The sequence below is a fragment of the Eretmochelys imbricata genome, chromosome 1, assembly GCF_965152235.1.
Source record: "Eretmochelys imbricata isolate rEreImb1 chromosome 1, rEreImb1.hap1, whole genome shotgun sequence".
Lineage (NCBI taxonomy): Eukaryota > Metazoa > Chordata > Testudines > Cheloniidae > Eretmochelys > Eretmochelys imbricata.
Window position 1 is genome coordinate 104,899,330 of NC_135572.1, and position 72,089 is coordinate 104,971,418.

Consider the following 72,089-nt stretch of genomic DNA (forward strand, 5'->3'; position numbering starts at 1 on the left):
AGGAGACAAGATACTTTCAAAGCTGGGAGGGGGAGAAACAAAGGTTCTCTCTGTCTGTGTGATGCTTTTGCCGGGACCAGAGCAGGAATGCAGGTCAGAACTCCTGTAAAAAGTTAGTAAGCAATCTAGTTAGATATGCGTTAGATTCTGTTTTGTTTAAATGGCTGATAACATAAGTTGTGCTGAATGGAATGTATATTCCTGTTTTTTGTCTTTTTGTAACTTAAGGTTTTACCTAGAGGGATTCTCTATGTTTTGAATCAGATTACCCTGTAAGGTATTTACCATCCTGATTTTACAGAGGTGATTCTTTTACTTTTTCTTCAATTAAAATTGTTCTTTTAAGAACCTGATTGCTTTTTCATTGTTCATAAGATCCAAGGGTTTGGGTCTGTGTTCTGTCATAAATATAAAGGGAAGGGTAAACCCCTTTGAAATCCCTCCTGGCCAGGGGAAAGCTCCTCTCACCTGTAAAGGGTTAAGAAGCTAAAGGTAACCTCGCTGGCACCTGACCAAAATGACCAATGAGGAGACAAGATACTTTCAAAAGCTGGGAGGAGGGAGAGAAACAAAGGGTCTGTGTGTCTGTCTGTATGCTGGTCTTTGCCAGGGATAGACCAGGAATGGAGTCTTAGAACTTTTAGTAAGTAATCTAGCTAGGTATGTGTTAGATTATGATTTCTTTAAATGGCTGAGAAAAGAATTGTGCTGAATAGAATAACTATTTCTGTCTGTGTATCTTTTTTGTAACTTAAGGTTTTGCCTAGAGGGGTTCTCTATGTTTTTGAATCTAATTACCCTGTAAGATATCTACCATCCTGATTTTACAGGGGGGATTTCTTTATTTCTATTTACTTCTAATTTTTTATTAAAAGTCTTCTTGTAAAAAACTGAATGCTTTTTCATTGTTCTCAGATCCAAGGGTTTGGGTCTGTGGTCACCTATGCAAATTGGTGAGGCTTTTTATCCAACATTTCCCAGGAAAGGGGGGGTGCAAGTGTTGGGAGGATTGTTCACTGTTCTTAAGATCCAAGGGTCTGGGTCTGTAGTCACCTAGGCAAATTGGTGAGGCTTTTTACCAAACCTTGTCCAGGAAGTGGGGTGCAGGGTTTTGGGAAGTATTTTGGGGGGAAAGACGCGTCCAAACAGCTCTTCCCCAGTAACCAGTGTTAGTTTGGTGGTGGTAGCGGCCAGTCCAAGGACAACGGGTGTAATACTTTGTACCTTGGGGAAGTTTTGACCTAAGCTGGTAAAGATAAGCTTAGGAGGTTTTTCATGCAGGTCCCCACATCTGTACCCTAGAGTTCAGAGTGGGGGAGGAACCTTGACAGTTCACCTATGCAAATTGGTGAGGATTTTTATCAAGCCTTCCCTAGGAAAAGGAGTGTAGGGTTTGGGAGGATTTTTTGGGGGAAAGACGTTTCCAAGCGGGCTCTTTCCCAGTTATATAATTATTAGATGCTTGGTGGTGGCAGCAATAAAGTCGAAGGGCAAAAGGTAAAATAGTTTGTACCTTGGAAGTTTTAACCTAAGCTGGTAAAAATAAGCTTAGGGGGTTTTCATGCAGGTCCCCACATCTGTACCCTAGAATTCAGAGTGGGGAAGGAACCTTGACAGGGCTGTTTGTTGGAAGCTTCAGAAAAATCTTAACTAGGATTATAGCTGCATGTTGTGTTTCATGCAATAGTGGTGGGAGTAAGGGAGACAGCCTGAATGATGGGTGGGAGGCAAAGGTGCAGAGACTTGTTCAGAGGTTTGAACAGTCACCAAGGTGACCTATAGAAAATTAAACCTCCAGGGCAATACTGTCAGGGATGCCTACTGCTCTTACTTTGAGTCTGAGGCTTGAAAATGTACAGCTGTAGATCTAGTTGTTCCGAGGAGTGCAGGAAAGGGGATGGATTATGAGTACTGCAGGTTCTTTTATGGGTGGTAAAAGTAGCACGTTATGGAACTCCTTATTGTGTCTTGTGTCTGAGCTTTTATAGTTTTGTAAAAATCTGATTCCTGTGAAAGTACAGTTTGTGTGTGCCATGAATTGCAGATTGCAGAAAGAATTTCTATTTTTTATTATTAAACCACAACTTATTATAAAACAAGAAATAAACCTTTGGTTAAAACAACAATGAAACACAGCTTTGAAGTGGAACAGTGCAGTAGAGGTCCGCATACAACAATGGCAGAGGAGGGGGTAATTCACAGGCAAGTATATGCCTTACTTCTGCCTCTGCTTGTTCTTCTGTATCTGCTGCTGAGTGTCTGAGTTCAATGTTATCGGGAGCATTTGGTGGCTGGAAATAGCTGGGTTCCCAGCTGCAACTGTTCTTGTTGCCCTGAGCTGGGGCTGGGAGCACAACTGTAGGGGTACAGCAGGGAAAGTACGCTGGTGTTCCCAGTACTCTGTATTGTCCAGGGGCTGCAGAACATGGCTGGGTCCTGGTTGAAATCACTAGATTGTCTGTGTGCCCATTAGCAGCATGGGCTGCAGCAGTGCATTCTGCTTCTGCGTTGCCTCTGCATGTCCCTATCTTTCTCTATAGTAGATTTGGCCAGGGCAGCTTTGTCTCTGGTCACTTCAGTGCTAACATCCCCTCCCTCTCTGAGCTCAAAAACAACCTCCAGCTCTCTATTGTTTTCCTTTAGGAGGGGGCATGGAGTCTGCAATGAGGTCTGCAAATATCTCATCCCAAATTCCCCCTTGGGTTAGCGAGCCTTTCAGCCATTGATAAAGGTCCTGTCCTTGAGAGTCTGGCCATTGCAGGTCCCCTGGCTAGGGGACTGTGTGCGGGGGTGGGGAGGAAAGGGCAGTTGTTCATGTTCCAGAGAGGCAATGATATTTTTAACATGTATTTCTGATTTTATAGATAGATAGATATGATATCTTGATATCATGATATTTCTGGTCTTTTTCTAGGTAAGCCTGTGAAAAGCCAGTAAGAGCTGTATGGCTATGTTATCCCTAATGTAAACTTCCCTCATGAATCCCTGTTACAAAGCATATATATATCAGAAGGGAGCTGTAGTCTTAATACCTTTATGGGCATGTAATGCTCAGGATTACCTCAGGTAAACTGAGAATACCAACCAAACTTTTTTTCTTGTAATCATTCTCTGTAAACTGAATTTTTCTCGACTGAATGTTTTCATTATTTGAATATACTTCAGGAGAGGACGTACAAGTTGCAGCTTGTGCCATGTTACCAGTTGCCATTATGTGCTGATGAACAGCCTTTGGGAGAAGTGTTCACCAGGCAGGACAGATGCGGGGAGGGAAAAAGAACATCCGTGCCTTCCATGGCATGGATTTGGAAATAGTCTTATAAACAAGGATTTAGCATAAGGCAGAAACCAATTGCCTGGCCGGATCATCCACGATTTTGAAAACATGAATGGGGTGGTGCAAATGAATCAAGAGGGACAGCATGTGCTGAAGGAGGGAAAGAAGTGAGGACTGAAGACTTGGAAAAGCTCCTAGCTCACATCCATCCAAAATGGCTGTCGTCACACAGCAATCAGAACAGAAATTAGCACAGCAGAATAGTATAAATAAATTGTTGAAATATGCCAAGGTACCCTTGATAGGATCTTCCTCCTGAGACCTGAGCTGAGTTTCTCACTGAAAATTCAGCTGGCTTCCTACGTGGCCACCCTCAGGGTCCTGAGTCTCAAAGAAATCCTCGCTTTCTAGGGAGATCACTTCTCTGCCCTTCTCTTGTTCCTCCTCCAATGGTTCTCGCTGTTCATACTCAGAGCAGTATGCAGGGAAAGGCTGCATGGTCCACAACCTCCCTGGGTTCAGTAGTGAAGTAATTGCATAAAATCTCGTCTAGCGCCTCAAAAAATGGACAGGTTGTATTGCCAGAATCAGACTTCTTCCTGGCAGCGCCGGGTTTAATGTAAGTTTTCCTTGAGCTGTTTGCTCTTTATCTTGGTGGCGTGTGGAGAAAGGACGTGGCATGTCCCGCTAGCATGGGTATAAATAGAATCATAGAATATCAGGGTTGGAAGGGACCCCTGAAGGTCATCTAGTCCAACCCCCTGCTTGAAGCAGGACCAATTCCCAGTTAAATCATCCCAGCCAGGGCTTTGTCAAGCCTGACCTTAAAAACTTCCAAGGAAGGAGATTCCACCACCTCCCTAGGCAACGCATTCCAGTGTTTCACCACCCTCTTAGTGAAAAAGTTTTTCCTAATATCCAATCTAAACCTCCCCCACTGCAACTTGAAACCATTACTCCTCGTTCTGTCATCTGCTACCGTTGAGAACAGTCTAGAGCCATCCTCTTTGGAACCCCCTTTCAGGTAGTTGAAAGCAGCTATCAAATCCCCCCTCATTCTTCTCTTCTGCAGGCTAAACAATCCCAGCTCCCTCATCCTCTCCTCATAAGTCATGTGTTCTAGACCCCTAATCATTTTTGTTGCCCTTGGCTGGATTCTCTCCAATTTATCCACATCTTTCTTGTAGTGTGGGGCCCAAAACTGGACACAGTACTCCAGATGAGGCCTCACCAATGTCGAATAGAGGGGAACGATCACGTCCCTCGATCTGCTCGCTATGCCCCTACTTATACATCCCAAAATGCCATTTGCCTTCTTGGCAACAAGGGCACACTGCTGACTCATATCCAGCTTCTCGTCCACTGTCACCCCTAGGTCCTTTTCCGCAGAACTGCTGCCTAGCCATTCGGTCCCTAGTCTGTAGCGGTGCATTGGATTCTTCCATCCTAAGTGCAGGACCCTGCACTTATCCTTATTGAACCTCATCAGATTTCTTTTGGCCCAATCCTCCAATTTGTCTAGGTCCTTCTGTATCCTATCCCTCCCCTCCAGCGTATCTACCACTCCTCCCAGTTTAGTATCATCCGCAAATTTGCTGAGAGTGCAATCCACACCATCCTCCAGATCATTTATGAAGATATTGAACAAAACCGGCCCCAGGACCGACCCTTGGGGCACTCCACTTGATACCGGCTGCCAACTAGACATGGAGCCATTGATCACTACCCGTTGAGCCCGACAATCTAGCCAACTTTCTACCCACCTTATAGTGCATTCATCCAGCCCATACTTCCTTAACTTGCTGACAAGAATACTGTGGGAGACCGTGTCAAAAGCTTTGCTAAAGTCAAGAAACAATACATCCACTGCTTTCCCTTCATCCACAGAACCAGTAATCTCATCATAAAAGGCAATTAGATTAGTCAGGCATGACCTTCCCTTGGTGAATCCATGCTGGCTGTTCCTGATCACTTTCCTCTCATGCAAGTGCTTCAGGATTGATTCTTTGAGGACCTGCTCCATGATTTTTCCAGGGACTGAGGTGAGGCTGACTGGCCTGTAGTTCCCTGGATCCTCCTTCTTCCCTTTTTTTAAAGATTGGCACTACATTAGCCTTTTTCCAGTCATCCGGGACTTCCCCCGTTCGCCACGAGTTTTCAAAGATAATGGCCAATGGCTCTGCAATCACAGCCGCCAATTCCTTCAGCACTCTTGGATGCAACTTGTCCGGCCCCATGGACTTGTGCACGTCCAGCTTTTCTAAATAGTCCCTAACCACCTCTATCTCCACAGAGGGCTGGCCATCTCTTCCCCATTTTGTGATGCCCAGCGCAGCAGTCTGGGAGCTGACCTTGTGAGTGAAAACAAAAAAAGATAACTTCATAGGATTGATATCTACTTCCAGTAAAAGAAATATTTTGTTTTGTTTTTTTGGGGGAGGAAAACAGAAGATAATATCTGTAAAGAGCTATTACAGTGTGAAAATATTCAGTAGGCACTGTTTAAGACCAGTTGCTGCAAAAATGTTCTTTATTCAAAACATTTTTCAATTTTACCTTGGTGTAAGTAATCTTATGTTATCATCAGTTTTTCTTATATTAGTCCTATAACTTTATTTTGTAGTATTTCTTCAGTCTTCTGAGGTAAATACTTGACATTTAATGAAGATATGTTATTCCACCCTGGTAACAGTGAAAGAATTATAGAGAATGTATTTCATTTTGATGTACAGCTCAAAAGCACATCTCTTGCTGACAGGGATAAGGTCGCCTGTCATGAAATTGTATTTTCTGTCCAAAAATTGATACGTAACAGTGAAAATTGTGAAACACTTTAAAACGTAAGAAGTGTGATAGAGCTGTTGACCTTTTCTTCAGCAGAGGTAATACAGATAGCATCACCAATATGTTCTCAATATATATGCAGCATTTTTGCAGAGCAAAGGTAACAACCTTTGGTTAGATGATTATAGATGTATTTGTTTATTTTTGGCTTTTTATTCTTTTTACATTTGGAAAATGTATATCCTGTAATGGAGCTGTGTCATTTATCTCCCAGTGGATTCAACTGGAATGGATAGTACTTAGCTCCTCACAAGAGAGGCTCGGCACCTCAGGCTCAAGCATGATCCTGAAGAGAGATTGAAAAGATCGTGACCGTTTAGTTTAGGGAGAGATGAATAAGAGGAGACCTAGAGGTATACAAAATTATTGAATGAATTGGCTAGAGAAGGTAAATCAGATACTTCTGTTCACCCTTTCTCATTGTACAAAAACAAAGATAAAATTGAAAGGTAGCAAGTTCAAGGCTGATAAGTAGAGATACTTCTCTACTTAATGTCTGATTAATTTGTGGTACTCATTGCCATGAGGTATCACAGAAGCTAAGAGCATAGTGTTATTTTAAAAAATAATTTTCCAATTATATGGATAATGAGACCATCCACAGTTCACATTAGACAAGAAAAAGATAGAATGGATATGAACCTGTAGTCTTCAGGGCCAATGCAACTTTAACTGATATGAACTAGCAAGAAACTTTGCCTCTGGGCTGCATATTCCATTATGCATCCACACTGCTCATTATGGTGGTTCTGTCTTCCTCTGAAGCATGTAGTACTGGACACCATTAGACACAGGAGATCGGAGTATATAGTCCTCAGGTCTGATCCAATATAGTGATGTCTATGTTCCTCTGTTGCACGGATCCATTTCTGTACTATTAAAATCAATAAGCATTTTATCATTGACCTCAGTGGGAGTAGGATAGTGTTTCAAATGAGCAAGAGAAGTGGAAGAGGCAGGTCACTTAGATCATAAGCTTTTGTAGACAGGTACTGTCTTTGTTCTGTGTCTGTACAGTGCCTAGCACAATGGAGCCCTGATGTATAATTGGGGACCATAAGTGCTACCATAATACAAATACATAATAATAAACTGTACAATAAAAATAACACAGTAGCATAAGTCATTTTGAACTAGCTTTGTTCAAGAATGCCACAAACCTAAGCTAATGAAAAACACTTTCAGTTTTTAAAGAAATTGAATGTGGAAATTAAATTTAATATTTGATCTTATATCCTTTCCATGGTTACCCATTTCTTCTGTTTTTTGTTATAGACCTAACCTTTGTGATAACACTGAGGATATTCCTAAAATCTCTTGCTGAATGAGGAAGCCAGCAAATAGCCCCACAGACACAATGCAGCAGCTGATGTCCGAGGAAGTTTGCAGAGCTAGAAAGAGGCAAATTTACGGGCAGAGCGCTGTATTTATAAGGCATGCATTGGTATCATACACATTTTAAAATGCACACATGGGGCACTCAGAATATTAAAGCAACATCCTTTAACCCTGCTGCATGTCTTAGGAAGCGTGCATGTCTCAGGCTGCTCCCCTGTACAACAAATGACTTGTAGTAGCTTGGAAGCATGCAGACATGCACACTTCCTAAGACATGCAACAGGGTTAAAGGATGTTGCTTTAATATTCTGAGTGGCGCTCCTTGGGGTCTGCTGGTTTCCCTCAGCCCAGCTACTTACACTGCCAGGTTGCTGAACAAGAAGGTGAACCCTCAGACCTGCTCAAATTAGTGGCTGGTGTGGAACCCAAATCCCTTCTTTCCCTGATCAGGTCTCAAGTTTGCTTGCCCTCAGGAGCATTCTCCATGCTAGGCCCATATTTATCTTCTGGAAGCTGTCAATGTTGGATACCTCTGCAGCCTTGGCTTTAGAAAAGGTAGGGTGTGTGTTTCTTCTAAGATGGAGAAGGGGCAGTAGCATTGGGTGAGTGGCTCTGGTATCACTTTTTGTGCACCCTGACACTACTGCAATCATCTCCACCGCTACTCCCCCATTCTCTGGCACAAGGTAGGAAAATAAAATAGGGTAAATGTAGGTGGGTTGAACATCATGATTGATAAAATCTGTAATTGGAAACATCTGATCAGCATGAAATAGAAAGTCAGGCAGTCAGTAAAAGAAAACGTCTCAATAAAATGCCAGTGGATCTGTGGGCATTTATAGGTATCTGATATTATTCTGAATAAAGCTGTACAATTGCATTAAACTCCAGCAGTGCGTGAATTTCCAATTATTTTATGTCACAGTAACAGTATTCATCTGAGGACTAATGAAAGTATTCTAAAACAAAATTGAATGGGTGGGCTGAGTGATTTTTGTTTTGTTCATTGGTTGTTTTTGTGTGTAGGTTTTTTCTTTAACATTTTCATTGTCCATGTTATGGTATCCAGTCCATTTGTTTGCAATGAAATGGTGGAAAGTATCAGGATTGGCTACAATTAACAAATGCCTGTATGCGTGCACAGTTTGTGGTGATGAACAATGAGAATTTATTCTCTAATTTTCTTAGTACTGTTTAATTAGTTATGCTGAAGATTATAGCACCATAGGTAAGACGAAGGGTAAAAAGACAGTTTTGACTGGTGGGTCTTTGAAGATATGAATACTTTGAGTTCACTTCATCAATAATGACCAATTTTAAATGAAATGTGAAAGACACCCTGATTCTCACTAAGGAAGATATCACCAAAGCCAGACATCTTTATTTCTCTATGGAGACGGATTCTTTGCTGCCAGATGCCTTCTGCGTAACAGCCAAAATTGTCTTTGACAATGATGGTTTTCACTTCTTCAGTGGCTTACGTTGGGTTCACTAAAATTAGTACAGGATGTAATATGAAACTTTGTTGCATAATCCCATAACGTTTAAACGGGTGGTTTTAGTTAGATACTGACTCAATAAAGCCGCCAAAACTTCAGCTATGACTCTTATTACAATAACTACAAAATTAATGATGTTGGCCTATTACTTGAGCAAACCATGTACTTTGTGCTTTTCTTTTATTAATTCAGGGGCTACCAGAATGTACGTGAACATTACAGATTTTCTGTGTTTAGAGAATAACTTGAAATCTTTATTAAAGCAACTCAGTTATTCATTTAAAAATATCAGGTAAATAGTTTTAAAAGATATCATTGACATGAGCATTCCCAGTGCTTATCCAGGGCCTAATCTAACTTCCATTGAAAATTGTTGACTACAAAGGAAACTGGATCAGGCCCCTAATAACAAAACTTTGTATTTTATGCAGATAGATGGGGAAAAATAATCAAGAACAAAGCTATAATCAAAGGCAAAGGAGTAGAGAGGGTATTACAGATGCTCTTTTTAAAAAAAAAAAAAAAATGTGTGAATCTCAACAGTGTAATTCTTTATCTGGTACACCATCATGTAGTGTCTTTAACCAATAGGGTCCCAATCTTCTTCCTACTAAAGTCAATGTCAAAACACCTGCTGAATTAAATGACATTAGGACTGGGCCTAAGAATTTTATTAAATCATAGAGATGCATGACAGAGTTCATAGATTTACCATAGAAACTGTACACAGATTTCACAGTTTGCCAAAGACTAGTCTAAAAAGATACAGAATCACAAAGTCAATTTTGCTCTTAAAATGATTTTGAAATGTTGACAATTCCTTTTAATGAATACGAATTGTGGCAAATGAATGTTGGTTTACATACTGCATCTGAAATGTTTGTTATAATGAGTAGATTGACATCCAAAAGTGATGTACGCTGCTAACTCTAAGGATTTTTGTGAAAAATGGAATAAACATGGATTGCTTTTGCTGACAAATCTAAAAAAAATATTTTTTGCAGGATCGAGTTTTAAGATGTTTTATGGCTGCTAGTGCTAACCTTGGAGTATACATTATATCACACACACGTAAATCTGTCATGTCCTATTAACTCAGTTTAGCTGGAGTTTGCCAGACTTTCTTCTGACTGCCTAATCACATAGACACTTCTAAGGCTGCATATGAACTGAAAATGACTTTATATAAATGTCTCCAATATGATAGTCTTTAATTATTTTAATTACTGCACACTGTTTTTTTTTTTCAAGGCAGGCTTTTTTTAAAAAAAAAATCTTGTTTCTGCTAGCGGTAGCTATTTTTTGTGCGTATTTCAAAGCATTCCTTACTATATCAATAGAGGAGGATGGATTTCCTGTTAACCAATATAGAAATCCTGAATCTGTTTTAATATTTTCTGAAAGCTCCATATCTTCCCATATGCCATATGTTTTAAACATAAGTAAGTAATTATAGCTAAAGTCTTATGTTAGCACACATCAACAAACACATATTTTGAATTTTTTACTGCGGCTCCTAACATTAGTAGACAGTACAGTATGGCAGGATTTGTGGCCATTTGAAAAATCACACTTCCTATTTCCTATTTAGCACCATGCCTCCCCCCATACTTCAGTAAGGATGAAATTTATCCAATGCAGAGGACTAACAAAAGGCCTACAGCAACACATAAGCCCCACCTAAAATGCACAATAATGTGGAAGGAGAACCTGGCTGACCCATTTCTTCCCCTGCTGACATATTGCTCTTCTACAGGCCAAATATAGATACCTAAATCCACAGAGAACCATGTGAAAGAAGGGGAAAGTAGGAGCTTGATGATACAGGGATAGCTTGCTTTCTTTGTGAATTGAAAGATGGTCCCTTCCAGGTAGGGTTCAGAAGGGTCCAATGTGGCTGTCAAGCCTATGAATATTAAGGCTGGCTGGGTTTTGGACCAAAAAACTATCTGGTTTCCATGGAATATTTAAACTTTTTGTTGAAAATCTGAAGTCCTGCCTTCCCCACACTTTTTGGTTTCCAAGGTTTTTGTTTTCTGATGAAAACGTGGTTTCCCTCCTGTGTTTGTCAAAATGCTTTGCAACAAGGTGGTGGGGGAGATGGATTCCAATCACCTCCAATAATTATACAACTGAAGATAAAACACTAAAACCTCAAACATCTGGGAAATTCACACATAAGCCCTTCATTAAATGGTAGTTAAAGTGGAAAGAATGTTAACACTGTGCTACCCACCAACTATTTTTAACCTGCATATTTTTTTTCTCTCTCTTTCTAAATGTGATTCTAAATGGACATTTGCTGCTGAGGTATCCAATCCGCTATTAACTTTAAAACCTATTATATCCGTTTTACCAACAGCATACATATTTACAACTGTGCATCTAAAACCGTAGATTGATCAATTACCCAAATAAAGGGGTACAATTAACCATGAGTGAGTGGTAGAAACTGGGGTAATAGTGCATGGTCAGTTGTATAATGAGAAATTTACTAAGGATATGTGTCTACATTGCAGTGTAAGCCTAGAGCTTGAGCATATACCTTCATTTGTAACCACCCACTAGGAACTGTTGAACCCTGTGTCCGAATCTGAGAATCCAGTGTCTACACTGTGTTATGAGGGCCTGAATCCAACCAACCATGTCTCAGACTTCCTAGCATCCTCCCAAAATGTGAAAAGAAAAGGAGTATTTGTGGCACCTTAGAGACTAACCAATTTATTTGAGCATGAGCTTGCATGAGCTTTCGTGAGCTACAGCTCACTTCATCGGATGCATACCGTGGAAACTGCAGTAGACATTATATACACACAGAGACCATGAAACAATACCCACTCCCACCCCGCTGTCCTGCTGGTAATAGCTTATCTAAAGTGATCATCAAGTTGGGCCATTTCCAGCACAAATCCAGGTTTTCTCACCCTCCGCCCAGGTGGAGGGTGAGAAAACCTGGATTTGTGCTGGAAAGGCCCAACTTGATGATCACTTTAGATAAGCTATTACCAGCAGGACAGCGGGGTGGGAGTGGGTATTGTTTCATGGTCTCTGTGTGTATATAATGTCTACTGCAGTTTCCACGGTATGCATCCGATGAAGTGAGCTGTAGCTCACGAAAGCTCATGCTCAAATAAATTGGTTAGTCTCTAAGGTGCCACAAATACTCCTTTTCTTTTTGCAAAGACAGACTAACACGGCTGTTACGCTGAAACCTCCCAAAATGTGGCCACTCTAGCCTCTTGTTTGTGGGTGCAGTGTGGGAAAACTTGACTGTCCACCAGAATTGTCTGTCCAGAGAACAAAGAAAGTTGGTCCATGGGACTGTGGGAGAACTTTTGGCAGAGTCCCATTGCACAAGTCCAATGAGGCTCTGTCTACACTGCAAAGCAACAGGGCTTGAACCCTTGGTCTTGGATTGACCAAGCTCAGACCATCCAGCCACATGAGGTCCTGGGACCCTGGGTCGGGTCCTGAGACTTTGAGTCTGAGCCCTGGATTAGAGCTATTTGTGTGCAAACAGAAGGGGGGTTAGGTGTGAGCTTGAGCTCAAACCCTGGTCTTACGCTGGAGGTTAGACATGCCCTAAGATGCCTTCAGAGTTAGGGGATTTTTGTGTATGTGTGACTGGGAGTTTAATAAAAACTATTTTAGTTAGTTAGAAGCCATAGTGCTAGCACTCATTTTACCTTTAATTATCTTTATTAACATTTTTGTTGTTGGGGGGATGGAAATAGATGAGGAAAGACTAGCATTGATCTAATGTATAGCAAATAAAGTTCATTATGAATATTGTCATTATTCTATTGACTAATTATTTCTGAATAATTGTTTTCATTATTTGACCCGCCCAATTCTTGACCTTTATCAAAATGATGCAGATTAAGTGCTGGGGCGGAATTAAGCAGTCCTTTGAAACACTGAGATTTGTACCTCATGTTCTACACATGAGTAGGATATCATCTAGCCACGTACTTTGCCCGATATATTGGATAAATGTGGCAGAACTCCAATTTTTCAGTGACTGTGATTCTTCTTCCTTTCAGTAATTAGGCAATTGTTTTTCTTATTTAAAAAATATACTGTCACTCTTGTACTGATCATTTCATTATCAAAAAACAAAGAAAACAAAAAACTCTAACTTAAAATTAAGATTGCTATAATAATACAGAAAGACCCTCTAAGATATCTATTAATGTATTATCTAAAGGCCAAAACAGCTTCTGCAATATAGTTCAGGATATATACTGTAAAGAAGTAGTAGATCAGTATTTCCATATAATTACGGGTAGCTACAATACTTGGTTGGTTGTCCTATATAATGAATAAAGAGTTCCCAAAGCAAACTGAAACATTCAGCACAGTTATTTGACAGATATAGACTATACAAACAATGTTTTGCTATAATTTCCCAAGCCTTCATTTGCGTTTACTTAAGAGTGGAAATTAGCATGTTAAAAGTTACCTTATTTTTCCATAAACACCGTTTCTCCCCCAGGATTGTTCTGAGATTATTACCTTACAGAAATGCATAAACCAATTAAATGTAGCAATTTAAATACTTCTGCAACTTTTTATGACTTGTCTTGACTTGCTGTTCTCATTGTACATGCTAATGGCTTAGTAGTTTGTAGTATTTAACAGATTGTGAAGTTCTGACGATCCTCCTTCTTACAGTAATATGTGAATGTTTTTCTTTATAAAGAAATAAGTTCTGCTCTAATCCTCAATTTTCCATGTTTCTGATCTCTTTCCTACCACACTTGTGAGACATTTTGCTTCTTTCTGCTCTAACATTTCAAGAAATGAAAATTTAACAAGTTTCTCTTGTTAGTGTTTGTGCTTTGACTCAGCCCAAGGTGTGATCTGGCAAAAGCAATCAAAGGACATGGAGTCTGAGCAAAATTTGCATGAATTTTAAATCTGACCACTTTTTTAAACTCCAGATTTATTTTATTTTATCTTAATTTGACCCCTAATTAATTTAATTTGTTTAAAGTGTGGGTTTTATTTCATATTCTACAGTGAAAATGGGGGGTGAAGAGTTTTCAAACATTCCAAAAAGAGGAAATGTGACACACATATTTATTTTGCTTATTATTTGTATTACAGTTGGATATAGAGTTTCCAACTGAGATGGGGATCCTAATGTGACAGGCATGCCCAGACACATTAAAATACAGAGCCTGAAGGACTACACACAAAGTTGCATCAGTTTAACTAAAGTTATGGTGTTGCAGCAATTTAAATAAGTGTTACAACTTAAAGTGTGGACAATTTTACATGGGTTTTGTTTCCAACTCCCATTAACTTCAAATACAAGCAGTGTAGCTCCACTGTATTCTCCACACAGGTGGCCACCTCTTGACTGCTGCTTATAGAAAGGATCCAAAGCATAGAGGAGCAGCATGGAAATAAGACCGCCTGAGAATAGCTCTGTTGAAATGATAAGGCCCACCGTTCTCCATCCCCATATTCATATCCCTAAATAGAGACTTGGATAATTTATGGGGCAAGTCCTTATGAAATTGCCAAGATCATTACAAGAATTTAAGTGTCAAGATGAAAATTTATACTATATTATTACTCTGAGTCTGTATATGCTGAAGGAGCACAGGACCAGTGGAGGCAAGAACTCAATAAGGGAAATGTTGATTTAGTGATACTTGGTCAAGGGGAGGGGGGAGAAATGGCTAGGTGTGTGATGGATCTGGAACTCCAATAATTTACGAATACTGTATCTTATTCTTGACTGGGTTATGGCGGTCTACTATATGCATATATTGAGTTAATTCAATGGCCTGGTTATCAGGAAATCCACACAGAAAGGATGGAGGTAGATCCAGATTTATATCTCTGAGCAAACACTTAAAGAGTGTAAGAGCCATTCCCTGTGACGCCCCAGTTCATCTTCCTGCTGGGCCTGCCAGACAGGTTTTCCCAGGAAAGACTTGGTTCCTGTGCAATGGGGATGGGAATATATATAATAAATAAGACCCTGAGGAAGGTTTAAAAAGAGACAATGCCATCAAGCAGAATCAGGTTTTTGAGTTAAGGAGACACTAGATCCTGCTGTGTGGATCTAGGGAAAAGCTACAAGGGTCCCACAAGAGGATTGTTAGGCTTTTGGTAAGATAGATATGCATGCAGATGTGTTGTTGTTTTAAAATATTTTCTTTCTCGTACTCTGCTTTGTTCCTGTGGTTAAACAAACAATACCTTTGTTTTAAGAAGGGTTTCGTGTCATTTAAGTTATTGGTCACAAGCTCCCAAAGGAAAGAACTGGAAATTCCTTACCTCAGTTGGACCTGCAACATAAGAACAGTTGGGTACTAAAACCCACACTGAATGGGAGAATCACTGGGTTCCAACCTGAGAGATGTGAAGGTAAGAGACCTGAGGAGAATGCTCTCAGACCAGGAGGGATCAGAGGTTCAGCTAGCCCTGTCACTTTGACAAGGTGCTAGCTAGACTAGATCATCCTGAAATTCGCTCCCTTAGAAAAGAAGTAAAAGTGACTCATCACAGGTTAAAGCTTCATATGCATATTGGAACCAAATTGAATTTCAGAGTGTAATCGTTCTCTCCTCCTTTTATAATGCAAGAAAATTGGCTACGGATAATTAGTGAATGTTTGTACAGCAATCTACTGAGGGGAAGCACAATAACACTTTGTACTTCTCCTGTGTAGCACTTTCTATTTGAGAATCTCACAGCACTTGAATAAGTGTCACACCGTCCCTGTGATTTAGGTTAATATTACCTCCATTTTGCAGATAGGGAATCTGAGACACAAAGGCCCAAATCCACAAAGGTACTTACCTCCCCATTTTTGGCTGCTGTCTAATCCTGTAGGTGCCTAAACTCACCTGATGCTGAAATATTTGCACTACAAGTTCCCTAGGCACCTGATTTTCTGTCTCTGTACATGTGGACTGCTGCCTCACTCTAGTGAGAACAGAGGAACTACAGGCCAGTCAGCCTCACCTCAGTCCCTGGAAAAATCATGGAGCAGGTCCTCAAGGAATCAGTTCTGAAGCACTTAGAGGAGAGGAAAGTGATCAGGAACAGTCAGCATGGATTCACCAAGGCCAAGTCATGCCTGACTAATCTAGTTGCCTTCTATGACGAGATAACTGGCTCTGTGGATGAGGGGAAAGCACTGGACGTGTTGTTCCTTGACTTTAGCAAAGCTTTTGACACGGTCTCCCACAGTATTCTTGCCAGCAAGTTAAAGAAGTATGGGCTGGATGAATGGACTAGAAGGTGGATAGAAAGCTGGCTAGATTGTCGGGCTCAACGGGTAGTGATCAATGGCTCCATGTCTAGTTGGCAGACGGTATCAAGTGGAGCGCCCCAAGGGTTGGTCCTCAGGCCAGTTTTGTTCAATATCTTCATTAATGATCTGGAGGATGGCGTGAATTGCACCCTCAGCAAGTTTGCAGATAACACTAAACTGGGAGGAGAGGTAGATACACTGGAGGGTAGGGATAGGATACAGAGGACCCTAGACAAATTAGAGAATTGGGCCAAAACAAATCTGATGAGGTTCAACAAGGACAAGTGCAGAGTCCTGCACTTAGGACAGAAGAATCCCATGCACAGCTACAGACTAGGGACCGAATGGCTAGGCAGCAGTTCTGCAGAAAAGGACCTAGGGGTTACAGTGGACGAGAAGCTGGATATGAGTCAACAGTGTGCCCTTGTTGCCAAGAAGGCTAACGGCATTTGGGGCTGTATAGGTAGGGGCATTGCCAACAGATTGAGGGACATGATCGCTCCCCTCTATTCGACATTGGTGAGGCCTCATCTGGAGCACTGTGTCCAGTTTTGGGCCCCACACTACAAGAAGAATGTGGAAAAATTGGAAAATGTCCAGCAGAGGGCAAGAAAACTGATTAAGGGACTGGAACACATGACTTATGAGGAGAGGCTGAGGGAACTGGGATTGTTTAGTCTGCGGAAGAGAAGAATGAGGGGGGATTTGATAGCTGCTTTCAACTACCTGAAAGGGGGTTCCAAAGAGGATGGATCTAGACTGTTCTCAGTTGTAGCAGATGACAGAATGAGAAGTAATGGTCTCAAGTTGCAGTGGGGGAGGTTTAGGTTGGATATTAGGGAAAAAAGTTTTCACTAGGAGGGTGGTGAAGCTCTGGAATGCGTTATCTAGGGAGGTGGTGGAATCTCCTTCCTTAGAAGTTTTTAAGGTCAGGCTTGACAAAGCCCTGTCTGGGATAATTTAGTTGGGGATTGGCCCTGCTTTGAGCAGGGGGTTGGACGAGATGACCTCCTGAGGTCCCTTCCAACCCTGATATTCTGTGATTCACCTGAGCCCCTTTCTCCTGCCTAAGCTCCAGAGTGATTCACAAACCAGAGGAAGAAAGCCATTCTTTTTCTTATCTTGCCTCCAGGTCCTGATCCAGTAGACATACTCAGAGGCCACCTAACAGATTGGGTCCCATTTAAAAATCTGACCAGAAGAAGGGGATTGGTACCTGCTACACCTGCTAACCTTTAGCCCAGTGGGTTAGAGCACTCACCTGGGATATGGGAGACCCAGGTTCAATTCCTCTCTGCCAGAAGGGAGGGAGACCCCTGTTCAAATCTTTTTTCTACCACTGTGGAGAAATACTTAGACTCATTGGTCCAGAGAAACAAAGAGTCAAAATGACTCCATAACCTGGTGTTTAAAGCACGCACCTGAAAAGTGGGAGACCCTGCAGGTTCAGTCCCCTTGTTCCAGGGAATCTTTAATTAGTTTCCCACAGGGGAACAGCTGAACAGGGAAAAATTGAGGGCACCCCACATCAGGATATCCTATTGCTCAGTGGTTAGATGACTCTTCTGTGTGCTGTGGGAGAGCCTTCTTTAAATCCTTTCTTCCATTCAGGCGGAGGGGTGAATTGAACTGGTGTCTCCCATACCCCAGATGAGTGCTCTAACCACTGGGCTAAAAGTTGTTATGTGGGCAATGGCTCCTCCTACTTCTCCTCTGGCCATTTTGTGTGGAGTGAGATAGGCGCGTAACTCATGCTCACAAGAAACTTGGACACCTAAGCCACAAGACTCCAGGAGAAGGGTTCCTGGCTGTGGATTACAAGCACAAATAGGTGGTGCCCTGAATCCTGGATTTAGGCACCAATCTCCATGGGAGGGTTTAGAACCCACCTCTGTCATCAGCATCTCCCATGTCTAGTTTAGTTAGCTCCCTGCATAGCGAGGTGGCTTTGTGGACGGCATGCTTAGGCATCTATCTCTCCCCATTCATTGTATAGGGAGTCTAGGTGCCTAACTCAGACTTTATGGATCCCATTCTTGTTCCAGTGGTTTTTCTAGGCACCAGAAAGTTAGGCATTGTGACACTGAGTATTGCAATGCCTAAGTCCCTTTGTGCACATAGGCCAAAGTTATTAAATATCTTCTCCAATGTCATTACACAAGCTTGTGGGGGAGTTGAGAACTCAGATCATTCCCAGTCCTGTGGGACTAACATTAGGATGAAAAATAAATGTTAGTGGTTTTGCCTCACATTCTTGCATTATCAAGAAATTCAAGTTCAGAGAGTAGAACCTTTATAGCTCAGTGGTTTGAGCATTGATCTGCTAAACCCAGGGTTGTGATTTTAATCCCAGGGTTGTGAGGGGGCCATTTAGGGATTTGGGGGAAAAATTGGGGATTGGTCCTGCTTTGAGCAGGGGGTTGGACTAGATGATCTCCTGAGGTCCCTTGCAACCCTGATATTCTATGATAGGCAAAGCTAGCAAGCGTGTGTATACCTAAGCTGGAAATTATGCCACTAGCAGTAGCATCCATGTTGCTTTACAAAATGTTTCAACCATATCAATTGCCCCAGTAAGAAAGTGTCCTAATCGGTGTAACTTTTGTGTCAGTATGGAGACAAAACTTCTGCTGATTTTTGCCTGTATGGGAGTGCAGGATAAAGCACTACACCATGTATAATTATGCATATACTAGAGATCAAAGAAGGTTGTATTAAATACATTTTTAGAAGCCAGTCTTTCAAATAATCTAGGAAATTACTAAGTCATGAGGAAACAGGATAAATCCTTATGAGAAAATAAGATGACGATAGCATACGGGGAAACTGAAACTGACGTCTTTGAATGAGACTTCTGATTTATATTTCACTTCTGTAGCTGCTAAAATTGCAAAACATTTGTACAAAAGATTTTTAGAAAAACTTTGAAGTTACTAACATGATATATCACCTCTCTTAGGATTTTGGAATATTTAAAAGATTAAGTAAAACAAAAGATGCTTGTGCCTTCTGAGATTATAAATACAGCCATTATCTAGATTGGTTTTATATGTGTTTATTTTAATTATGAAGCAAAGCAATTTACTTTGTGCTAATTAAATTATATTTTTATTTAGGTCTCAGTTCATGAAAGAATCCCATTCAGGACAGCATTTAAGCATGTGCTTAATTTTAAACATGCTGAAATCAGTTCTTAAATTCTGTCCTGAAGTGGCATGGACTTAAACCCATGCTTATGTTCTTTCCTCAAGAGGGGACCCATTTGTTTGAAATAAAAAACTGTTCCATTTAGAAAGTACTTAAAATTGGATTTGAGTTTTAAGGTGTGTCCATCAACCCAGTCTGTTTGTTAGAATTCAATTGGTGCCCACAAATAGGCCACATGTGCTTTTATATTGATTTATTTTTCTATGATTCACATGATTTTTTATTAGGATATTATCCGTATTGTATTTTTAATTAAAACTTGGCTTATAGGGACCTATCCACATGAACACATGGGTGAAGTTATAGGGGATTTCTACTATGCTCCTGACTGGCTGGGCCTTCTTCAGTATGACCTGGACGTTCATCTCATCTCATGAGCAGTCATTTCAGTTTCATTATCAAATGTAGAGGACTGTATTTCAGTTGAGCTCACTGATCTAACTGGAAAAATCCAGGGAAATAGAATTTAGTCCATGTATCTGTCTGATTGGCAAACAATGGCTTACTGCATTTTATTACCTTCTTTCCTGGACTCATAGACTTTAAGGTCAGAAGGGACCATCATGATCATCTAGTGGTCTGACCTTGCGCACATTGTAGGCCCCAGAACCTCATCCATGCATTCCTATAATAGTCTCATAACCTCTGGCTGAAGTCCTCAAATCATGATTTAAAGACTTCAAGTTACAGAGAATCCACCATTTACACTAGTTTAAACCTGCAAGTGACCCATGCCCCACGCTGCAGAGGAAGGTGAAAACCCCCCAGGGTCTCAGCCAATGGTGAAATCCTGTCCCTTTTTTGGAATTATTATTATTTATGCAAGATAGTACCACAACATGAATTTAACCATGAATTCCTTTAGTAAATCTAAATACCAAATGGTGTTTATACAATTGCTCTAAACATGACTAGAAAGCCTAAATAATAAGCATAGTACTACATCCAAACAGTAACAAAACATTTATAAGCATTTGGTCAATATACTTACAAGCAGGCTAAACCCAGGGGTGCTCCGACTCATATTCGCCGGCTCCAAAGTGCTCAAGCAGGTATTAGCAATTAACCTTTTAAGAGTTTCCTTTTTTATATTCTTTAACAAACAAGTGATGTCATTGCTAATTACTGACTAGAGCTAAAAACCAGTTTGAGACAGTTTATCCTTATTTCCAGTCTTAGTCCATAGATTCATAGATACTAAGGTGAGAAGGGACCATTATGATCATCTACTCTGACCTCCTGCACAACGCAGGCCACAGAATTTCACCCACCCACTCCTGCGAAAAACCTCTCACCTATGTCTGAGCTATTGAAGTCCTCAAATCTTGGTTTAAAGACTTGAAGGAGCAGAGAATCCTCCAGCAAGTGACCCGTGCCCCATGCTACAGAGGAAGGCGAAAAACCTCCATTTCCTCCAATCTGCCCTGGAGGAAAATTCCTTCCCGACCCCAGATATGGTGATCAGCTAAACCCTGAGCATATGGGCAAGATTCACCAGTCCAGATAAGATATACAACCTCCCTTTTCTCCAAGGCCTTTCCTCCCTATTTCTTCCCCTCCTTCTTGCTGACCAACAATTTTAATTTTTGCACCTGGCTTTATGTAGACCTTAATTTTTGGTATGTGGGGGTAAAAAGGGCCATGTTGGCACGTTTTAAGACAGATTCTCTTTGTTTTATTTAAACCCAACTTCAGTCAGTCAGAGCCTATCGGCCAGAGGTCTTTTTTTTTATTTTTATATATTATTAAGAAACTTCCCCTTATTTCTCAAGGCAAATGCTTGTAGAATCCACCCTGTGACTCAAATCCTAGTTCCTTTCTCTATGTCAACATCCTGATGGATCCAACGTAAGGGCATCCTCAATGGCATGAAGCTAAAATGCTGGTTTTGTGTACTGCACGTGTGAGAGTGGCCATGACGTCTGCATCGGCAGTAGCAGCAGCAGCGTGCTGCACTATTCCAGGTAGGTTTTATAAATGACACAATGTCTGGTTTGATCAACTCCTCAGGATGTTCGTCATAAGTATCAATATGATGTATGCCTTGTATGATTGAGAATGTCACTATGTACACAAAGCTGGCCTTGGCATTTTGTAGTGCAATTTTTTTCTGTCCACTCTATCCCCTAAACTTAACATATTCCTTTCCACTAGGACGACATTATTATGCAGAGGGCCAACCTTCTGATTTTACGATGGGTCAATGAGATGATTGTTTGGGACTGTCAAACTTATCTCACATATCTTATATAAAAATGTGTATCTTCAGAACTCCCTCAGCCTCCTTGGCTGCCTGGGAAATGAAACCTTCTGCTATCTTGGAATCTGGACAAATTTGTCAACATATTATCATGTTGTTATTATTTTGATGCCTACAAAACACTTGTGAATGGCTGGGCAGCTGGTGTGCTGTGACTGGTGCTTTTTACACAAATCATAATCATCTAACTATTAACTTGTGCTCCCCACATCTGTTTCTTGTAGCCACCTGTTGTATCCCATCTTATATTTAGACTGTAAGCTCTTTGAAGCAGAGACTATCTCTTTGTTATATCCAACACAAGGGAGCCCTGATCCTTAGCTGAGGCCTCTGAATATCACAATACAAATAATAATCATAATTAATTAAAAAAAGAAAATAATTCAAGGGACAATTTAAGGAGGGGTGTCTGTTTTCTGGTGAATTCTAGGTTATTTTCTTTGCTATTTGGCCAATTATTTAACTATAGAATAGAAACAAAAATATTAATATTATAAGCATTCAACATAACCATTTCCATTAGTTTTGTCCAGAATGTACAAAGATCTAGGGGCAGGCAAACTACAGCCTGTAGGCCACATCAGGCCCAACAGCTGTTTTAAACCAGCCCTCGAGGTCCCACTGGGGGTCGGGGTCTGGACATGCCCTGCTTCGGTACTCCAGCCAGGGTGCAGGTCCAGGGGCCACTCCACATGTCTCCCAGAAGATGCGGCATAGCCCCTCTCCAGCTCCTACATGCTCCAATGGTCCCGCTCCAATGGCGCCCTCTAGCGCTCCAATAGGAGCTGTAGGGGCGGTGCCTGAGGACGGGGCAGCGTGCAGAGCTCCAAAGTGCTCAAGCAGGTATTAGCAATTAACCTTTTAAGAGTTTCCTTTTTCCTTCCGTGTTGGAGCTGGAGAAGGGACATACTGCAGCTTCGGGGGGCCATTTGAGGTAAGCGCCGCCCCGAGCCTGCACCCCTGAGCCTCTCCCCATGCCCCAATCCCTTGCCCCAGCTCTGATCCCCCTCCTACCCTTCGAACCCCTGCACTTCTTCCCACACCCCAAACCCCTGTCCCAGCCCTGATCCCCCTCCCACCCTCCGAACCTCTCGGTCCCAGTGCAGAGCACCCTCCTATACCCCAAACTCCTCATCCCCAGCCCCACCCCAGAGCCTGCACCCCCCAGCCATAGCCCTCAGCCCCCCTATCCTCCACCCCAGCCCAGAGCCCCCTCCTGCATCCTGCATTCCTAATTTCTGGCCCCACCCCAGAGCAAGCACTCCCAACCAGAGCCTGCACCCCCTCCTGCACCCTAACCCCAATTTTGTGAGCATTCATGGCCCGCCATACAATTTCTAGTCCCAGATGTGGCCCTCAGGCTAAACAATTTGCCCACCAATCATCTAGGATATAAGGAATTACACTAAAATGAGACTGTAAATAAATACAATTAAATACAATAACCAAAGTTATTTTGTCATCTTATTTCTGTATCCCCTTTTTTCTCTATTACTCGCTCACCCTTTCCTTTTTAACAACACTTTCTTTTCTCATTCTGGTGTTCTGTTCTCTTTTCATTCTCACTTTTCTCTGTGTGAACCAGGACATGGTCACTATGTGGAATTCAGTCTGTGCACTCCGGAATGAAAGTCTGAACAGCAGATGGTTTTTCAAAATAGAGGAGAAGGCGGCTGTATGACACACCCCAGCAGAACCTGCTTCAGTAAAGGAAAAAAACATTGACCACATACCCCTAGATGTCACTAATGACCCCACATGGGATATCATCAAACAATTACAACCCATACTTGACAGGGACCACAACCTGAAAGAAAACTTTCCTGAACCCCTTCTTCTGACCTTCATCATTAGAAGCAAGCTCCCCACAGACCAGGACACACCAACTCAAAGCAGCACCAGATCTTGCCATAACAACAGATACATTTGCAGGCTTTGCATCTACACTGCTGCAATGTTCAATATTCCCCATAACACACCTTTAAAGATGGATGGGTCCTAGACATGCCTGTCACAGCATGTGGTGTACCTCATCCAGTGCATCAAATGTTCCAACAACAACAACTGTGGATGAAATGAAACAATCAGTATGCGCCAGATGAACTCACACCGAATAATTATAAAAGATAACTACACCAGATCACCTATAGGCAAACACTACTCACAAAGCCATCACTCTATAACTGACCTCTCGGCTTTGGCCTAACAGGAAACCTGCATAACACCTTTAAAGACGAGCCTGGGAATTTAAATTCATAACTCTGCTGGACACTAAAAATTATGGTCTGGACAAAGACACTGAGTCTCTGTCTCATTACAGCAATTTGTAACCTACTAACATTTTTTTGTCCTATGACTTCAGAGATGTTAATTGCCTAATTTGTTTAAATTGGTTTCTTGCAAAATATGTTAACCCCTTATGCTTAACAATCTGTCCCACCTTGTATTTAGCTTGGATGCTCTGATTACCTTCTCCAGACCTGAGGAAGAGTTCTGTGAAGCTTGGAAACTTGTCTCTCCTTCCCACCAACTGAAGCTAGTCCAATAAAGATATTACCTCACCCGCCTAGCCTCACACAAGATCCAGACAGACTGAGCAGCCTGGGGACAGGCTCAGAGGGACCTATTGAAGAAGGAAACAAAGGGGATATAAAGGGAAGCAGAATTGGTGGACCATGGAACACAACAAAGAGTCATGAGGCTTTCCTATATGGCAAATCCTGACCTTACGTTAACCGGAACATAGTGTGGGATCAGGGACACCTTGCAGACATTCGCAGTGAATGGGAGTCTTTCCATTGATTGCAATGAGATTTGGATAAGGCCCTTAGAGAAAGGTCCTCAGAGCTAGTTTAGCATGTTATGTCAAAGCAGCAAAAAGTGTTGGTCAGGAATACTGGCTACACAAGCTCAGTCCATGCCCTGAGGTAAGCAGCCAATTTTTCTGCTGGAAAAATTGAAAGTTATTTAAGAATAAACAAAAAATCCTCCATGCACACTTAGTGAAGAAAAACACACTAACACTGTGTTAGTGACACCCATACATAGACCTACTAGAAGTAATCAGTGACTAGATGAGAATGGTGCTATTTTGTACAATGTGTATGTCTGTTGTCTACCATGTAGTCTGCTTCTTAGATCTCTATTTAGCTACTTGCTAATGAATTGAACAAAGCCTACCAGAGATCTCAGCTCTGAATCACTGAGGCAATATGACAGATAAGTCTCCAGGATACTTATCAGAAAAATTCAGTTTAAAATCTTAAACCACTCTGATCCTTTATTTATTTTCCTTTATCTGTTTTTCCTTATTTATGTTTAGTTTTAAATTTCTTTCTTCAATATAGCTGAAAATGTATACAGCTGTGGCCATCTGAACAAAACCTACTGCCTTGATGAGGAAATTGTCTCGAATTCCTGTAAACACACCCTCCCACTTGCAATCCATTTATGTTACCGTTTCTATGTCCACTGCAGACATTCTAAATATAATTTTACTGATTGTTTATATTATTTTAATATCCTAAAAAAACAGCATAATTTTTAAAGTAAATAAAAAAACATAATGCAAGTCTAAAGTCATAAAAATAATGCTTGTAAGCAAGAAGTAAATGAGAAAATATAGATTGCGTTATTTATATCATTAGAGCCCTAGTGACCTCAACTGAGAAGAGGGCCCTTCTGTGCTAGGTTCTGTACATATTCGTAGTAGAAGACAGTCTGTGCCCTGAAGAACTGACAGTCTATCAGGGCCTGTGATGTGGGTGGCCTGACCGAAAGATCAGAGCCCAGAGTAATGTTCATGGTCAGGAGTCAAGCCAAGGGTCACAGCTGGGGTTGGCATCAGAAGCCATGCCAAGGGTCAAACCAAAGTCAGAGCCAGAAGACACACTAAGGGTCAAAGCCAGAGTCATTAATTAGAGCGAGGGCAAGGAAGCAGGAACCAGAAACACGTAATGGTAACAAGAACAAGGAGCAGTAAGCAGGCAAGGAGGCAGGAATTTGATCCCAGGGTGCTGTCAGCAGTAAACCTAGCAACTAGTCGCTCACACAAGAGGTGGGATCCACCCAAGCCAGTTCATCTTTCAGTTCTTCACAAAGACATCACCAAAATTGAGGGAGGAGTGCAGTATCATTCTAGGTCTCTATGGCCAAACATCTGGACTGGGTGACATAAGAAATTTGCCAAAGCTCTTGTAAGCCTGTCTTTGACTTCCAGGCTTTGTGCAAATAGTAGTAAATGCTTGAAAGAATGAGTCTCAGTTGGTCAACACTGGATGGTCCTGCTCTAGAAAAGGGGAGGCCCCTGCCACAGCAGGGCCTGATAAGCAGGCTCAGTGCTATCTCCACCTTAACATGATATGTGATGTACTCCAAGAGGGTCTAAGCAAGCTGTTAGGGCCTGTACTGTGGGTGGTCTGATTTAGTGATCAGAGTTCAGAGTAGAGTCATGGTTATTGTCAAGAGGCACTCCAAGGGTCAAAGATTGAGTCTGTAACTGGAGTTAGGACAAGGAAGCAGGAACCAGGGACAAGGTGTGGTAACAGGAACATAGAGTGGGAATCAGACCCCTCTAAATCAGAAGGTGTGACCTCTGATGGTGGGGTATTAGCTGCAGTTCCCTTATATGACCTTGCTGGTCCTGGTCTTGATGGGCCTGGGTTTGAGAACTCTGGTGCCTGACGAAGTCTAAATCCAGTATTGCACAAAAATGTTGTACCAGTATAACTATCTTGGTTGGGGATGTAATTTTTTTTATTCAGATACAATCCCTAGTGTGAATGCAGTTACTCTGGTATAGCTTATTCCTCTTCTCATAAAGGAATACACAATACTCATACAAGCACTTTTATACTGTTATAACTGCATCCACACATGGGGAGTTGTACTGCACTTGTTAACAATACCAATATAGTTAAAGTGGTACAATTTTTGTGTGTAGCAAGGCTTAAGTAAACAAGAGAGACAGTGTGGGATCAGTGAAGTGGTGTTATTCCCAATTTTCATAGAATCAGAGGACTGGAAGGGACCTCAAGAGGTCATCTAATCCCGTCCCCTGCACTCATGGCTGGACCATCCCTGATAGGTTTTTGTCCAACCTGCTCTTAAAAATCTCCAATGATGGAGATTCCAAAACCTCTGTAGGCAATTTATTCCAGTGCTTAACCACCCTGACAGTTAGGAAGTTTTTTCCTAGTGTCCATCCTAAACTTCCCTTGCTGCAATTTAAGCCTATTGCTTCTTGTCCTATCCTCAGAGGTTAAGAAGACCCATTTTTCTCCCTCTTCCTTGTAGCAACCTTTTATGTACTTGAAAACTGTTCTCATATCCCCTCTCAGTCTTCTCTTTTCCAGACTAAACAAACACAACTTTTTTCAACCTTCCCTCATAGGTCATGTTTTCTAGACCTTTAATCATTTGTGCTGCTCTTCTCTAGACTTTCTCTAATTTGTCCTCATCTTTTCTGAAATGTGGCACCCAGAACTGGATGCCAGTTGAGGCTTAATCAGCATGGAGTAGAGAGGAAGAACTACTTCACGTGTCTTGCTTACAACACTCCTGCTAATACATCCTAGAATGATGTTCGCTTTTTTTTGCAACAGTGTTACACTGTTGACTCATATTTAGCTTGTGGTCCACTATGGCCTTCAGATCATTTCTTCGGTTTGTCCAGATCATTTTGAATTTTATTCCTATCCTCCAAAGCACATGCAACCCCTCCCAGCTCGGTATCATCCACAAACTTTAGAAGTGTACTCTGTATGCCGTTATCTAAATCATTGCTGAAGATATTGAACACAGCCGGACCCAAAAATGATCCCTGTGGGACTCCACTCATTATGGCCTTCCAGCTTGACTGAGAACTACTCTGTGAGAATGGTTTTCCAGCCAGTTATGCACCCACCTTATAGTAGCTCCATCTAGGTTGCATTTCCCTAGTTTGTTTATTACCTTATTATCTTCTAGATGTTTACAAATTGATAGCTTAATTATTTGATCCATTATCTTTCCTAGTACAGAAGTTAAGCTGACTGGTCTGTAATTCCCCGGGTTGTCCTTATTTCTCTTTTTATAGTTTGGCACTATATTTGTCCTTTTCCAGTCTTCTGGAATCTCTCCTGCTTTCCATGAATTTTCAAAGATAATTGCTAATGGCGCAGATATCTCCTCAGACAGTTTCTTGAGTATTCTAGGATGCATTTCATCAGGCTTTGGTGACTTGAAGACAGCTAACTTGTCTATGTAATTTTTAACTTGTTCTTTCCCTATTTTAGCCTCTGATCCTATCTCATTTTCACTGGCATTCACTATGTTAGACATCCAATCCCCACCAACCTTCTTGGTGAAAACTAAAACAAAGCAGTCATTAAGCACGTCTGCCATTTCCACATTTTCTGTTATTGTTATTCACATGGAAAATCAAGGCACAGAGAGATTAAATGTTGTACTCAAAGTCGCACAGGAAGTTTGTGGTAGAGCAAAGTTCAGTGTCTGAGCTCCATTACCATACTTTCCACCATCATCTCCCCTGTAATAGTCTGCTGCAGTCTGTCTTACTATGTGTGCTAAATTTCAAAATGCTGAAAACCTCACTGCTACTACTGCACTGAGGTTATTGGATGGTAATTTACAATAGTCTTCTCTTTGAACATATCTGTCATTCCTGCTTGACTTTATCTAGAATAATAACAAAAGTACTATAAATATGGGCAAAACAATGAGTTAATTTTACTTGAGGATTCTGTTTGCAATAACCAGCAGTTCTGGGTGCATTCAGTATTTGGTATCTGGGTCCTTCTTTCTTGTTTGTTTGGTCATTGGCTTTTTGTTTCTGGGATTTTTTGTTTGTTTGTTTTTGGTTTTTTTGTTTTTTTGGTGGGCAGTTGCATAGTTTCAAACTTGAGTCAAGTTTTAAGTATCAACTTTTAATTTCTAAGATTTATTTTTTGTAAAGTGATTTGTCCATTTTGGCTATGTGGGACAGAGTTCACTCAAGGGCTGTGTTTATAGCTTATGGAATAAAGCATGATTTGAATTTGCAGTGAATGTCACTTGTTATCTGTTGGATCTCTTGAATTTGGATAATTTCAATAGGACAAGAGAGAGGTTTTTAAATTATTTTTGATGTGTTCATTTTATGGACCTTAGTTTCAATTATAAAGTTTGTTCCATGGCGCTAAGGGGTCCTGGCTGGGGGGTGAATGGATATAGTAGTGAGCTTGAGGTTACGGTCTCCTAATGTTTCCTGGCTATTCACAGCTAAAGACCTTAGCTCCATGCAAATCTTGTTTTTGCTTATTCAGTCAAAGGGAAGGTGATGACAGGTGATGTTGTTTTTTAAACACACTACTCAAATCTACTGATTTGCTTAAGTGTCTGAGAGGTTTGACAGGGCCTGGGGAGATTGCTACACCACTTGCCTTCCCAGCAAATGGACAGCAATGATTAATATTATCAAATATTTGCTTAAAAAAAATCATGGATAGATTGAAGCTGAAATGTTTATTCTTCAGTGAGTAGATTGAGCTGTATCTCCATGTCTATGATACAGTTTGCAAGGTCATTTATTTAAGTTCATTAGATATGTCATAATTATCACATCTGTAGAAAAGAGATTAATGATAAAGTACAGAAAGATCCATATACACTTATATTATTAAATTACAATACTCTACACAGATCATATGATACTGGACTTAAGCTCAAAGTGCACACAGATTTTCACTAAAAGAACTCATTAATTATTAAGGGAAAAAAACGTATAGTTGATATTCGAGTCTCATTGTTACAGTACTATGGATGGGCTGTGCTGGTGAGGAGCCAGACAGAATGACCACACAGGGCATCTCCAAATCTTTGGGGAGCAGGCATAGCCGATCCAGTGTCCTTAAACCTAGATGTGCTGATGGTTGTTCCAGCCCAGAGAGAATAAAAAATGGTAAAAAAGAGAACATTCTTATTACAAAGGAAATGAATCAAATTACAAAGCGGTGAACAAGGGCATTTAGTGGGCATGGAACAATGGCTAAAGTAACAAAGAGTAACACTGAAGTATTCAATGGAAGTGAACTTAGAGAGAATGTAACATATTATTAACAAATTCACTCTATAACTCACAGGCTTTCCCCCACTACTCCTCCACAAATGCACATAAAGTCTGAGGCTTTTTTTTTTTTTTAACAAAATGAAAACTGAGGAGGAAGTGCTTGGAGCACAAAGTATAAATCACCAGCCCTGTTCCAAGGTGTCCCTTTCACTATCAGACATACAATAAGTGAGGAACAAAGACATGTCAGTAATGGATGAAATACTCAGCTGTGCAAAGTTCAAGCCAAATGGCTGGGGATATTCAGAAGCTGGTTGAACATTAGATGGTGTCTTATCTTGGGCTTGGGCCCTGCTTCTGACAAACTGATCTGGGGGGAGACTCCTGTGCCCATGAGGGTGTCAGTGGAGATCCACACAATCACAAGGGTACACCTAACTGTATGAAGCTGCAGAATTGGGACTTTGGGGCCCAATCTTACATACACTAAGCAATATAACCCTAAATACACTAAGCCCTGGTCTACACTAGGAGTTGAGGTCGAATTTAGCAGCATTAAATCGATTTAACCCTGCACCTGTCCACACGATGAAGCCCTTTTTTTTGACTTAAAGGGCTCTTATAAGCGATTTCCTTACTCCACCCCCGACAAGGGGATTAGCGCTGAAATCGGCCTTGCTGGGTCAAATTTGGGGTAGTGTGGACGCAATTTGACGGTATTGTCCTCCGGGACCTATCCCAGAGTGCTCCATTGTGACCGCTCTGGACAGCACTCTCAACTCAGATGCACTGGCCAGGTAGACAGGAAAAGGCCCACGAACTTTTGAATTTCAATTTCCTGTTTGGCCAGTGTGGCAAGCTGCAGGTGAGTGCAGAGCTCATCAGCAGAGGTGACCATGATGGAGTCCCAGAATCGCAAAAGAGCTCCATCATGGACCAAACGGGAGGTATGGGATCTGATCGCTGTATGGGGAGAGGAATCCATGCTATCAGAACTCGGTTCCAGTTTTTGAAATGCCAAAACATTTGTCAAAATCTCCCAGGGCATGAAGGACAGAGGCCATAACAGGGACCCGAAGCAGTGCCGAAACTTAAGGAGCTGAGGCAAGCCTACCAGAAAACCAGAGAGGCAAACGGCTGCTCCGGGTCAGAGCCCCAAACATGCCACTTCTATGATGAGCTGCATACCATTTTAGGGGGTTCAGCCACCACTACCCCAGCCATGTTGTTTGACTCCTTCAATGGAGATGGGGGCAACACGGAAGCAGGTTTTGAGGTCGAGGAAGACAGCTGACAGCAAGCAAGCAGAGAAACTGGTTTTCCCGACAGCCAGGAACGGTTTCTCACCCTGGACCTGGAGCCAGTACCCCCCGAACCCACCCAAGGCTGCCTCCCGGACCCACCAGGTGGAGAAGGGACCTCTAGTGAGTGTACCTTTTAAAATACTATACATGGTTTAAAAGCAAGCATATTTAATGATTCATTTGCCCTGGCATTCGCAGCTCTCCTGGATGTACTCCCAAAGCCTTTGAAAAAGGTTTCTGGGGAGGGCAGCCTTATTCCGTCCACCATGGTAGGACACTTTACCACTCCAGGCCAGTAGCACTTACTCAGGAATCATTGTAGAACAAAGCATTGCAATGTATGTTTGCTGGCGTTCAAACAACATCTGTTCTTTATCTCTCTGTGTTATCCTCAGGAGAGTGAGATATCATTCATGGTCACCTGGTTGAAATAGGGTGCTTTTCTTAAGGGGACATTCAGAGGTGCCTGTTCCTGTTGGGCTGTTTGCCTGTGGCTGAACAGAAATGTTCCCCGCTGTTTGCCACGGGGAGGCAGAAGGGGGGGAGGGGCTAGCAATGCAGTGCGGGGAGGCAAAATGCGACCTTGGAATGAAAGCACATGTGCTATGTATGTAATGTTAACAGCAAGGTTTACTGTGAAAGCCTGTATCCATTGTTCTATAAAATGTGTCTTTTTAAATACCACTGTCCCTTTTTTTTTTCTCCACCAGCTGCATGTGTTTCAAGGATCACAGGATCTTCTCCTTCCCAGAGGCTAGTGAAGATTAGAAGGCGAAAAAAACGCACTCACAATGAAATGTTCTCTGAGCTCATGCTGTCCTCCCACACTGACAGAGCACAGATGAATGCATGGAGGCAGACAATGTCAGAGTGCAGGAAAGCACAACATGAATACAAGGGGAGGTGGCGGGCTGAAGAGAGGGCTGAAGCTGAAAGGTGGCAGCAGCATGATGAGAGGAGGCAGGGTTCAATGCTGGGGCTGCTGGAGGATCAAACTAATATGCTCCAGCGTATGGTTGAGCTGCAGGAAAGGCAGCAGGAGCACAGACCGCCGCTACAGCCCCTGTGTAACCAATCGCCCTCCTCCCCAACTTCCATAGCCTCCTCACCCAGATGCCTAAGAACGTGGTAGGGGGGCCTCCAGCCACCTAGCCACTCCACCCCAGGGGATTGCCCAAGCAACATAAGGCTGGCATTCAATAAGTTTTAAAGTTTTAAACTTTTAAAGCACTGTGTGGTCTTGTCCTTCCCTCCTCCACTACCCCTCCCAGTGCTTCTCTCCTCCACCATCCCTCCCAGGCTACCTTGGCAGTTATCCCCCTATTTGTGTGATGAATTAATAAAGAATGCATGAATGTGAAACAACAATGACTTTATTGCCTCTGCAAGCGGTGATCGAAGGCAGGAGGGGATGGTGGTTAGCTTACAGGGAAGTAGAGTGAACCAAGGGGCGTGGGTTTCATCAAGGAGAAACAAACAGAACTTTCACACCGTAGCCTGGCCAGTCATGGAACTGGTTTTCAAAGCTTCTCTGATGCTCACCGCGCCCTTCTGTGCTCTTCTAACCGCCCTGGTGTCTGGCTGCGAATAACCAGCAGCCAGGTGATTTGCGTCAACCTCCCACCCTGCCATAAACGTCTCCCCCTTACTCTCACAGATATTGTGGAGCACACAGCAAGGAGTAATAACAGTGGGAATATTGGTTTCGCTGAGGTCTAACCGAGTCAGTAAACTGTGCCAGCACGCTTTTAAACATCCAAATGCACATTCTACCACCATTCTGCACTTGCTCAGCCTGTAGTTGAACAGCTCCTGACTACTGTCCAGGCTGCCTGTATACGGCATCATAAGCCATGGCATTAAGGGGTAGGCTGGGTCCCCAAGGATAACTATAGGCGTTTCAACATCCCCAAAGGTTATTTTCTGGTCTGGGAATAAAGTCCCTTCCTGCAGCTTTTGAAACAGACCAGAGTTCCTGAAGATGTGAGCGTCATGTAGCTTTCCCGGCCATCCCACGTTGATGTTGGTGAAACATCCCTTGTAATCCACCAGTGCTTGCAGCACTATTAAAAAGTACCCCTTGCCGTTTATGTACTCGCCAGCTTGGTGCTCCAGTGCCAAGATAGGGATATGGGATCCGTCTATGGCCCCACCACAGTTAGGGAATCCCATTGCAGGAAAGCATTCTACTATGACCTGCACATTTCCCAGGGTCACTACCCTTGATATCAGCAGATCTTTGATTGCGTTGGCTACTTGCATCACAGCAGCCCCCACAGTAGATTTGCCCACTCCAAATTGATCCCCGACTGATCGGTAGCGGTCTGGTGTTGCAAGCTTCCACAGGGCTATTGCCACTCACTTCTCAACTGTGAGGGCTGCTCTCCTCTTTGTATTCATGCGCTTCAGGGCAGGGGAAAGCAAGTCACAAAGTTCCATGAAAGTGCACTTATGCATGGAAAAGTTTTGCAGCCACTGGGAATCATCCCAGACCTGTACCACTATGTGGTCCCACCAGTCTGTGCTTGTTTCCCAGGCCCAGAATCTGCGTTCCACTGCATGAACCTGCCCCATTAGCACCATGATGCCCACATTGCCAGGGTCCATGTCTTCATCACTCTGCTGATGTCACCTACTCGCCCGGTTTCGCTTTGGCAGGTTCCCGTGCTGCATGTACTGCTGGATAATGCATGTGGTATTTAATGTGCTCCTAATTGCCAAAGTGATCTGAGCGGGCTCCATGCTTGCCGTGGTATGGTGTCTGCACAAAAAAAAGGCACGGAACTATTGTCTGCCATTGCTCTGACGGAGGGAGGGGCGACTGATGACATGGTTTACAGGGTTGGCTTACAGGGAATTAAAATCAACAAAGGGGGTGGCTTTACATCAAGGAGAAACAAAAACAGCTGTCACACAGAATAACCCCCTCAAGGATTGAACTCAAAACCCTGGATTTAGCAGGCCAATGCTTAATCCACTAAGCTATCCCTCCCTCTGGTATTTTAGGCAGGACTGAATCTCCATTAAAGTTTTCAAGGTGCCCCTGACAGACCTCACCAAAACGATTGTTCGCCGTTGATTTCACAGAGGGAGGGATGGAGGGGGGAGCAAATGAATACAAAAAAAATCTGGTCTATTTCTTGTTTTGATCCACTCCATCTATCTTTTACATCTTTGGCTGGCAGCAGACGGTGCAGTCGGACTGCAAGCCATCCACATCTCCTGGCTGCTCGGCAGAAGATGGTACAATAGGACAGCCTGCAGGACTAAAGAGAATGACCTGGTTGAGTCACTCCTAATTTAGTCCCTTTGCCCAGGTCTGCCCAGGCGCTTCTGACCGACCTTACGGAGGCAGCCAGGAGCATCTTGGACACGATCAGGATGGTTTTCAGACCTATTGCACTGTCTGCTGCCACAAGGCAAAGGGTTGCTGCTGCTGTGTAGCAATGCAGTAGCATATCTGCCAGCACCCAGGAGACATAGGGTGACAGTGAGCTGAGCGGGCTCCGTGCTTGCTGTGGTATGGCGTCTGCACAGGTAACTCAGGAAAAAAGGCTCAAAACGATTGTCTGCCATTGCTTTCACAGAGGGAGGGAGGGCCTGACAACATGTACCCAGAACCACCAGCGACAATGTTTTTTGCCCCATCAGGCATTGAGATCTCAACCCAGAATTCCAATGGGCGGCGGAGACTGCGGGCACTGTGGGATAGCTACCCACAGTGCAACACTCCGAAAGTCAACGCTAGCCTCAGTACTGTGGAAGCACTCCACCGAGTTAATGCACTTAATGCACTTAGAGCATTTTGTGTGGGGACACACACAATTGACTATATAAAAATTCTCCTTCCCTTTATCCCTCACTGTCTTTTTTCCAGGTGCCCTCCCACAAGGAATCCCCAGTGCCCATGACTCCGTATAAGAAGGAGTCTGAGCACGTAGCTTAGTTTCCTGCCAGACTTGACTGCAGTGAGATTCAGAAAAGGAGGCAGTTGTGGGAGTGAGATGAGAGAGGCAAGGAGAAACAGCAAGATGCCAACTTCCTTCTCACCCAATGTGGGGCAAAAAGGAGAGTTTGTAGTCACAGGTGATGGCCACTGAAGATGTTGATGAAATGCAGGCAGGAGGCGGAAGGAATTAGAGAGAGAGAATATTGTATATCCCTCTCTCCCCAGACTGAAAACTGCCAGTGTTCCCTTCATGAAATGATAACTATGATGCCTATTCTGGGTAGTAAACACTGTGCTTGATTATACATGTTTGCAGGCTCTAACCCTTATTTTGCAATCCTGTATCATTCAAATGAGCAATGAAGATAGCATAGTCAAACCCACGAGCTGTGTCCATCAGCCCTGGTTCAGTTACAGTGGCTTTTTTGGTACTGACATATAATTAGGATGGAAGACCCATAAATAACGTAGTATGTTTACCAAGCTATATTGCTACATAGGGCTGGCTAGACGGTAGCAGGCTGTGGAAGCTGGAAGAGGAGATCTGAAGGTACTCATCTGAAAGCATGAGAGGAGGCAAATCCCCAAACATGGGATTTGGTTTTATCTGAGAAAGGACTGTCTGGTGAGTCCTGCAGAGCGGTGAAGATGGAAGACCTGTGAAGAAGACAAGTGAAGGAAAAACTCTGGGGTAATAAGTAACACTGGGGGCTTTAGAACCATTGTGGGCATGTGTACTTGTTTGGGGGCCCCAAGCTGGAGCTTCCAGAGAAAGAGAAGGAAGCCCAATCTTCATGCTCTTTAACAAAGAGGAAGACCAGAGCTGACCCTGTAGAAAGGGATTCATTGCCTTGCTTACACAGGGAGGACAAAGATCTGTTAACCCTGCACTAAGGGATGAAGAGCATGATTCTTTAGACTCTTTTTGTTTGCCCGTTTAACCTGGTTGTTTATTACCCTAGAAGGAACCTTACTTTGGGTTGATGGTCAAACTTCTGAGCTACCCTGACAGCAAGGGAAACTGTAGCTAAGTTGGAAGAAAATTGAGGCACATCTGCACCTGATGCTCCACTGGGGAGTAATGTTATTACATGTGTGTAAACAATTAGAATCTCTCCCCATTGAGAGGCTGGTGGAGGCATAGGGAGAAGACAGACAAGGAAACCCTTCCTCCACCCCCCAAAAAAAAATCATGATGAGGAAGATAGGAGATTAAATAAGGGGGAGCAGGAAGCGCTGCAGCTTTTTTCACTGCCTCTAGAAATCATCTGACTGTGTTCTCATACTCATACTCTCCCCACTGACAGTAGGTAGGGCTTCCCCAGTATTTCTCTTATCTGCTGGGACAGCTCTTTAAAACACCATGGGGGAAGCGGGGGAAGGGGAAAATGTGGGAGCTGTGTCAGCTTAACTCCAATCCTACCTTTTTCTTCAAGACCAAGACCACTAGCTCTTCTTAGGGTCCCTGAGACATCTAGAAAGGGAAGTCTCCCACACCCATCCCCAGAATCTGTCACCTGTCTGTATTGCATGTTTGATTCTGTTTGGGGAGGGCTTAGGTGTCTGCTCATCTGCTATATATGGAAGTGTTGTTGCACTTTTGTAGCTATGGCAATGGTTGGATATAAGACAACACTCCCACTCTCTGCAGCAGAAGAGGAGTGCTGTTGGAACAGCAAGGGCTGTTCAAAGACTAAAATAATGATACAATTCTTTAATATATGTAGTGCCTGTCATCCAGACAAATTCTTAAGTGATTTATAAACTTTTACGAACTGACGGGGACATGTTGTCAGTATCAGTCAAATTATTTAGTATGTATCATCATTGGCAATATAAAGTAAGTGATAGTGAATGGTCATGTTGTATGTATCTGGGATACTGAGAACCTTATCAGGGTCAGTTCTGGGCAGACTTGGTCCCAAATAAATCCAAATCCTATGGGGAAAAGTGCAATATAATAAAGGTACAGCTATGAAGCTCAATCTCTCCTTTCCCTAAATTCACTATTCGCTGATGATTTTCTCTATATTCAGTGACGTTTTTCTTATTGAGAACCCTGAATTTACATTATGCAGGCCCTAAAATAAAATCACATTGCTAAAATGTCTAGGATGATGTTTGGAAAATTGGAAAGGGTTCAGAAAGGTAATATCAGGTAGGAAGGAGGTGATATTACCTCTGCGTATGACATTAGTGGGACCATAACATGTCAAGTCTTGGTATCTACACTTGAAAAACAATGTTCAAAATGTAGAAAGGATTTGGAAAAAATACTAGAAGAAGGTTTCTAGGTTGCAAAAACTTGCTTAATATTGAAATACTAAAGAAACTCAATCTATTTAGTGTATCCAATAGAAGGTTGAGGAGATTTTGTAAAAATCTAGAAGAGCCTATACTTCTTTAACTTGCTGGCAAGAATACTGTGGGAGACCATGCCAAAAGCTTTGCTAAAGGCAAGGAACAACACGTCCACTGCTTTCCCCTCATCCACAGAGCCAGTTATCTCGTCATATAAGGCAGTTAGATTAGTCAGGCATGACTTGCCCTTGGTGAATCCATGCTGACTGTTCCTGATCACTTTCCTCTCCTCTAAGTGCTTCAGAACTGATTCCTTGAGGACCTGCTCCATGATTTTTCCAGGGACTGAGGTGAGGCTGACTTGCCTGTAGTTCCCAGGATCCTCGTTCTTCCCTTTTTTTAAAGATGGGCACTACATTAGCCTTTTTCCAGTCGTCCGTGACTTCCCTGGATCGCCATGAGTTTTCAAAGCTAATGGCCAATGGCACTGCAATCACATCCACCAACTCCTTTAGCACTCTTAGATGCAGCGCATCTGGCCCCATGGACTTGTGCTTGTCCAGCTTTTCTAAATAGTCCTGAACCACTTCTTTCTCCATAGAGGGCTGGTCACCTCCTCCCCATGCTGTGCTGCCCAGTCTGGGAGCTGACTTTGTGAAGACAGAGGCAAAAAAAGCATTGACTACATTAGCTTTTTCCACATCCTCCATCACTAGGTTGCCTCCCTCATTCAGTAAGGGGCCCACACTTTCCTTGACTTTCTTCTTGTTGCTGAAGAAACCCTTCTTGTTACTCTTAACATCTCTTGCTAGCTGCAACTCCAGGTGTGATTTGGCCTTCCTGATTTCACTCCTGCATGCCTGAGCAATATTTTTATACTCTTTCCTGGTCATTTGTCCAATCTTCCACTTCTTGTAAGCTTCTTTTTTGTGTTTAAGTTCAGCAAAGATTTCACTGTTAAGCCAAGCTGGTCGCCTGATATATTTACTATTCTTTCTACATTTTGGGATGGTTTGTCCCTGTAACCTCAATTAGGATTCTTTAAAATACAACCAGCTCTCCTGGACTCCTTTCCCCGTCATGTTATTCTCCCAGGGGATCCTGCCCATCAGTTCCCTGAGGGAGTCAAAGTCTGCTTTTCTGAAGTCCAGGGTCCATATTCTGCTGCTCTCCTTTCTTCCCTGTGTCAGGATCCTGAACTCGATCATCTCACGGTCACTTCCTCCCAGGTTCCCATCCACTTTAGCTTCCCCTACTAATTCTTCCCAGTTTGTGAGCAGCAGATCAAGAAGAGCTCTGCCCCTATTTGGTTCCTCCAGCACTTGCACCAGGAAATTGTCCCCTACACTTTCCAAAAACTTCCTGGATTGTCTGTGCAGCGCTGTATTGCTCTCCCAGCAGATATCAGGGTGATTGAAGTCTCCCATGAGAACCAGGGCCTGCGATCTAGTAACCCGAAGAAAGCCTCGTCCACCTCATCCCCCTGGTCCGGTGGTCTATAGCAGGCTCCCACCATGACATCACCCTTGCTGCTCACACTTCTAAACTTAATCCAGAGACTCTCAGGTTTTTCTGCAGTTTCATACTTGAGCTCTGAACAGTCATACTGCTCCCTTACATACAGTGCAACTCCCGCACCTTTTCTGCCCTGCCTGTCCTTCCTGAACAGTTTATATCCCTCCATGACAGTACTCCAGTCATGTGAGTTATCCCACCAAGTCTCTGTTATTCCAATCACATCATAATTGCTTGACTGTGCCAGGACTTCCAGTTTTCCCTGCTTGTTTCCCAGGCTTCTTGCATTTGTGTATAGGCACTTAAGATAACTCGCTGATCGTCCCTCTTTCTCAGTATGAGGCAGGAGCCCTGCCCTCTCGCACGCTCCTGCTCGTGCTTCCTCCCGGTATCACACTTCCCCACTTACCTCAGGGCTTTGGTCTCCTTCCCTGGTGAACCTAGTTTAAAGCCCTCCTCACTAGATTAGCCAGCCTGCTTGCGAAGATGCTCTTCCCTCTCTTCGTTAGGTGGAGCCCGTCTCTGCTTAGCACTCCTCCTTCTTGGAACACCATCCCATGGTCAAAGAATCCAAAGCCTTCTCTCTGACACCACCTGCATAGCCATTCGTTGACTTCTATGATTCAACGGTCTCTACCCAGGCCTTTTCCTTCCACGGGGAGGATGGACGAGAAGACCACTTGCAACTCAAACTCCTTTATCCTTCTTCCCAGAGCCACGTAGTCTGCAGTGATCTGCTCAAGGTCATTCTTGGCAGTATCATTGGTGCCCACATGAAGAAGCAGGAAGGGGTAGCGATCCGAGGGCCTGATGAGTCTCGGTAGTCTCTCTGTCACATTGTGAATCCTAGCTCCTGGCAAGCAGCAGACTTCTTGGTTTTCCCGGTCGGGGTGACAGATTGATGACTCAGTCCCCCTGAGGAGAGAGTCCCCGACCACCACCACCCTCCTCCTTCTCTTGGGAGCGGTGGTCGTGGAACCCCCAACCCTAGGACAATGAATGTCATGCCTTCCAATTGGCGGAGTCTCCTTCTGTTCCTTTCCCTCAGATGTATCATCTAGTCCACTCTCCGCATTAGTACCTGTGGAGAGAACATGAAAACGGTTACTTACCTGTATCTGCATTGCTGCTACATGGATGCTCCCCTTTCTCCTTCTGGAGGTCACATGCTGCCAAATTTCTTCACCGTCCTCCTGTCCCTGCAGTGCAGCCTGCTCTGAATCTTCAGAACATTGTGTCTGTAGAAGCATATCCTGACGTCTGTTCAGGAAATCTTCAGTTTCTCTTATGCATTAAAAGGATGACTTAAGGTAAAGAACTATAAATAGGAAAACAAAACAAATACGCAACCGCGTTGACCTTATAAATGGTATGAGTATTTACTGTATTATACAGTAAGTGACATCTTATTGCATGAGATGAATATTAGAAAATTTGGAAAACTGAATTTCTTAGATTATGATTAATGTACTGCCCATGCCCCTTCTGAATGGTCTTTAGCATCACATTTCCTTTTTTTTTTTTTTTTTAAAGATCAGACCCGGGAGCTTGAAATAACTTGAAATATACTAAGTACCTCTGAATATTCATCACATTAATTTTGCATGACTGTGCTCACCTAGATATTTTGGCAGTTTTCATTTTCAAATAGTGTATTTATAGTTGGTATCTGTATTATAAATATGCAAGTAGCAAAAGGGGTAATGTGTAGCAGATTTTTACCAGATTATTTTGTATACTCCTTTGAAGTAGAGATATATATTTAGAGTTTAGTTTCCTATCAAGCATGAAGAGAGATAAATACAGACAGTTATTACTATGAAGTCTCTACAATCTTGACTTGTCTCGTTCAGAGACTCATATAGAACCTGCCAAATATGATGCTGCTTCCCTGCTGAGTTTTCACTTGAATAACATTGACGGGGTACAAGAAAGGAGCTGAGTATTTTTGGTTTCCATGGACTTGCTGATCCCTGTGGATGAATGAGGATTTCAAATATGTAATAAGATACATGGCACAGAATATTTAACCTTAAACAATACTCAAAATATCAGAATTAAGAAGAAATATAGATAACTTCTGTCAATGCACAGGTGTTCTCACAGTGTTCTCCAGACTTAATAAAAAGGTGAGTTTCCTCTACTAATGAAAATTGAAAACTTAATAAAACCAGGCTATATAAAGAAGAAAGTCTGAAGTGTAATATATTCTCTACTCTATGTGACACTCAGGATGTTTTTGCTTTGACTTGAAGGTAGGCTGAAAATTAAGCTTCTGCCTTCTTTATTGAAAAGTCCTGAGGAAAATTAGTTCTTTTTTACTTCACGGTTCTTTTCTGCTTCACACTTCTTAGACATGTGTGACTGTTCACTTGGTTGGCTTATTAGTACGTGGCAGAATGAATGTATATCTTTGGCATAAGCCACTGACAAAGTTCAGAGTTCCTATGTGAGACTTTCTGCTAGTCATTCATTATGCTTTCCATGTCACTATTCCAAATTTTTTATTTTAGCTGTGCGGATAATTTCTTTACCTTAAGCTTTGCCTTTAGTCCAGTTCTAAAGTCTTTACTCAAGCAAAATTCCTAAAAAACCTGCAGAGTTGATTTATGCCAGTAGTGTATTGGGCCCAATGAGTTTCACCTGAATAAGAATATCACAATTTGAACACAATGGTTGTTATGTTGTTGATTGACTATTCTATTTTAGTTTACGGTAAAATTGAACAAACTTTTTAAAAACATGTTGTTGAATTTGTATTTTGCCTATTTGAGGCTTAACATCTATAATCACTTATTGATACAGAACTTCTTACCAATAGATAAACCCTCCTGTATATGTTGCAAGCTAACCATTGAGGTGGCTGTAGCTGCCTGCCTATGCTATCTCTATATATGCCTATATTTAAAATTAATATGTTTATGTCTCTCTGAAATAATAAGTTTGTTGTAGTAAAAATCCAAACAATAGGGTGTGCCAATCTAAATCTATAGGTGCCCAGTTAAAAGAATAAAAAAGACTAAATTTATTATATACCTGTCTTTATTATTTCAAAAATATGTGATAACGTTACTCATGTAGTCAAATATATAATCTATTATTTTCTAAGATTAAAAGCTGTTATTGTAAGAAACACATCTTATAATGAGAATAGATTATGGAAATAAAAACTATCATATACTTTGTGGGGGAAAAGTTATAAATTACAATGTCTTGATTAGTTAAGTCAGAACCAAATATGAGCATAGGTAGAGTGTTGGGAATGTAATAAAGTGCTCTGAAATGGGCAATCCCTGCAGTCATAGAGAATCTATATATCAAACAGAGCTCTACCATGCTGCTGTGGATTTACAGAAAGTTTGTTGGCAGCTGGAACTGGTCAAAAATTCCAAACCCTTTGATCAAAATATTTATTAAAATACATTTTTTCCCAATGAAAAACAAAACAAAATGAGAATATTTTGACCAGCTCTCGTTAGCCAATGTGCTGGTCAGGTAATGCTAGGAAAGAAACATTTTATGTAGGTCTGTTCCAGGTACTTGTGAATGACCAGTCCACTGTGACAGTGCTCTGTGTGGAATGGAAAGTTCCTGTGTGATGGCTTGTATCTAGTGACTGGAAGGTGCAAACACATGCATGTTGAGTTACATAGGCTTGAATTTTCATCCTGCCTATAATTGCAACTTTTGACAGCTGCAAAATTGCAGGAACAGTTATTTGTGGGCTCAGTTTAGATGACGTGTACATTTTATGTACATGATAGTGCAAGCAAATAAGATATTAGGACAATCAAATGACAGTAACAGCAAATACAAATAATTACACCCATTCTTTGGAGTTTAAAAATAAATAAATAAAAGCCTAGCCTCTGAAAAACCCATAGAATACTTCCTGTTTCTTGAAGCAATGGACACAAATGTATGCTAACAATAAGGCTCAAACATCCCCAAGTGCCTCACATGCTCTGTCAGTTACCATTGGTAGAATCACGTACTCCACAAATGGATATGATAAACTATTGTTGGTAAAAAGTGGGGAAAGCTTCCATAGGTAAGAATTTGGCTCAGATATTGCTAACCTAGGTATATGTAGTAGTCTGAGGTTAGATCATCTATCCTAAATATGTAGCTTGCTTATTGTGTCTATTTTGCTGCAGTCTGATGTTGTCATTCCTGGACTCATGAATCCTGAAATTATTACATACACACAAAAATCATTTCTATAACTTCTTTTTCCTTAGGGTCTCAAGGAGCTTTAAAAACATTACTTGTAGGTAAGTAATGGAACTCTACCTGACAACTGTAAAAAGAAGAAGTTAAGGAAAAAATTGGTTTTGAAGCTAATCCTGAAGCACCTCCATGCATGGAACTCCCACTGAATGTAATGCAAGATCTATACTTTATATTGGGTATGTCTACAGCCCTGATCAACAGTCAACAGTCTCGGCTCTAAAAATAGCCGTATAGACAGCTCTTTGAAATTGTGGCTTCGGCTCTGAAGTCTGGGGGTAAGGGATGGCTATACAGCCATTTGTAGAGAGCTGGTATGAGCCCTGCTACCCCAAGTCTGTTGACCTGGGCTTTGAGGCTCACTCCAAAGTGCTGTGTAGACAAACCCATTATGGCCCCAATTCTGTAGCATGTGCTTAACTTCAAGGATGTGCTGAAGTCCCATTGATGACAATGCCTTTAGAAACTCTTTTATCTTACCTACATTCAGGGCCAACCCACCACATTTTGGCACCTGAGGCAGGGAGCTCAAATGATGCCCTCATGCCCCCTTGTTTGGGCCAAAACTTTGAAAGGTCTCAGTTCTGCCTTCCTCCTCTTCTACTCCTCTCATGGTACTGCTCTGCTACCTATCCCAATAAAGGAGAACTAACAACTTAAAATGCCTTGTTCAAAAATTTTAAGTAACACTTAACTTTCAAACGCCTGAACAGCAAATGTAACTTTTCTTGTCTGCATAGTAAACACTGGCATTTTTATCTGTTTGAATAATCAAAGTGGTGCTTTCGGTGCCTTCTTGGGTGCAAAGATTTGAACTGCTTCCTGCTGAAGGTCCACAGTCTGGGCTAGCTCAAGCTCTATTGAGATGGTTGCAAGGCCGACCAGCCTCTCCTGTGTCATTGTGGAGCATAGATGTGTTTTTATTAACTTCAGCTTGGAGAAGCTGCATTCTCCACTGGCAACTGTTACAGGAAGTGTTAGAAGTATGCGCAGAACAACAAAAGCATTGGGAAAGAGGGTGGTCATCTTATTTGTGCACATATATTCCAGAACAGCCTTTGGAGTTGATCCTGCTGAAATGTATCTTGAAAGGGCTTTCGGTTCATCACCTAAATCACTTGCATCAATATCGCGCATGTCATCATGTGTCAACACTGTCTCTAGTGCCCCGCATTGCTGGTGTAGGTCTTCTTCAGGTATAGTGAGGAGTTTTGGAATATCATACAACATCCCAAATATACTGCTGTGTTCCTCAACTGAATGTATTGCACAATCTAGCACCTGGTTAAATAATTCAACTTTTAATTGTTGTTTGGGGTCTCTTATGGGATTATCCCATGCCTCGTAATCAAAATATCTTCTTCTTCGGTGACTCTTGTATTGAAGAATTGTATTGTATATTGAATGGGTGGGAAAATAGCTTCAGTGTGAAGTTCCTCTGCCAACGTCTGTGCACTCTTCAGAATGTTTTGAAATCCCTCATCTGACCGGTAAGACTGTAGGTATAACTTTGCTTTGTCCAGTTGTTCAATTGCTCCAGATATATCAAGGTCAACCCTTGGAGTCTCTTGCTTACAGCATTTATTTCAAACAGTATGTCATGACACAACACTAAGCCACACAGAAATGTGAAGTTATGCATGTTTCTGGTGATTCCATTTCCCTCTGCCACTGTTCTCCCATGAATAGTTCCTGTCATAGCATTACCCTCCATAATGGCAACATCTGTCTTCCCAATTTGTTGTTTGATAGACTTTATCGCCTCCACTGAACTTTTCCATCATGTGGCACTCAGTGGTTTCAGTGTCAGAGAGGATGTTCCCAGATGTTGCTTCAAAATTTGCCATTGATGAGTTGATGCAGAGAAAAATACATAGATGCTTTCAATTACATTAAAAAATTCAGCAGCCTCACTAGAAGCTGATGCTGCATCACTGACCACCAAGTTCAATGAATGAGAACTGCATGGGACAAAAAAAGCTCAAGGATTTAACTCTCGGGTCCATGTCTGCACTCTTCTGTTCTTTCCTCTCATGTTGGCACCATTATCATAGCCCTGACCTTTCATGTCAGCTATTGCAATTCCCGTATCGTCCAGCTTTTTAAGAAGCACATTTGTCATACCAGCTCTGTAGTATCATCAATGTCAATAAATTCTAGAAAATGCTCTCTCACAGTCACCATTGCAGGGACATTTTCACTAGGTTCTGTTGTTGTTACAAAACGCATCATTAAAGTCATTTGTTCGGTATGGCTGATGTCAGGTGTGCAGTCCAGAATAACAGAGTAATATCTTGCTGACTTCAGATCTGCCACAATCTTCTGTTTGACTTCTGTTGCCAGTAACTGTATGATCTCATTTTGAATTGTTTTTCCAAGGTAGTAATGTGTGTACATTTCTTGGGTGGTGACTCTTCTTAGATGCTCCTGGACTACAGCATCAAACTCAGCCATCAGCTCCACAATTTTAAGGAAGTTTCCATACAACTGATCTGAAGTCCCACTCAGTGCTACGTTTTAGGTAGCAAGCATTCTCTCAATGGCAATGAGCCTTTTTAGAACATTTTGCCAGTAAAAAGACTCTGATGCAATCTTCTCTTGATGCTGATCATCTATGATGGCCTTTTACCTTAGTCTCATCTCAAGCTCTTTTCACCTATGGCATCCTCTCTGGTGATTTGCTGCCTTCTCATGGCATGCCAGATTTCTAGTCAGATTTTTCCAGTCCTTTGTTCCTGTAGAACCCAATGGGGCTGGAACATTAGACTGGAAGAGTTTGCAACAAAAACACTATGCAGCATTCTGGGGTTCTGAGTACATAAGCCATGGCCTCTCCACTTTGTCACCATTGGGGATTTCACACCAGTAATGTGTTGGATGGAAATTTCTATTTTCACTTTCTTTGGGGAACATGAAGTTTTTCACTTGCTGTGGCCCATGCAGGACAAGGAAGTCCCTCAGGCTACTGCTCAAGTGGGTCCACAGTCCTGGGTCATCTAGACTTAAGGAACTAAACTCAGCAGCAGCTGTTTCTTGCGCCTCCACCATACTCTCCTCTGGTCTACACTTTTCTTCAGGAATGTGCATGGTTACATCCATTGGAGATTGAGATATAGATGCTGCAGTAGCTGCCAGGTTACCTGCACTCTGGCTAACTGGAAGATCAGGCATCTCCTCACCACTCACATAGTCACTGGGGCCGGAAGGCTCACCGTGAACATTTGTGTCTATGTATCTCAGGAGAGCTCCTTCCTGGTTAGATAGAAAGGCTTCCTTTGCTTTCTTTCTTTTTCTGAATGCTGCCCCAGAGGGGTGTTTTCTTCTTTCACTCATGACTGCTGTTCTTGTGCCAGGTATAGTGGCTCTCAACACTCAATTGAAGGGAACAAATAAGCAGGCTGGTAGCAAGGGCTGAGTGAGGAAAGACATCAGTGTCTTAAGGGCCTAACTGGCTCCTACTACTTCAGTTGACTGCCTGTTCTCCTCAAGTGGGTTCAGGAAAGCAGCAGGAAACAGGAAGCTCCCTGAGAAGCTGGTGTTAATCAGTCCAGGCTCCTGGGGGTGCTAGAGAGGTATATAAGAGGTTCCTCCGCCTCTCTCTCCCTGCAGCTCCTGCTGCTTTCTGTTATTCCCTCTCACCTTTTCTGCCTGCCTGTTATGTCTCTTGTGCCCTCCTTCCTCCAGCACAGCACTTCACCATCTCTGTGCATCTAGAGCAGAGAGAATACATATGCACCAGCAGCAGACACAATTTTCTACACTCTGGGTCCTAGTGGTGCCCTCCCCACCCCCACAACACACAGTCTGGCACCTGAGGTGGCCGCCTCAGTTCTCCTCATGGTAAGGCCAGCCCTGCCTACCTTAGTTCCTCCTATGCTACTGACACATAGGCAGTCCAGTTCTTCCACTGATGATAGCTTGATAGTTGCAGTACTCTTTCCCAGCTTGTTCAAATACATTCAATATCCTGTCACTGTCTTCTGCCATTTCTTCCACAGCCTTCCTCACTTTCTCTTTCCTCCCTCAGGTACTCAATTTTACATCTGCTTAGAATGTCTCCCATCGTCCATATGGTGTACATGTTCCAACCACTTGAGCCTCTGTCTTTGATATTTTCTAACATGTCCTGTCAGCTCCCTTACTCTCACATTTTTTGTTTTGTCTTTCCACTAAATGTGTAATAGCTTCCTCAGCCATCTCTGATGGACAGCCTCCAACCCCTTTTTGTTAGTCACTGTCATCACTGAGTCTCTGCTCCATACTGTAGTGTGCTCAGTACAATTGTGTGGTATAATTTGACCTACAGTTTGGTGTGAAGATCTGTTTTTCCAGATGTTAGTCATCTACAAGATCTCTATCAAGCATTCTTACAACTACAATACCCACCTGCGGAAGTGAAGAAACAGATTGATAGAGCCAGAAGAGTTCCCAGAAGTCACCTACTACAGGACAGGCCTAACAAAGAAAATAACAGAACGCCACTAGCTGTCACCTTCAGCCCCAACTAAAACCCCTCCAACACATTATTAAGGATCTACAACCTATCCTGAAGGATGACCCAACACTCTCACAAATCTTGGGAGACAGGCCAGTCCTTGCCTACAGACAGCCCCCCAACCTGAAGCAAATACTCTCCAACAACCACATACCACACAACAGAACCACTAACCCAGGAACCTATCCTTGCAACAAAGCCCGTTGCCAACTGTGCCCACATATCTATTCAGGGGACACCATCACAGGGCCTCATAACATCCACCACACTATCAGAGGCTCGTTCACCTGCACATCCACCAATGTGATATATGCCATCATGTGCCAGCAATGCCCCTCTGCCATGTACATTGGTCAAACTGGACAGTCTCTATGTAAAAGAATAGATGGACACAAATCAGATGTCAAGAATTATAACATTCATAAACCAGTCGGAGAACACTTCAATCTCTCTGGTCATGCAATTACAGACATGAAGGTCGCTATCTTAAAACAAAAAAACTTCAAATCCAGACTCCAGCGAGAAACTGTTGAATTGCAATTCATTTGCAAATTGGATACTATTAATTTAGGCTTAAATAGAGACTGGGAGTGGCTAAGTCATTATGCAAGGTAGCCTATTTCCCCTTGTTTTTTCCTACCCCCCCCCCCCGCCAGACGTTCTGGTTAAACTTGGATTTATGCTGGAAATGGCCCACCTTGATTATCATACACATTGTAAGGAGAGTGGTCAGTTTGGATGAACTATTACCAGCAGGAGAGTGAGTTTGTGGGTGGGTGGGTGGAGGGTGAGAAAACCTGGATTTGTGCTGGAAATGGCCCAACTTGATGATCACTTTTGATAAGCTATTACCAGCAGGAGAGTGAGTTTGTGTGTGTATGGGGGTGGGGGTGGGGGGGTGAGAAAACCTGGATTTGTGCTGGAAATGGCCCACCTTGATTATCATGCACATTGTAGGGAGGGTGGTCACTTTGGATAAGCTATTACCAGCAGGAGAGTGAGTTTGTGTGTGTGGTTTTTGGAGGGGGGTATGGGAGTGAGAGAACCTGGATTTGTGCAGGAAATGGCCCACCTTGATTATCATACACACTGTGAAGAGAGTTATCACTTTGGATGGGCTATTACCAGCAGGAGAGTGAGTTTGTGGGGGGGGGGGCAGAGGGTGAGAAAACCTGGATTTGTGCTGGAAATGGCCCAACTTGATGATCACTTTAGATAAGCTATTACCATCAGGACAGTGGGGTGTGAGGAGGTATTGTTTCATGATCTCTGTGTGTATATAATGTCTTCTGCAGTTTCCACGGTATGCATCCGATGAAGTGAGCTGTAGCTCAGGAAAGCTCATGCTCAAATAAATTGGTTAGTCTCTAAGGTGCCACAAGTACTCCTTTTCTTTTTGCGAATACAGACTAACACGTCTGTTACTCTGAAACCTCTCTTTATAGTGTGTATGGCAACACCCATTGTTTCATGTTCTCTGTATGTATAAATATCTTCTTACTATATGTTCCATTCTATGCATCCAATGAAGTGGGCTGTAGCCCACAAAAGCTTAATACATTTGTTAGTCTCTAAGGTGCCACAAGTACTCCTGTTCTTTCTATACCTTTGTCTAACTCCAGTCACAGTGTTGCATCCCTCATATAAATTCCTTATTATGTTAGTCGGCTTTTCAGTTATCATTTATCCCATATCTTCTAGCAATATTTCATAGGGTCTAACTGTGGACACTGTCTAACCTTTCTTTAAATCAATGAAGTTGATTAAGACAGGCTTTTGCTATGCAGTAGCTTTTTGATGAACGGTTGAAGAGTACATGTCTAATCACAACATGATCTACTGGAACGGAACCCAGCCTGTACTTCTAGTAATATTTCATCCATTACCTTCTTCATTCTATTCAGCATACTGGTAGGCATACTTTACCCAGTATTGATAGCAGCACAATACCTCTCCAGTTTGTGCATTGAATAAGATCAACTTTTTTCGGGGCAATGCCACAATGATACCATCTTTCCAGTCTTGTGGCACTTCTTCTTTCATCCATATTTCATTAGATATTTATTAGGTACTTAATCAGAGTTTTGCCTTCCACCTTTAGTACCTCTTCTTGAATTTTGTCAACTACAGGTACTTTCCCCTATTTGAGGCCTTTGATGGTTGCTCTAACTTCATCCAGTGTGATTGGTCCCTCTTCTATTTCTAACTTTATGTTGGCATTTCTCTTGAACCAGTGCATGATCATTGACTCTGGACAGATAAATATGAAATGAAAATGTTCTTTTCATTGTTTGGCTTATTCTTAAAGTGTTTTTCATCATCTGTCCAGTAGAGTCCCTGATGGGAACTGCCTGTGATGGTCTGGTTCTTCTTGGGAGGTGTCTCACTCTTTTTTATAGAACTGCTTGATGTCTCCCTTTTGTGCTGCGTCTTTTACCTCTGCAGCCTTCCTCTGAACTTAGCCTTCCACTGTCTTGCTACATTTCTTTGCCCTTTTTTATGTATCTTGCATCCATCTCTTGCACTGTTCCTTTTTGCCTTCAGAGCTTTCCACTCATCAGTAGCTGCCCATGTTTCAGATGTAATCCATGCACCTTTCTTCTGCTATGTTTGATGGCCTGGTACTTCCTCTCCTGTCTCATCTACCATCCTCTTGCACTTTGTCCATCTGTTTTCCAGACTTTCATCAGCCTAGCCTTGCATATCACTGGAATGGTTGCTAAGTACAATCTGGAATCTGATCTTTGTTTCTATGTACTTGAAATTCTCTATTGCTAGAACATTCTCTTTTCGTTTTTTGTTTGTTTGTTTGTGTGTCTGTCTGTTTGTTTAAAATGTAACACGGCCAGTAAAAGATAATAAATGAACCAATGTCTGCTCCTCTGCTGACTGACATCCCTCAGAGAAGATACCCATCTCTTAGATATACTAGCTTTACTAAGTCTGATATAGAATGGAATGAGCCATAAGGTGTACAGTTGCATTGTCTGGTGATCTCCATATGAGCCTGTGAATCCTCTTGTGCTGGAAGAGACTGCCTCCTATCCATAGGGTATTTGTGCCACAAAGATTCAAAAGCCATACATTGTTATGGCAGAATTAATAACAATGCTGATCCGAAGGCCAGATAAAGAGAAGGATTTGTGACTCACTCAAGTAAAATCTTACTGCAACAGAAACAGTTTAGTTAAACCAAAACTTGACGATGATAGGTGCAGAAGGAGCTCAAAACCCAATTATGACAGATCTCAGTGAAAGTCAAAAGGAAATTCAGATCTTCAGCCATCATAGCCTGACAAACAAATCTGTAACAGGAATAGGCACATGAAATGTACATACTTGGTGTAGTACAGGGGGGGAAAAACTTGCTAGCCCTACACTAGAGTTTTGAGAGCTTTTTCTAGGGAAATAAAGTGACTTTGTTCAGTACATAGGATTGGTTTTGCCCAAGCTCATTCATCTTAATGCATAGAAGTTAATTTATAATATTTGGCAAAAATATATTGCAGATACACTGACAACTACAGCTCTGGTTGTGGTTGAATTCTATCTTAGTATACCCTTAAGAGGATCATAAAATTTGGATTAAAATGTACACCATTTAATTATACAATAATGACTAAACTGCTTTCACTTACCTACAATACTTCGAACTTACGTGCAGATCAATCTTACTCATAAACCCATGATGCCGCTTCACATATCTCTCAAGAGAAACACAGTGAAAAGTAAGCAAAGTAACAGCCCTTATTTTACTACGCATTCATTATTCTGACCACCATCAAAACTGCAAGTCAAATCCAATAAACTTTGCTATATAAAATATTTGGTTTGGGGATTAACTTTTTTGGGATTAACTTTCAAGTAAAAATATTTGGGATTAATTTTCAAAATGGAAACGTATTTTGCAGAATAGTGTAAGGGCTTTGGCCACTTGAATCAGATGTAGGGCTCAATCCTGCAGTTCTGTAATTTGAAGTCAGTGGGGGTCTTTAAGTAAAGACTAGAGGATTGGTCCATAGTCTGTGAAGTGAGGAAACATCATAAAACTTCATCTACCAGTTTTATCTCTGTCTATAGTAAGACTTTGATTTAAGAGCAAAATAGTATCTTGTGGCATTATTATTGGCATCTGACTCAATAGCTTGTTGCTGGGTGTACGTGTGTACATATAAATTTTATATTTCCTCCACAAGAATGTGTCGATCTGGATATCTAAAAGTGTTCAACATAAGCACAGGCAAATTCAATAGTTTCTCAAAAATGGAAATGTTCATCCTAAAGTAGACTTAACTTTTTCGTTCCAGGAGATGCTAAGAGTAAAGTTTGCTTGAAAAACACCCGAAGTGACTTAGGCCTGGTCTACACTTGGGGGAGGGGTAAAATCGATCTTAGTTACTCAACTTCAGCTACGTAAATAAAGTATCTGAAATCAACTAACTTAGATCTACTTACTATGCTGTCTTCACTGTGGTAAGTCAATGCTCTCCCATCAACTCTGCCTGCACCTCTCGCCCTGGTGGAGTAGCGGAGTTGACAGGAGAGTGCTCGGTGGTCGATTTATCGCGTCTAGACTAGACGCGATAAATCGACCCCCGCTGGATTGATCACTGCCTGTTGATCCAGTGGGTAATGTAGACAAGCCCTTAGGTGCCTATGTCTTATTGACAGTCATCTGACTTACTTATCTTTCCACCTTCATCCTGCTGCCTCTACTAGTGAAGCGTACAGAAGCTGCTGTATTGATTCATGAATCAATCCGTATTTCATGAATACTTCTGCCTAATTAACCTGCTTAATCATCATAGCCATGTACTTTCCACTCACTACATCATGTGGGCTATGGCTATGCTAGAGAGTTTACAGCAGCATAGCTGCACCACTATACTCTCTCTAGTGTAGCCACTCTAAACTGACAGGAGAGAGATCTCCCATTGGCTTCATTAATCCAGCCCACACAAGCAGCAGTAGCTATGTTGGAGGGAGAAGCTCTCCCAACGACATAGCGCTGTCCACACCAGCGCTTATGTCGGCATATGTTATGTTGTGCAGGGGGGTGGCTAATTCCCATCTCTGACCAACATAACTATGTCCACTTAAGCTGTAGTGTAGCCATAGCCTTGGATATGAATGAGAGGAGAACTAGCCATTTGATTCAAGGGTTGGAAGAGACCTCAGGAGGTCATCTAGTCCAACCCCCTGCTCAAAGCACGACCAACCCCAACTAATCCCAGACAGGGCTTTGTCAAGCTGGGCCTTAAAAACCTCTGAGGATGGAGATTCCACCACCTCCTGAGGTAACACAATCCAGTGCTTCACCACCCTCCCAGTGAAATAGTGTTCCTAATATCCAACCTAGACCTCCCCTACTGCAACTTGAGACCATTGCTCCTTGTTCTGTCATCTGTCACCACTGAGAATAGCCGAGCTCCATCCTCTTTGGAACCCCCCTTCAGGTAGTTGAAGGCTGCTATCAAATCCCCCCTCACTCTTCTCTTCTGCAGACTAACTAAACCCAGTTCCCTCAGCCTCTCCTCATAATTCATGTTACCCAACCCCCTAATCATTTTCATTGCCCTCCGCTGGACTCTCTCCAAATTTGTCCACATCCTTTTTATAGCATGGGGCTCAAAACTGGATGCAGTACTCCAGACGTGGCCTCACCAGTGCTGAATAAGGGGAATAATCACTTCCCTCGACCTGCTGGCAATGCTCCTACTAATGCAGCCCAATATGCCATTAGCTTTCTTGGCAACAAGGGCACACTGTTGACTCATATCCAGCTTCTTGTCCACTGTAATCCACAGGTCCTTTTCTGCAGAACTGCCACTTAACCAATCTAGGTTCATTTCCTGGATCTGCCACAAGACTTTCCTGTGGGACCTTTGAGGACCTGATTTTTAAACAACAGGTGGTAGGCACCGCATTACCTTTAAAAATCTAGCCCTTAACCTCTTTATTTGTCAGTGTAGTGTATAACTCCAATTTCTGTGAATGCCAGTGGTGCCTAAAATGACTCCACAGCTGCTGCCTAAACCTGTAGGCCCTGAAAGTCCCTAGACATTAAGTTTCCACTATTAAAGTCCAAGATACACAAGTCTTAGGCAACTGTGAGCATGCCAAACTGCTCAAATGTAAGTCATGACACCACCTAGCAGCTCAACATCTAACTTGTACCTAAGACCTAATGTGATCCACAAATTAGACATTTCTCCCACCTGTCTTGTATTTGGGGCCTGATTCAGTCGACATGCTCTGAGCAAGACTAAATCTGACCAAAAGGTGCACAGAAGTGTTGGTGGTCACCTTATAACCTGTTGACCAATGGTTAGAGCACTCACCTCTGAGGGTGAGCTGGGCTAGGGGATATTCTGGGGAAGGTGAATCTCAGTCTATTCTGTTGAAGCTTTTCCACTGTTACTCCTGAGGGCATTGTGTGCCAAAGTTTAAAAATTAGGCACCAAAAAATTAAAAATTATGTGCACAATATTTTAAAATTTGCAAAATTCTGCACATTTTATTTGTTAAATAAATGTGGGGACTCCAGCATGGCATTGTGGAGCAGACACCGCTGGCTGCACAGAGATGGGAGGTCACTGTTCAACTTCCTCCCATGACATGGACTCAGCGATGAGGCTGAACCCAACCCTGACACAGCACAAGGACAAGGAGAGAGCCTGCCCCAGAACCACCCCAGCACCCTGCCCATCTGTGCCAGGTACACCAGGTGTGGGCAGGCAGGCTCAGCAAGGGTTCTATGTGGGGAAATCTGGGTGCGGGTAGTTCAGTGGGGGATGCGGGTGTAGGGGGGTTCTGGGTGCACAGGGGCTTGTTGTGGGTGGTGGTTCTGGGTGCAAAAATGGTAACGAGACTCTGGTAACAGGGGGTACAGGTGAAGGTGGTTGGGGCTCAGTGGAGGGGAAGGTGTGGAGGGGATAGAGCTCAGCATGCGGGTCTTGGTGTGGGGGGTCCAGATGCTGGCGGAGTGAACTCAGTGGAGTGGGGATCCATGTGCAGCTGGCTGGTGCTCTGTAGGGTGTGGATGCAGGTGCAGGTGGCTCATCAGGGTGGTCCAGGTACAGGGGGAATGGGTATTTTCACAGGGGTTCTGGGTGCGGGGAGTGAGGCTCGGTGGGAGGGTCTGAGTATGAGGGGGTCTGGATGTACATGGTTGGGCGGATGGGGAGAGCAGCTTGCTGTACATTGATCCCTCCCCCTGCAGCTAAGGAGCAGTGGGTGCAGGAAGCGCAGGTCGGGGAGAGAGTTTGCAGAACTTCCTGCAGCCAAAGGAGAAATCTGGGGGTGGGTCTGACCCACCCCAGGATGCTGTGCAGGGGAAGAGGAAGTCCTGTCTTTCCCAGCCCAGCTGGGACGAGCAGCTGAGACTGTTGCAGGGTAGGAGCCTCCAACCAGGTCTTCCCCAGTCCCACCCTGACCTGACAGTGATTTACCTCTCTGCCAGCTGCCCTGGGCCCCTGAAACGTACAGCTGGGGAGGATATCATTACCGCTCTTGTGGCTTCCTTTTGCTTCCCTGTCAGAAAGTCATTTTTCTGTGGGGAAGCAAAGAAATCTGTAGACGACATAAATTCTGTGCATGCCCAGTGGGGCAGATTTCCCCCAGAAGTACACTGTGTATAATTTAAATGTTCATTGGACCTGACAGCAAATGAGTGACTCTGCAGGGCAGTGATTAGGACACTCACCTTGGAGAGGGGAGACTGAGCACTACCACTCTTGTGAATCTTTCGCCCTTAGTGCCCCAGTTCCCTATCTGTAAAATGGAGATAATTCTCCTTCCCTTTGTCTATCTTATCCCTAACATTTTACAGTCGAAATGGAAAAGGATCTTTTCTTGCTATGTTTGTACAGTGCCTCACAGAATTGGTTCTCAGTTAGGACTAGTAATCTAGAAATTGGTGTTTTTCTCATTATTAAAACTATTTTAAAGCTCTTATTAGACATGATTATGTGTGGGGAAGTCATCAAAAGTGATGAAATCAGATTTCACATAAGGAACTTTCTTTCTTGTGTTTGTTCTCTTAAAACTGCCTCTTCATAATCACAGCTGTTCATATATCACATACAATTTAGTTTAGCGTCAAACATCAAATCAGACATGCATAGTCTACGGAGGACAACTGTGCCAGCCAGAGTGACCATGGTGGATGGCATCCCACTGGGCATCATGTAGTGATGCTTCCAGATCTGGCTCAATCCTGTGAATACAAAATCTTTGGGGTGGCCCCGCAGGTGTCACCAGATGGGATCAAGATGTGCAACCCCTTCGTGCGTCGATGGAGAATTTGAGAGCATGGTGCGCTGGAGTGTTTTTGCCCATTCTGTCAATGTGTCGGAAGAGCATGCAACACTGCTTTTGAATATAATGAGTGAGTTAAAGAAGACCAGAGCTCTCCAAAATTATAACATTTCACAAAAATCAAATCACTTTATGCTTAGGATTTGGCACTGAGAGTGCGTGTGGAATGTTTCTAGCCAGTCTAAAGCTGCTTGTAAGAGGGTCCAGGTTTCTGACCTGAATAGCAATACATGTATTACGCAGCTTTTACTAGAGCCTGAGCTTTGTCTCAGCACAAAGATCTTTGCATTCATAAACAAAACATGGACAGTGCAGTAGTGCAGTGAGACCTTTGCATCAAAGAACATCTGGTTGGCTGCAACTATTTGAATTTGGCTTGCAGCAGTTGAAGTAGATGAACTTGTCAAGAGTTCCATGGTACTCCACCCCACCTGCACCAGGCATTCTGGTGGCCCAGCTCTGAGGTTCTGGACTTTGGTCTTCTGCCACGAGAGGTTCAACTGCTGTGGGCAACTTTTTGGAGACATTGGAAGGTGGCTCTGAAATTCTCTACAAGCAAGGCAGCATTGTTGGCATAATCTTGGCCGGTGAATACTTCTTGACCAACCGTGATTCTGACATATGGAGCAGAAAGTCCTAATATTCACTCAACATCTCGACAGAATCATGCTGGGGTAAGAATGCATTCCTACTGCACACCTGAGGTTCTGTAAAAGTGCAGTAAAAACCATGAATCAATGAGTGCTCTTGCACAGGTACCAGTGTGATGATCTTGCACTAGACTTAGCAGACTATCTGAAATTCTAACTCCTTTCAGGTGAGCCAAAGCACTGACCTGTCCATCATACAAAAAGCTATTTTGATGTTGATATAGGGCATATGGAGTGGGCAGTTAAATTCTCACAGAAGCTCAGCCAGAAGCCATAATGTAAGGATAGTGTCCATTGTTGGCTGCCAGACAATGAAACCACTCAAGAAATATCTTGAAGGCATAATGCATAGTTCCCTAAAAACATCTGCTCAGTATGCAGTGGCATTCAAAGAAGCTAACAAAATTTTAGGAACCATTGGGAAAGGGATACATAATAAAACAGAACATATCATAATGCCACTATATAAATCCATTGTATTCTCTCTCCTTGAATACTGTCTGCAGTTCTGTTTGCTTCATCTCAAAAAAGATATATTAGAATTGGACAAGATACAGACAAGATCAACAAAAGTTAATAGGAGTATGGAACAGCTCCCATATGAGGAGAGATTACAAAACTTGGGACTCTTCAGTTTAGAAGAGGGGGGATATCACAGAGGTCTATAAAATTATGAATGGCGTGAAGAAAGTAAATAAGGAAGTGTTATTTACCCCTTCACATAACACAAGAGCTAGGGGTCACCCAATGAAAATAACAGGCAGCAGATTTAAGAGATAAAAGGAAGTACTTCTTCACACAGTACACAGTCAACCTGTGGAACTCATTGTCACGGGATGTTGTGAAGACAAAAAGTAACTGGTTAAAAAAAGAACTAGGTAGGTTCATGGAAGATAGGTCCATCAAGGTTATTGGACAAGATAGTCAGGGATGCAACCCCATGCTCTGGGTGTTCCTAGCCCTCCAACTGCAATAAACTGGGGCTGGACAAAAGGGGATGGATCACTTGAAATTGCCCTGTTCTATTCATTCCCTCCATATCATCTGGCACTAGCCACTGTCAGAGACAGAGTGTTGAGCTAGATGGAATATTGGTCTGAATTAGTATGGCCGTTCTTAGTGTCTTATGATACTATATTTCCATTCTGCTGGTACTTTGCCTGAGGCCCACGCTTCTAAGAATTGTTAATGCAGGCTGATGCTCACTGGTTCCAAGACTGCTTTGAGCAGTTCAAGCAGCTCAAGGATCAGCAACACATCCATTCCATAACTTTTGGATAGTCCTTTGTACGTCCTCAAGGATGGAGGATCAGGGATGGAGGAACACTGATGGATGATCAGTGTTCATCCCTGGGTCTGCATTCCTGCAGTTTGACATATTATGTAGCTTCAGACAGTCATCAGAAGGTGCGTGGTTCATTATGCTCTAGAAATGTGTTTCCATTTGCCCCTGACCTTATCTGTTGATGAGTAGGGAAAGCCATCTGATTTTGCAATGAGGATATTCAAAGGCTCTTCATGGCTATCAGCGAGGCACATTATGGCTTTGTGAGCAGAATGGAGAATATTGTGCTTTAGACTGTCCTCTACTTCATCAGCTGGGAGTTGACATAGGTCTCATGATCACATTTTGCCATGACCCAGAAAATGTCTTTCTGCCTCTTACATTCTTGGACATCTCCCTGCTAATGTGCTTCTGCCTTTTTTGCCAATGTATCAAGTGATATAGCATTATGTATACCACTCCACGTGATCTCCATGTTATCTGAGAGGTTACATATGTAATACTCAGTGTCCTGTGTTGGCTTCAATAGGATCCTGAGATGCTGGACATCAAACTGTTGGTGGATGTCCAACTTGCGAGGAGATGGAAGATGCAGTAAGAACTGAGTGACAACTTGTCTGTGATCTGAGTTTGCTTGTGCTTCTGCACTGCCAAAGACCCAATGAGCTTTCACTATGGAGTGGTTTCTTATAGAGGATGTGGTCAACTTCTTTCATGGTGTATTCATTGTTTGAAATCCAGGCCCAGCAATGGTGGTTATGGCACCTACAGGAGCCCATAACAGACAAACTTTCAGGAGCACTTAATATTAAAAGCCATGTAGTGTCATTTGTGGAACCCATACCAAAGGACCTATCAAGCTTTCATATCCCATTTGATCATAGTCCATCATGGCATTGAAGTCTCTAAGCACTAACAGTGTGTCCTGTAATGGAGTTGACTGGATTTTTGCTGCTAGCTGATGGTACAATGTGTCCTTTTCCACAGGTGATGCATCTTCTGTTTGCACAAAGGCCACAACAACACATTCTGACATGTTCTGCGTGTCCATGACAGTATATGGAGCAGAACATAGAGACAGCATGGAGAGGATGAGGTTCCATGTCTTTAAATTTTGTACAAGAGATTGTCTTATAACAAGTGTCACACCTTGAGTTCCGTGTGGACCACCATAATTGAAGAACATTTCTCCTTCCACAGTAACTTGATCGCTTTGTGGCAGATGGGCCTCTCTGATGCTAGCAATTATAAACTTGTAGCATGAGTTCTTTTGACAAAAGCTGTCTTGTAACCCGGTTCCATTCAGTGTTAACATGTTTTGTGGTGACATGGAACATGCCTCTAATCTCTGATTTGAACTTCGATAAATTTGGGGTCATTAGGGCTGTACCATCGCTAAGTAGGGGTTGGGTTGTACCCATCCTATGCATGCAGAACATTCCCTTCCTCCTGAAGATGGTAATAAAAGGAGATGTAATCCTTGTGCTGTTGTTGTGGTCTGCAAGAGCTGCATTTCACCCTGCTTCCTTGGGACTTGGGAGATATAGAAGGGTTTTATTTTGAGGACACCATCCCCCTTACCAGGAATTCTTCTGCCAGATGCCATTAGTTCCTGAGGCCATGGGTTACCATTAAAATGATCTAGCTCTTCTTCTGCCCTATTGCGGTCCAGGTTTCTACAGTCATAGCTTATCCACTTTCACTAACATTGGCAAACTTGGTTCTCGTGCTCTTCGTCCATCATTGGTCTTTTTTTGTTACCCTGAGTAGGAGCCCTTATCAGGTATAGAATCATAGAATCATAGAATATCAGGATTGGAAGAGACCTCAGGAGGTCATCTAGTCCAACCCCCTGCTCAAAGCAGGACCAATCGTCAACTAAATCATCCCAGACAGGGCTTTCTCAAGCCTGACCTTAAAAATATCTAAGGAAGGAGATTCCACCACCTCCCTAGGTAACGCATTCCAGTGTTTCACCACCCTCCTAGTGAAAAAGTTTTTCCTAATATCCAACCTAAACCTCCCGCACTGCAACTTGAGACCATTACTCCTTGTTCTGTCATCAGCTACCACTGAGAACAGTCTAGATCCATCCTCTCTGGAACCCCCTTTCAGGGAGTTGAAAGCAGCTATCAAATCCCCCCTCATTCTTCTTTTCCGCAGACTAAACAATCCCAGTTCCCTCAGCCTCTCCTCATAAATCATGTGTTCCAGTCCCCTAATTATTTTTGTTGCCCTCCGCTGGACTCTTTCCAATTTTTCCACATCCTTCTTGTAGTGTGGGGCCCAAAACTGGACACAGTACTCCAGATGAGGCCTCATCAATGTTGAATAGAGGGGAACGATCATGTCTCTCGATCTTCTGGCAATGCCCCTACGTATACATCCCAAAATGCCATTGGCCTTCTTGGCAACAAGGGCACACTGTTGACTCATATCCAGCTTCTCGTCTGTAACGCCGAGGTCCTTTTCTGCAGAACTGCTGCCGAGCCATTCGGTCCCTAGTCTGTAGCGGTGCATGGGGTTCTTCCATCCTAAGTGCAGGACTCTGCACTTGTCCTTGTTGACCCTCATCAGACCCAATCCTCTAATTTGTCTAGGGCCCTCTGTATCCTATCCCTAGCCTCCAGCGTATCTACCTCTCCTCCCAGTTTAGTGTCATCTGCAAACTTGCTGAGGGTGCAATCCACACCATCCTCCAGATCATTTATGAAGATATTGAACAAAACCGGCCTGAGGACCGACCCTTGGGGCACTCCACTTGATACTGGCTGCCAGCTAGACATGGAGCCATTGATCACTACCCGATGAGCCCGACAATCTAGCCAACTTTCTATCCACCTTATAGTCCATTCATCTAGCCCATACATCTTTAACTTGCTGGCAAGAATACTGTGGGAGCCTGTGTCAAAAGCTTTGCTAAAGTCAAGAAACAACACGTCCACCGCTTTCCCCTCATCCACATTGCCAGTTATCTCATCATAGAAGGCAATTAGTTTAGTCAGGCATGACTTGGCCTTGGTGAATCCATGCTGACTGTTCCTGATCACTTTCCTCTCCTCTAAGTGCTTCAGAATTGATTCCTTGAGGACCTGCTCCATAATTTTTCCAGGGACTGAGGTGAGGCTGACTGTCCTGTAGTTCTCAGGATCCTCCTTCTTCCCTTTTTTAAAGATGGGCACTACATTAGCCTTTTTGCAATCGTCCGGGACTTCCCCGCATCGCCATGAGTTTTCAAAGATAAAGGTAACACTGACTGGGGCCAGTGAGATCTGAGGTTTGTGTGGATGGGGATGACCACGCCCTGAAGTAGAGCAGTATACACCACTATTATCTGCTACCCTGGTTTAGCAAGGGATGTATATTTTTCTAGTCACAGAAATTAAAATAGGGACTTATCTACAAACAGGAACGCAGTTCCAGTCACTTTAACTATCTTGCACAAAAGCAAAGAGGCCACATTTTCAGTTCTGATTCTTTTCCCAGCTCTCCATCTTGGCAGTAGTTATAGTTCTACTAAAAATTAATCCCTTACAGCATCCATTCCATATTACAGTATATCAATAGGTGGGAAAGGAGCTATTTCTGTTCTTTGAGACTAAACTGAAAGATTCAGAATTCCAGATTGTCTCTTCTGATGCAGACACATCAGTCAGTGGGGAGCGCATCCTATATTTTAACACACCATTTGTTGGCTGTTGGAATAAAAGAGTTTTGCCAGCATGCTGTGAGTGTAATACATACTGCTGCCAGGACCCAAGAGAGGTTGGTGTTTCATTCTATTACCTAGTCTGGGCTTACGACTATGTTAAGTTTGACATGTCTAAACAAGGCTTCCTTTGCAGTATTTACTGAATAAGTTCCCAAATGTTTGAACCTTGAGGCACTCTCACAACATGTGTAGTCTGTTACACCATAAGCACTGACATCCCAAAGGATGGTGTTGAATAATTTATTCCTCTTCCCTGAGGGCTCACGTGTGAGCTCCATATAGGGGATCAATCTCTCCCTGCCTCCTGTTCAGTGTATATCTAAGGCTGAGGGGGATGACTAAGAATGTTGGCTTACACTGTCATTAATATGTTGGTGATATTTGGCTCTATGTTCTTTCCAGCAAACCCACATTCTACTTGTCTTTCCTTGCACAGTGTTCCAGGCTGAGACAGATAAAAATAAACTGAATGAGGCTTCGTCCAGAAAATAATGTTAGTTGGCTGGAGAAAGCAACTGTGGGAGTCGGCAAGGTTTCTGTCAGCCTCTTCTGTTAGAAAGGCTATGCCTATCTATTGCCTAGATGGTTTTTCAGGGTAAGACTATATCCATCTTTGTTTTTCAGATGTCACTAGTAGCTAAAAATACCTTATTCAATTTATGGCTAGCCAAAAGCCTGCAAGAAGCTCTCTTTTTGTGGTGAGGATTTTTCCATTGTTATATGCACCTTGGTTGCCTCCAGGTTTAAATTGCAATGCTCTCTACATGGAGCTATCCTAGAAAGACTTTGAGAAGCTTCGGGAAGCTCTCACCTATTAAATAATAATGGGGTGGACTGTGAGGAACACCATGATTCTTGTCCATTCTTGCAATCTAGTAGTTTAAATACAGCTCAAACTTTTAGCAGTAACTATCCTTAAAATCTGGAGCCATTTGTAACTCAGATACTGAACCAGACCCATAGGGTGTTAAGAATAATTACGTTTCCTCTCCTGGAGTAAAACTTTCTAGGAACTGTGGCAGAGTATTCTAAGTTGAAGGCCTTCCCATGTGGAACATGTTCCCTTTGATCATCTAGTGCCTACACTTGTTGTCCAGCTATGCTGGAAGGATAGGAGGCATTAGATATGGTTTAATTAGTACACAACTTTATTCTTGACTGCCTGGGAGTGCCCAGCAGATAAAAGTGTATGGTGAAGGTTATTCCATGAGCATTTTTATATATATCTGGGGGGCTTCTGTCAGCCCTCCCACTTACCCACTCTAGACCCCAGCCAACCCACTGCTGGGACCTCCCCATCCCCCCCCCCCCTTGAGTGAGGTGGAAGGGGTTATAAATGGAGTGCTGGCTCCCTGCCGTGCCACTCATAGAAGCCTGGAACCCCCTGCTCCTTTAACAAATACCTCCTTTAAATCCTTTACTAATCCATTTTATCTGATCACTGTATCCCTTCCCTGTGGAGTACCTGCACTGGACATCCACCCCACGTTTATGTAACAAATGGAGACATCATAGCTTAACTCCAGTTCCAAGTTCACCCCAACTGAGCCTCCCCGCCCCCACAGCCTGCTATGGGGAAGGCAAACAAAAAAAAAAAAACTAAAAAACCCACCCCACCTTGCATTGCCCAGTCTGGCAGTGAAGGAAAATTTCCTTCCCAGGCCTCTAAGAAAGGAGCAACCAGTGCAATGTCCATGACAGATCCCGACAACCTGGTATTTCACCACTTCCATGTGTGTGGGTGGGTGCCTTTTCCTGCCTGGCATGGACCTAAATAGTACCCCCCATATTGCTGTGGCCTGGGGAAAGGGATGGGTCAGCGTTCCCAGGCTGACCGGCTCTGCAGCGCTGTTAAAATCACTCCTTGCTGCTCTAACCCCTTAAAGTGGCACACATGTTCCTCCAACAAACCACTTGTGTGGTGCAATCAGTGGGTTAAGAGAATGATATCAAGTTCACCTGATTCATTCAAGCCTTTAATTCATTATGGGATATGATGGGTTCCTATCTCAGGCACATAAAAGGGCAATAGGTAAATCAGGGATTTATATAAATGACTTGACATTTATGGATATTTCTTGTGAGGTTCCTGGATGATATGGTGGTATTTTACATGATGTAGAGGATGCAGTGCATTTGTGATGTTGACTATATCATACTGACCTGTTACCCAGAAGTCGTTTGGCCAGATTTTATGCTTTTTGCATTATTTGTATGTAAACTCTCACACATCATGCATTTGAAAATAGATACTTACTTATTTCACCCTATATGTTGTACATACCTTGGTCTCTGCCTCAAGGAGCTTATGCTCTTACAACCTGGTACTCTAAACACTTACTGATAAACCTAGTTTTTACGAATCTGAGTAGTCCCATTCTCTTAAATGGGGTCTAAATAGGCAAACCATACATAATGCACCAGTGATCAGATATATAAATATCACGCCAACAGAGAGAGATAATCTGTCTTTATATTTATATATTATATATCTCACACTTGTTTAAGAGATTTTATTTTTGACATACAAAATATATATTCTCACATTTAATAGATTACAATATATTTTCTCTCTTTTGTATATTTGTCTCTATTAAATCTTGTTGTACAGACTTTATGCACAGGCAGATTATAGCATTTTCATGTATATTTTAAATGCATACGTACAGCTCCTGAACTTGTTCATGAATTGGGCATGATATGATTGAAAGTCAGTTGAGCACAAATGTGCCTGGGCACTGCTTTCAAGCTCCTGCTTTTGGGTACTGTAGTTTATCAAAAATTATTTTACAGAAACATTGGGCATCAGAAATGAAACAGCTAGTCTCTGAGCCAGATGAATAAATAAAATTAAGGAATGGAGCTTGAGGCTACTCTTTGAAATGGAAAATGAATCATTTCAGCATTGCTGTCATGTCAGGTGATAAAAAGTAATTAGTCTGATAATTGTTTCTTTGACTTTTCTAGAATACATGTGACATCACTGCGGTCAGATAAGGTAAATAACTACTTGGTGGGGAGCGATAATGGAGAAGGGCTTACCATCAGACTGACAGAATAATACATATTAAAAGACTGTTCTGTACAGCTCATCCAACACAGAATCCATTTAACATATGATCAATTAGTTCAATAAGGTATGAAAATATCCTTGCTTTTTAAAGATAGGCATATCTTTTGAAAGTAAGGCATTTTTCTTCCTAATCCTAAATTGTGCAATGCAAGCAGCCTCTTGTAAGATTCATGTCAATTTTATTCATAAACTGGATGGCAATGTGTATTGGAATAAAATAGCAGCTTCGAGTTTCTTGCCACCTTCTGTGTCATGTCCTCAAAGGAGTTTTTCTTCCCTAGTTCACTGAGTGATGGAGAGTTTCAAATGTGTTCTTCCGTGTGGCTTTTCCGTAGAACAGAACAATATGCTGATAACATAAAATCTACTATCAAAACTATTGTATATTTAAGTTTAAACAAAAAAATAATAATAGGGACACTTAGACTGAAAGGAGATATGGAGAATAATCTTGGATAGAACTAGTTCAGAATATTTAATGTACCTCTTAAGGTCTCTTATATTTTCAGTCTTAGAGTAGGGCACAATGAATTCTGCAGCCAAAAGTTAATGACTCATTTTAAAAACATAAGTCAGTACATACAAGGTTAGGTTTTTTGTAGAACAGACTTGTGCAATTTTCTTCTGGGGAAGTTATCCAGAATTGAGTAAAACTTTAATTTTTTGACAGATGTTTGATGGAGAAGGTTTTTTGGTTAGTACCGCTCCGTACAAAGATTTTCTTTATGTATATGCCAAATCAATTTTATGGAAAGCTTTTCATCTTGTGAAGGAAACGTATGTAGTTTAAAACTAAACTATCTATTAAGGAAAAGAATAAAAGTTACCCAAAGGGCTTCATGATCTCTGAAATTAGTGCCTAAAAAATTGCACATGTCCAATCTAATTTTTAAAATTATTTACAATAAACACAAACAGAAGGGTGAAATACTTACATCTCTCCAGTCAACATGCTACGTTAGTGCCATTTGAATCTTTATTTCTGGAACCAAGTAGGGCATTTGCACATTCCATATAAAGTCATTCTGTCTGCTGTTCCTTTTGGCATGCCTTTATGTTGGGTAAATAACAGCAAGTAATTCCGAGAAAAGGCATCTAAGATGTACTGAGAGAGAGTGAGGGAGGAATGGTGAAATTCTATAAACAGAGGAATAGGAATGAGAAACTCCCAAATTCTAAGACCATCACTGACATAATATGTTTTTGGGAACATCAATGAAGTTCTCTGCCTCTTTCCCCTTCTGTAGAAGGAGGGGGATAATATTAACCCCACAAAGAAGATGGAAGGATTAATTGGCTAATATTTAGAAAACATTACATAAATTTACCAGCAAGGTATAGTTTGCAAAGAGTGAAATGCATCTTTTTTTCTTCCAAGTGGAAAAAATACTTGTTCAAATGGAATTATCTCATAGTCAATGTATAGAAGACAGGTCTTCAACTAAATGAACAAATAGAGATGGTGTCAGAAAGAAAATTTGTAGTGCTGTGCAGTGAAATGTTCTGTGTCCATTGCTTTTTTATTTTATTAATATTTTAATCTAAAATATGTTTTTTTGATGTATTGGCTACTGTATCTTGCAACAGCTTCACAGATGTCCTGCTACTTGTTCTATGAGTTAGTATATGAAACCTATTTAAGCATTACCTTTCGGTATATTCAACAATGAAATGATGACCAAAGAAAATAAATGCTCTGGTACTATTGTCTGAGATGTTTGCATACAATAGCTAACGTGTACTACAAGAGGAGACCATTAACAATACATGAGTAGTGAGAGTTTCAGTGAATGACTGTTTTGGAGCAAAACAAATGGTGAACAATGGAGTAGTCACTGAAGTAGCCCCAAAGGGATAAGTCTTGTGGTTTTTAAACACAGACAGCTATCACTGAAGTGGGCAAAACTACCACTGAAAAGTCATGGGAGTCTGTGTGATGCTGGCAGACCATGTGCCAGCTCATCCCAAGGCCCCAGGCTTCACTTAACACTTACAAATGCATAGCTGGAAACCAGTCCTGATTACATGTGTATTAGCATTATCAAAATAAATATTAGAAGTTAAGTTGATAAGAATGTGTTCAATGTCTTATAAATCATTTGTATGATGCTGCATGTATTGTTCTCACTCAACTATACCCCATCTTATAATGTGGCAGGAAATATTTTTATTGCATATATCCCTGTAACTAAGAAATTCAACAAGTGAGAAAGAAGCCTTGTGTAATGCAAATGATAGTCTCTTACAAGATGATATAAAATCCTGTTCATTCAATGCAAATGAGCCATTGTGCAAGATCGAGGATCAAAGACTTTGTTAAGTGCATTGCACACACACACACCCCGCACACCACCACCACGAAGAAGAGACCTGTGTGGGAACTGTTGCTGTCAACTTGGTTTCTGTGAGACGCTATAAATATAGACACAAGAAAAAATTCTTAATCTCTGCACTGTTTGGATTCTAACAGGGCAGAATACCTGAATGAGAAGACAGAGATCCCCAGAGTTACTCTGGGTAGCCCTAAAAGACTTTTGGGAAACCGGTGGTTTACTACATCTCTGCTATGTTTTGAATTACAGACTGTGATTCACCTGTACATACGTTTTTACCTGCTTTAACCTCTCAATAACTCTCATTCCTTTTCTTAGCTAATGAACCTTTAGTGAGTTTATTATAGAATTGACCATTAGTGTTGTCTTTGGTATGAGATCTGGGATGCAAAGGGACCTGAGTGGGTGATTGTCCTCTTGGGACTGGGTGTAACCTGAATGTTTTGTGATTTTTTTTTGGTGTCCACCTATCACATAGGCCTAGGTGGCAAGATGGACTGGAGTGTGTAAGGAGACTGTCTGTGACTCCATTATAATACGACTGTAGTACTTTGGGAGTTCACATTTATTACTGGGTTGGTGAAGTCTATAGAACATACCACCTGTGGAGGTATCTGAGCTGCTTTTTGACAGTCTGCCCTCAGGCTGGCACTCATGGTCATGAGCCACCCCAGACAGTGTGACAGTGTGCCCATAGCAGTTAGAAGTCATGCTATGCTTTGTTGGAATGCTGAATTGATTTGTAAGTGGGAGGATATAATATATTTTTCCAACTGAACAATCTGAGAATTACAGTAACACAAGAAACAAATTTGGTTAAATCATAACAGTTAGAGACAAAAATGACTTATTAGATCAACCAATCCTTCCCAATGACATAGCAGGATTGTTCCCTACTAACCTATTCCTTACATTGTGGAGGATGAAAAGTTTATTGTAAGACCCAATAGATGGTGACACTCAGATCTCTTTGGATTCCAGAAGATCCTTGGTTTCTCTCTGTCGAAAAACCTCCTGAACTTTCAGAGGTTCTGCTTGACAACATCTTGAATCATAGAATATCAGGGATTGAAGGGACCGCATCTAATCCAACCCCTTGCTCAAGGCAGGACCAATCCCCAATTTTTGCCCCAGATCCCTAAATGGCCCCCTCAAGGATTGAACTCACAACCCTTGGTTTAGCAGGCCAATGCTTAAACCACTGAGCTATCCCTCTCCCTCAATGATGTAGAAAGTCTTAACCTCAAGTGCTGAGATTGATGGCACCTTGCACCATTAGAGTACTTTTTGTGAGGCTTTGAATGTGACCCCTTCACATTCAAAGCAGGGTGAATCCTCTTTAAAACCTAGCAGTCTAGTCTTATTAGGATTTTTGTTCCCTCATTCAGGGAGGCAAGATGTGACAATTTGAGAAGTCTGTCTATTTAAAGCTAATGAATTCTGTTTGATATTGGGGGTGTCTTTCTGTGTCAGACTGCAGACTCCATGTTGTATGAATGGTTTATTTGCCTTCTCTATTATTGTCCTTTTACCTCCACAGACTGGACTTCCAAGGGGTAGCGGCACATGGCTAATCAAAGAGGGTTGTTAAAACTTGATGATCCTCTGTTCAAATAGACACACCATAGACAATAGGCTAACTCCCACTCAGGAGAACTGGTTTGTTAGGAGGGAGGTTGCCTGACAATGAAGTCACCTGGTAGGGAATATGTGCTCACCTGTTAAGGCTGATGAGGTGGTCACATATCAGAGGAAACTGGAAGGATTATAGAAGAGCAGGAGCTGCTTTACTTTTGCTTTTTGGCCATTTTTACCAGCTCTAGCTCAATGGAGCTTTTGCAGGAGCTTGATGAAGTAGGGGGACCCCCGTGACCGACAGTGGAAGGGTGAGATACAGTGAGGAGTGCTGGGTTTAGGATGGTTGCTAAATGAACTACATCCTCTAAGCTTTATCTTTTAAGCAAAGAGTAATTGAGTTACATTACTTTTGCTAAGCCTGTGTATATTTGTTTCTGCAGTCATGCATCTATTGAATTTATGAGCTAGTTTATTATGTCTCACCACTGATTAGATCAGAAGATATTTTAGGTTTTTGTCCCAATTCAGGCTACAGGGATAGAGAACACAGAGAGTTCAATATCATGAAAGGACTCTCTGGCTGTATGGCAAAGATACTTACACTGAGGACAATACCAACTTGCTCAGATCTTTATTAAAATGAATGAAAGAAGAATAATTGTTACAAAACACAGAGTCACAAAGAAGTAATACAATTCTGTGACCCCTGGTGTTAACATCTCTATTCTAAAAGACTACTTAAGCTAACATACTCACACCCTTCCTTGAAATCCAGGTAGTAAGAGACAGAGGAGCAGCCTCATCTCTGGCATGCCCAATGAATTTGATGGTCCAGGCTTCCCAAGTTGGTAGGGATTAGGTTTGAATGTTGAGTAGCTAAGCCGTGTTGCAAAGCTGAGCTGGTACCTTGAGAGATGATAGACAAAAGCGACTCTCCTGCATGGTGGTTTGCCCTCTTATAGGGTCCCGGTACTGCCCACTGCCGGAATCTAGGCCCAACCTACCATGTCCAAATCTTATTTCCTCACCCACATAAATCTTCGGGGACACTTACTCTATAGGTTAATGTATTATGACATATTCATACGTACTAGTATTGATTATCTCATTCCCGAAACTGTTACTCTTGGCATAACTCATGACTTCCATGTTCTGCAGTGTGCCCTTTGGTTACCGGTCTGCTCCAGACCTAAGTTAAAAAAGATTCAGTTCTTTGTTCGGTTCTCCATTCAGTTCCCTAAAATTAAGGGGGGGGGTGGCAACCAGTAGGCCATTTATCTATGCCAAAGGTTAAAAACCCTCATGCTAACTTGCTGTAGTTAATCATACAGGATATAGGCCTGTAGGTTACTTGAATTACAACCAACTATTATGAATAACTATGAATAACTCTTATGAATACCATAAACTGGAATTCAACATTAACAAAAAAACCCAAAATACTATGATTCACTAATAATAAGATATGATACAATAATATGAATCAAACCAAAAGAAAACACATTATGCAATATAGCAAGCTAGCAAGTTGGCCTTATGGGCTACACATCCTTGAAGATGTAGACTATAAACAGTAAGGCTCACACCTTTGGTGGGATTCTGTGAAATGTCCAAGAACTGCTAAGAAGGCTTGAGGGAGATGGCACTAGATCTGTGGGAATGACTCTTTGGTTTGCCAGTAGTTCTGAAAAAGCAAAGAAATTAATTTTAGGTCAACTCAAAACAAATTTGGTTAAATTCTGATGAATTTAAAAGTTGGGAAAATTGTTTTGGGTTGAACAAAATATTTCATTTCTATTCTGGGAATTTATAATTTCTTTTTAAATAAAGGCAAAGGAAAATTGGAAAGTCACAAGGGACCTTAGATGCCTAACATCAACATTTTAGGTGCTGTTGATAAAGTAATGGCAGTCCCTACCTTGTGCCCTACAGCCCATGGATAGGGCACTTAGTCGGGATGTGAAAGACTCAGATTTGACCCTTTATTTGGACCAGGAACTCAAAACCTGGACTTTCCTTATCCCAGGTAAGTTCCCTAACCACTAGTCTGTAGGGTATTTTGGGATGAATTTTGCTCAGGCTTTCCTGTTGAAGCAGTCCCACTTTATATGAATAATTAAATACATATTAGAACAGGGGGTTGGAACCTTGGCTTCCCACATTCCCTAACCACTGAGCTTCAGAGTCTCTCTCTCTCTGACTCAATGAATATTTAATTATTTATACAGCATCAACAGAGCGCAATCTTAGAATACCCTGGTGGTTAGGGAACTCATAGGGGGAACTGGGTTCAAGTCCCTTCTCCAGACCAGAGATTCAAACCTAGGTCTCCCATAGTCCAGGTGAGTGCTGGAGCCACTGGGAAAAACCTCCTCTTTGTGAACGGCACTTAAAGCCCCTTGTGACTCTAGCTCAAAAAATCAGTGTTTTGTTTTGACATTTTTTCCAGCTAAAACCATTTGCAGAAACTGGCGTGAATTTTCAAAATATTTTGATCAGCCCGAATCTGTGGGTTTTGGTGAAAAAGTTTCAGCCCAAAAATGTTTGCCCAGCTCAAGATGGCATTAATTGCAAGACATAGGTAATTGGTCCACAGGCTCCCCACAGCAGAGACAGGTTCAGATATGAGGCTGCACCTGGAGTATGTGCCCAGATACCCGATGCCCAGACATTGTCTAAACTCTGCCCTGGCCCATCAGGGGGTTCAGCATTTGGATCCCCTCACAACTGTCTGAGTGTCCTACAAGAGTTCTCACATGGGTTAGTTTTTATATATATATCTCCAGAAATATTTTGAGGGAGATGCTTTTTTTCACCCTCGTTTCATTTCTAGTGATAGTGTCAGATGCGTCCAATTTAGAAGGTGGTGTACAGTTACTGCATGTAAACAAATAATTTGCAGTGCTTGGTCACCAAGGGGGATCAGGTTTCACAAATCTTTTGAACCTCAGTGCAATACAAATCACTGTCAGGGTGATCCTTCCATTGATCAGAGGACAGACAGTACACTTTTTCTCAGACAGCAGAGTGGCAATTTTTTAATCTGATCCGACAAGGAGGATGTCTGCCTAGATGTGCCAGGAATGGAATTAAATGATGTGCCCTTGGGAACAACAATGCCTGTGTCCTTAGATATTTGAAAGACTGATGAACACTTCAGTAGCTAAACTGAGCAGAAGAGCAGTATGTGGTCCTTCACAAAGATCAGTTTCACCACTGAGTTCTTGGAGCTTGAAGATTAAACTGTGTTCCAAAAGTTCCATCTCCTATGCCTACCCAAATCCAGATTATATTTTTCCTGGAAGGAAAATCAGGGGTTACACTCCTTTCTGAATTTGCTTCATATGAAAACTTGGTTTTGAGCTGTTAACTGGGGAATGTTTCTGTTAGAATATGCTATATAGACCTATGTTGTACGAACAAAGTTTTCCAGTAAGCATTCTTATGCTTTAGGTTTGAAGTTACGAAGTTTTTGCAAGATCTAAAGGAATGTTTTATTCTTGCATTATTCCTTTTTCTTTAGGTGATCTTTAGGTGATCTTTGATAAATTCAGAATTATCTCTGTTTGTGATGTCTGTTTTGAGAGAAAATTTTTC